We start from the raw sequence: 62,710 nt of genomic DNA, 5'->3' as shown, positions 1-62,710 counted from the left end.
TGTATGCTATGGTGTGCACTAGACCAGATTTGGCACAAGCTGTGAGCCAAGTTTGCAAGTTTATGTCTAAACCAGGGAAACGTCATTGGGAAGCAGTCAAGTGGATACTCAGGTACTTGAAGGGTACACCGGATCGTGGTTTGATGTTCAATGCTGAACAAGTTGATCCAAAAGTTGTAGGATATGTTGATTCCGACTATGTAGGTGATGTTGACAATAGAAGGTCTACAACAGGGTATGTCTATACTCTAGCGGGTGGACCTGTAACACCCCGATTTCCGGGTCTCACTTAAGTAACTCAAAATATAACTCTACGCGGAAAACAGGTATTTTTTTTCGTTTGATTCTTTTTCTTTTTAAATAAAGTGATGGAAAATAAAGACATAACCCAACAACTAAACTAACCGATGTACAAACATATAAACATGTACAGCCTCAGCTGCACGTCAACATCACGCGCACTCGCAGTGACTCCAAAGTCGTGTGCCCGTAGGCACATATGTATAGATCCAGTAGTGTAATTAAGAAAGTTATAATTACAGTCCCCCAAGAGTAAGTCGACCCCAAAATGGCCTAAACAAAAGACCACTATAGTCCGATAGACTCTCTGTGATTCCTCAGCAAGAGAACCACACAAAAGCCATGCATTGGGAACCTACCCTGTCCCAAAAGTAAGACGAATCAGAGCTCTACACAAAATATGACGCCTGCCTAAACCTACCCTCCCAATACCGCTCATAGCTCCTCCTCCTCTCCCTCGTCGCTCGGCGAGTAGCTGTCAACGTCGGTGTCGGAGTCAGAGTCCGAGTCCACAGCGAATTGAAGATGGTAGGTTGAAGCCCAGCTCCATGCGTCGTAGAACTCCCTTCGTCAGTCGTCCACGCTCGTCAGTACGGTCCTCCATGACCCTTCCCCGGTACGTCGCTCGATGATCCACAAGATCGATCACCCAAGCGGTGGGGGCATGTCGGTCAACCAGCTCAAATCTGATCCCCCCCGAGGGAGAGACCATCGAAACCCAAACCGCCATCGACATCTGGCAGCAGGCCGACCGCCCAAACACAAACATGAAACCAAAGCCAAGGCGCTAGGGTCAACTCACAGAATAGAGTAATTATACAAACAACATGTGATTGGGGGATATATATATGTTATTATATATATATATATATATAAATATATATTCCTAGCATGTTATCGGCTCTAACAATGATTCAGTAATTCAAACAGCACACAATTCCAGTCAGGGTGAATGTATGCATGAAATGCAGTTCAATATGATCCGGATAGTTGTTTGAGATGGGCACCATCGAGTCGGTCCTAACACCGGCCTAGTGTTTAACCATTTCCGCTCAGGTGTCACTTACAAACCCATGCATAGTCGGATCAGCCCCAACCACCCTAGGTCGTGCCACTCTGCCCGCTATGCCGAAGATACACCCAGGTGTTCTTCGATGAAGGTCGTCCCAACCTTCGTGAAGCCGTCCCAACTTCACCGAGGCCCAATCTTTCGATCGTACAAACCTCGAATGTATGCATGATGCAATATGGTTAGCCAAACATCGAATCGTCCTCGCACGTGCGCGTTTAACTAAAAGAAGATCCCAGTGTAAAAACCCAAGTGTTTAATGTCGATCAAGACGACATAAACCCCAATGGAAGAGTACTAGAGTACTCGGTGACCACCCGTCTTCACCGTGAATCGCCCCCGTGGCTTCCCCCAATTCCCAAATAGCTACAAGACTTGTCGACATTTCCCCGTCTTTCGCAATCATAACCCATTTAAGTTCCTTATGGTTTTATTCATTAATAAAAATGTTTCGAGTTGAATTAATCAAGTTATGAGTTTTATTCTTGAAGACTAAGTTCCCTAAGGTCTCTAGTTCCAAGATTCTAGTCATTCTAAGTTTGCCAAAATCCCACCAAATATAACCCCCAGGGAAAGTCTAAGTATACCAAAGAATGGCTAGGTCTCAAACCTCGGGTTTGGACTTGCCTAGGGTTGTTCATCCAACCCGAAAGATCAAAAGTAATCAGTTCAGTGATTCTTCACTCCGAATTCGCGTCAAAGCGCACAATTCAATAAAACATCAATATCATAAGTCATAGAAACAATATGACAATACTTCATCATCATAACCAATATCAAAGTAATACACAAGTCGAATTTATCGACGCATATCATGCAATCTTAGCTAATAGGTAAGTTGCCCTAACCTCGAGTTGTTCCAGCCTCTTGGTATAGGTTCTCCTCACAAAGTTGCTTCGAAGTACCCAAAGTTCCTTCAACTGAACCTTGGAGAAAACAAAGCAGAAATCCAAACAAAATCGATTAGCTCGATCACAACACAGCTAATTAACGATAGACAAAGCCTTTAAAGCTTCAGAGTACAACATTTAGGCACGAATGGAAGGCTTTCCCTGAATGGATGAGTTTTGACTCGTGAAACCAAACATAAATTCTAATATTTACCTTTGCTCACCAAAATACGCATATCTCGAGCTACAGAACTCGGAATGACAGGAAACCAAAGCCAAAATTTCGGCGACTCGAAGGGCTACAGTAAGCATAAGGCCAACCTTGCCCAGATTTGAGTTTCCTCACCGTCCTAACACATATAGGTCTCGGCCACTCTCCAATTTAGCATTTCAGCGCTTTTTCTTCGATCTAATTTAATTCCTAGGTAGTTTTAGGGTAAAACTAGGGTAAAGAAATTGTCGGAAAAATTTTCGGACGATCGGATCGAATTACGACTAGTTAGGGGCATTTTGGTCCAAAATTAAAGCTAAAAAACTCAAAGTTAAAACTTCGGAAAACAAATTTGATGGGAACGTCCACAACGGCATTTGTGACAACTAATCCTAAAGGCACTAAGTCGGATTGTGGCTTTTCGACGATAAAGTTTCGATATGTGCACAAAAGGGTTTTTAAGCAGTTTTTCAGATCTTTGACAACTCATTCGAAATCGGCGAACAACGGCGAGTGTTCTAGGTTGTTGGGCAAGTATAGAAGGTATACCAAAAGAAAAATCAGGAAAAACGGATAGTTTTACGAAAAGCTCGAAACTTTGAGCTCAGAAAGAGATAAAGAAACGCGATAAAAGAATGATCAGAGGTAAGAATCAAGTAAGTTACCTCCGTGCCGTGAAATAGAGACAAACTGCTCGAAGATCGGTCGAGAAACGACGAAGTTCTTCTTCCCTTTCCTCTCCTCCAAGCTCGCGGCCCCAATGTGAAGAAATGGTAAGTTTTGTGATTTTTTTTACTATTTATAGGAGAGTGAAATCGCGGGAAAATGAATATTTCGCGATTCCGATTTTTGCAGCACGTTCATCGGTGAATTCTAAGCGAGGTTCTGGCGACAGAATTCTAGAACTCAAAACAAATCTCTTGAATTTGGGAAAAACGATCCAAAAGCAGTGTAAGTTAATTTGCCCCGAAAAACTACTTTTTGCTGTGAAAGTCGGACGACAAAGCTTCGTTCAGAAGAAAGATTGGAAACGTCGAAAGAAATCTGGCCACGCGGATGGAAACTTCGTTAAAAGCTTCGAATAGAAAAAGTTTTCATTCATCGTCGGAATTTAGGGTTTTTAAAGAAAAGAGTTTAGCGTCGTCGGACTTCCGAGAAACGAAACCTATCGTGCGTACAGTCCAGAGTTCCGAAATGAAACACTGGTCGAAGGAAAAATAAAGAGAACTTCTTATTTTTCCAAGGATTTGAAATTTCGCTTAAACGTTGCTTTAAGAGCGGAATTAGCCTATTCTTGACACTCTCGCCATAAGGCGGGTGTGCAGATGACTCGCACTAACTCCTAAAACGACTAAGATACAATCCTCAAGCAATTCCTGAACTTTCTTCATTAAACTATCTCAAACGGCGAACTCCTGTCACGCTTACACTGATTCTACGCGTGAGTCGGAAAAGTAAACAGTTAAACCAGTTCTGCAAATCCGGGTCTTACAGGACCAATTTGCTGGAAGTCATCAGTTTAATCCATAGTGGCCATGTCTACAACTGAAGCTGAGTATATGGCTGTAGCGGAGGCAGCAAAGGAGGCATTGTGGCTTACAGGGCTAGTGAAGGAGCTGGGTGTTGTGCAAGGTGGAGTTAGGTTGCATTGTGATAGTCAGAGTGCCATTTTCTTGGCAAACAATCAGGTGTATCATGCCAGAACGAAGCATATTGATGTAAGGTTTCTCAAGATCAGGGAGTTGCTTGCATCTGGGCAAATACGACTTGAGAAGGTTCATACTTCTGAGAATGCAACTGACATGTTGACCAAGCCCGTCACCAGCGACAAATTCAAGCATTGCTTGGATTTGTTGCATGTTTCGCAGTGTTAAGAAGATGGGGAACACAATCCCGGAAATCAGGATTCAGGAGCTGAGCAGTTGATCTTCACAACGGTTCGAGAATTCGCCAAGGTGGAGATTGTTGGGATTGGCTCATTATCTTATCAGTTATTTGAATTTGATTTAAGGGGATTGTGATATGGGGTTAGAGGGATTCTATCTTATCTTATAGGTTTAGATAAGACTATATAAAGGTTTAAATAAGACTCTATCTTATTTAATGGGTTTAGATAAGATTCTATAAGCTCAAAAAGAGGTCGAAAACCTTATGTCTGCTTTGCTAAGTCGGAATTTCAATAAATAGAAAAGCCTTAGAAGGAAAATTGCACGCTCTCTTGAATTTGGCTAAGTTAAAAGTCAATTCACAAAAGTGTCAAAATGACATATATAATATATAGAAGTTGAAATATGCCTGACTTATAAGTTTGTCTCGAAAAATCGGAGGCAATTACTTCTATAAGAAAACTACTCGAAAGTATTTGAATACAAAATATTTTAAAGAGAAGCGAAGAGTCAAATTTTTAAAACGCAAAGCCAAGTAACATGTGAAAGATGAAAACGAATCCAAAAGACACGTGAAGCTTCGAAAGAAGTTGAAGACAGTTAAAACATGTATTTTTTTATGTTGTTAGTTATTGTTATAGTCGTTAGAAAACTTATTCTATAAATATAATTTCATTTGTAACATTCAAGTGGAGTCAATATTTTTCGCATATAGTGGCAATTTTAGGAAACCCCTGTAATAAACCGCCACAATTTGCACGATTTTTTGTTAGACTATCTACAATGGTTTCAACATTCAACACCCTCAACACCCCACTTTTCATCTTCTCTCTCCAGTTCAACACTTCATTCAACTTTTACCCACTCCAATGGTTTTTCATTCAACACCCTACCCCCTACCCCACCACTTTTTTTATCTTATATTTTGATTTAATTTTATATTTTTCTTTTTATGATTTCATAAATTTAAAATTTGCAATAAAAATTAAATTAAATAAATGATTATCGATTTGGATGTGGATAATTGTTGGGATTTTGGTGGTTGGAATACTGATTTGGATGTTGATAGTCCGGATTTTGGTTGGAAGAATTCTGGGAGTTGAAATGGCTATTGTTGGGATCCATTTCAAAGCAAAGGTGATAATAGAAAGATAATAAGCTGAATAAGATGATGGAAAACTTGGTTTTTTTTTCTGTGTCCAAATCAAACAAACCAAGTCTCTATTTATAGAGAAAAAAAATCATGAATTTTGGTATTTTTTTTATATTTTTTTAATTTTTTTTTTCGAAATAATTGAGTTGGAAAGATTAGGATAAATGAAAATCGCCCGGACCAATCAGAACGAGACACGTGGCATTGGCGGTGCACTCTCTCTCTCTCCTGTCGCGCGTGCGTGGCACGCGTCTGTCGGTGGCCAACCGAAGCGTGCCACGCGTCCCACTACGCAGCCCCCTTACCCCACCCTGACACATAACGCGCCTTGTCTGCGCGTGTGTGGCACGCGCCTGGCGGTCACCAACCAGGGCGTGCCACGTGTCTCCGGATACCCCTTTAAACAAGTGTTGAAACTCTTCAACACTTCTCTCTCCCTTTCAACATTAAACTACCCCTTTCAACACCATTATACTACATTTTCAACATTAAACACATCATATTCAACACCATTGTAACCAGTCTTATCTGAAAAAACAAAACACTAATATATCAGTCCAAGTGATAAAAGGCTAATATGAGATCTTGTAGTGAGACACATAATTTTAAAGAACTTTTCTTTATCATTCTTTATGGAAATTCATGGTACTCTAAAGTTTTTAATAAACAAAATCTTAGAGGTTGGAATCGGTAGAATTAGGTTGAAATCGGTGGAAATCAGGTTGAAATTGGTGGAAATCGAGATCAAGTCGGTGGAAATCGAGTGAGAATCTGGTTGAAATCCATGGTTGAACGAACGAGTGAGGGTGAGAGTTGAGAACAAGAACGAACGAGTGAGAGTGATCGAGAACGATAACAGTTAATTAATGAAAATTTTGCGGGGGTTATTAAAACCCCCCCTTAACTATTAAAAAGTAACGACATTTGTGGGGGTTATCAAAACCCCCGCTAAAAAACCCCCACTAAATAACGTTTTTTTTTGTAGTGATTGTAGTATATAGAATTATAGGGTAAACACATTTCTTAATTTGTTGATTTCTATATGTCCACTAAAATCTCCAGAATTAACACGAATATATAGATCAAGTTTGCACATAGTATGAAATGCTTATTTTTAAGCTTGAGGAGTACACGCAACATGCAATTAATCTTGAGATTATTGCATAATTAAACAACAAACAAAATTATCTTGCACACTGCAACAATGTCACGGGCAATTACCTCTTTTCCCATAAGACAAAGAGGAACAACTAGTTTCCTATAAAATTTCCCCTCTTCTGTGCTAACATGCATATGATCGGATATTTAATTTTTTAAAATTAGTCAAAGAGGTTGGCTGCATAGTCTTAATATTTAAGATAACATAGAATAAATTGAGACAACATGTTATATTCTGTTTTCTTTACTTTTATTTTTATTGGAAATTAAAATATAAGATTGATCAGAGAACAATATAGGTACAAAAAGGCTAAGAAGCAGACATGAGTCTTTGAGAAAAGAATTTTCAGCTCAAAGTCAGGAACCTCTATTACATTCACACTAGGAATAATAAAACTAGCGCCAACTTTGAGTGACCAACTGTTTGATAACTGTTTCCAAAACAGTTTTCAGTTTTAAAAAACTGAAAACTTGTTTGGTAAGACCTGTTTTCAAAAACAGTTTTTGAAAACACTTCTCATTTTCAGTTTTTAAAACTAAAAAATAAAACAGGTAAATGATGTTTTCAGTTTCAGTTTTTAGTTTTCAGATATCAGTTTTCTAAAGGTTCGAAAACATGTCATTCAAACTGTTTTCTTCTTCTGAAAACTGTTTTTAAAAATTGTTTCTGAAAACTGTTTTAAAAACTGAAAACTAAAACTGCTATCAAACAAGCCCCAAGTTTCAGTGCCAATGGTCTCATAGACTGGGTTGCCACCACGCTCATCCTCATGCGAGATACAATTTTTAGATAGCTAGCACATATATGATACAAGATTTTGCTATGTTGGCTTGGCTTTGCTCCGCATATGTGATTGAATAATTGAAATGGATAAGGCAATAAAACAAAATGGAAATGATGATCAGTAGTTAGAGAGAATAGTACTAGAGTTGAAACAAATCAATGTCCTCTTGGAAAAATAGTAGTGAAAATTGATCAATTATCATTATTGAAAAAAAGACATCTAGATCTTGATGTACATTCTTAAAATAGTGAAATAAAATAAAAAACACTTGGACCTCTCAAAGTGTACTAAAGTTTAATTGACCGGTTATGAAACCATGTGATCCTCTTCATTGAAAAAAGCTTGAAAGTGTCAAGTTGGATCATCTAATCATTGATTTATGTATATTTAATAGTTAAAAAAATGAGATAGCTAAATCAATCATTAGATGATCCAACTTAATACGATCTTAAGTTTTTTTTTACAATAGAGAGGATCCAAAACCCATTTGACTAATAACTGAGAATAATGATGAACTCATATATATGCATATTTGTAAGAATAAATGCTATTGGAGTTTTTGTTCCATGTACTGATGTAAGTGTATAATCGGACCAAAAATAGTCCAGGTCATAATTATAATGGAATTATAATTCATTCAAACTTCTACTTATTTTCTATTTATTTAATTTCTCTTCAGCTTTTTCCACCTGTGAACAAAATATTCATCATAACGTCATGTTATGAGAAAAATTTCTAAATAAAAGGTACCAAAATTGATGTAAAATTTTTATAGAGACTAAATCGATTTTATTAAATTCTACTTTTCATATTTATGGATTTTTGAAAAATATGTTTCATTTATAAAAGATAATTATGTACGTTTGAGCCGAAAATATTCAATCATATTCATGCTCTTTTAATAAGATTTTTTTTCCGAAGGTGAATTCAAATCATTACTTAAGAGAAATCAAACACCAATCATTGGATTTATGATGTCATCAGTAGCACAAATTGAATATGGGCATGGCTTATGAGTCCATTGCAATACCACTTTCTATGGTGCAATATAATTTACTGCAGATGGTCTTCCCCCGGGCCCATGAACCTCTTGTCCTTCGAATATTCATTTGCTTTTTCTCATAATCCACTCTTTTGCTGGGTGCTGCTGCTGCTTCTTTTCAAGCATTCACATGTGGTTTAATTAATTGATGTCTTATTTAATGTCAAATTGGAATATTTTGTTCGAGAAAAGCAAAATTTTGTTGACATCGCCATCCATTACTGTTTGGGTCCAGAGTTACTGTATGAGTCTGTTAGAAAAACCAATGAGATATGTGTTAAATTGAAATTTTACCAAGATCTAGAGTACGTAGATCAAAAGTAGGAATTTGTGAAAGACCCTTTTGGGTCAATGCCATGAGATGGAAATCTAGGGTTCTGATCTATAAATTGGCTGCTTGTTCGAGCCAAATTGAAACTCCATGTTGAAGGTTGAAGCTTTGCGCTTTAAGGACTTAGCCGAAAATCACAACAAGCATCCAGTGATAACTAAGCAGATTTAGAGTTGGAGACATAACAATCGCATGAAAGGAGTAGCTAGTTAGTAGTTACACAATCCGAAGGCAATAAAGTGATTGTTGAACAATTCTTATGTTGAAGGACACGTGTAAACATCCGTAACTTAGTGGTTTAGAGGCAGCTTAGAACCTCCTCTATATATACAGATATACTAGTACTTACTACTTATGATAATGTAATAAGGGTCCGCAACTATTCGAAGGAACTCCTTAAAAAGCTACATGTCCATCATATTCAAGTGACATACAATGATCACGGGAACGCCTAAGATCGAGAACGTACTACGTGAACACCATTTCATGCAACTTTCCTTTCCTTTTCATTTGATCTTGATTTTCTTTTTTGTTTACTATTTTCTTTACAAATCAAATGTTCTATCACACTTTCACATTTGGAAAGCATACACACGTTTTCTCTCAAAAGAGCGTGATGACTCGAATCCCGTCCCTATATTGCCTATTGAATTTTCTCATTAATTTGTTTATCAAAAAACTGAATAAACAACATGTCAATTAAAAACTATTCATGCAAGGTTATAAATGTCATATCTAAGTATTTTTTTAATTGATATGTAATTTCATTGGTTGTGACAAGAAATAGACAAGGACAAATAATATCAATCTGGATAACTACTGACTATGGGTGTTCCTAGGATCGATTGAGACGTGTTGTGTTTATCTTTCACCAATCTTTAATATTGACTGAGTCAGTTGTTAAACTCAAACTCGTCTCTAGACACGAAACAACACGATAATGAGCGAGTTTAATGAACATGACCGACGTGTTAATGATCGGGTCCGAACCTATAATACATAATACCTTTGTTTCTTATTAACTATCCACTTTGAAGAAAAAAATGTGTTCCTATATATTTGTTTACTTAACATTTCAATTTCAAGAGAACATTAAATGATGTTTTTCCAATACCCTTGTGGGAGTAATACATGACCGAAAAAAAAATACATAAGAGAGGGTAAAAATAAGAAAACAAATAATATTTTTCTGACAATTAACAACATTAATTGTACTCTTAAATAGAAATCGAGGTAGTAAGCTAAATCATCAAGACTAAAGTAAATAGCAATAAACAAAGAAAAATAAAAGGGTTAATGGTCAAATTAGTCCCTAAAATTGTAAGCAAGTTTGATTTTAGTCTCTTTGAGCAAAAATGATGTTTAGTTGCAGTCAAAAACCGCCACTAAATGTTATTTTTCGTCTGAGAGACTAAAATCAAACTCGCTTACAAACTCAGAGACTAATTTGATCATTAACCCAAAATATATAAAATGATAATGGCAACCAATCATTTAAACCTACAATCATAGAAATACTGATCACTTAGTAAGAATTTAGTAAGAATTCATGACATTAATGTCCCAAAATAGTAGGTAATAAAAAGCAATTGTCTCCTTCAAAATTTACACAAGTCAATGTCAAAAACAAAAATAAATAACCCTCAAAATTAGGGATGGCAATGGGTCGGGTAGGGTGCGGGTTTTGCCAAACCCAAACCCAAACCCGAAATCAAAAACCCACACCCGCACCCGCACCCGAACCCGAAATGGGTGGTGAACTTAAACCCACACCCGAACCCATTGGGTTTCGGGTTCACCCGACCCGTACCCACACCCGCACACAACCTCAAACAAACAGTTGAACTCGGAAACCCGACCTGAAAAAGACTGTGAAGAGAGCTATATTATGTAATGTAACATTGTAATTGCCATGTTACTGTTAAATTAATATGCAAGATGCTGCATATATTGTACTGCATAAGCAGAATACTTAGGTTTCACTTATACAGATCCGGGTTCGGGTAGGGTTCGGGTGCGGGTTTGGCCAAACCCAAACCCGAACCCGAAAGTGATCGGGTAAAACCCGAACCCGAACCCATTTAACTCGGGTTTTCACCCAAGAAATCGGGTCGGGTCGGGTCGGGTGCCCATGGGTTCGGGCTTCTCTGCCATCCCTACTCAAAATATATCAAAAGTCATGAGATAAAGAGTGGTGGTACGGTGTTTGAAAACTTTGGATGATTCTGAAATGAAATTGCTTGAAGGTTTCTAAAAAGCGTCACATTTTCAGCTGTTCAGAGTTGTGACTTGATGAGCATAAAATAATTGCTTAGAATTAAAGGTAATGCAGAGTTAGTACATAGTTGACTTGATCATCACTATTAATCTTTTCTATCTCTTTATTCTGCATTATTGCTTGACTTTATGTGCAAAATTGTATGAATGGAATCATGAGTATAGTCATGAATTATCTCCATTTTCTTAAAGAGCACGGACCAGGAGCATCAAGGTGGCGACTAGAATGTCCGTGTGCATTGACCAGCGATCTGCTGCATAATGGCACATACATATTTGATACTTTAGGTGAATTATGACTCTCCGGTCTGCTGCTGCAGTTGAGGACACTTACATGCATATGGCTGAACTTCATTCAAGGATAATAATTGAGTTGTAGCATCGCATGTGTGTGAAACCAAATAAAGTTCCCCACTATCAAAATATTATGACAAAGAGAAGAGACATGTGGTTTTACATCGACAATCTCAATGGAATTAGATCACCTCTTTCGTCCCATTCGGTCGGCATTTTATTTTATTTTATGCTAGATTTTCGTAATGATGTTTGAGTTCTGAACATTAATGTTTTTGTGAAGTTAACTCTCCCAATGCAATGTTGGATAACAAAGCAATATAAGTAGCTAGTATCAAACATCTAAATTCTAAAATAAGATAAGAGAGTAAAAACTGACACATAATTACGTGGCCATTATAAATTGACACATTTTGAAGGTAATTCTCCTAAAAAAGTCAAGTCTTTAATTTGTATGTGTTTTATTTCGGTAAATTTGCATCCCTGAAGTTTTGTTTATGGGTCCCAAGTCCTTCATACCAAACTCTCTATGTCGATTGTGCATTCAATTATTGAATTCGATTTTTGCTGGAGCCTACTACCAACATTTTATCCGCATGCAAGAGCAAGATGATGAAATCATTATCTCAAACTTGCAAACTAAGTTTTCTTTTTCTTTTCTTTAAAACCTTCTCGTTGGAGCATAAATATACCTTCTTCAAGTTCTTTATAAAGAAAAGTAGTATTTACTTTTATATAAAAAAAAAAGAGTAGTATTTACAAATTACAACCAACTGTTCAAGATGTAAGTGAAATGTATATAGCACGATATTATTGGAGAGATCATTTCATCGAAAACAATGTCTTCTTTTTAAGCATATCATTTTACTGCTAGTCTTACATGATATCATTCCACTTGATCGATCATAGTTATATAGACTTATTTTCCATCGATGACTTTCTGACCTTCTAGAGGTACAACAAGATCCCATGTCTTGTTTCAATGTAAGGTTATGTGTGGGGATATTGTGCTAGGATTGCTCTATGCATACGTTAACCCATTTTGTTATCACAATGAGAGGCTCATATTGTGGATGCCTAATTGAAATCATAAGTGTTTGCTATTTTGTATGGGAGTGATAATTACTCAACATAAATCTTTTATGCGTGACATTTTTTTGGATATTGGATTAGTCAGGACTTTCTCCTTCATCCTTATCCAGAAGAAAACACTCATTCTTTAGGATCTACCCTAGCTTCTATTTTCAAAGCACCAATTGTTTTTCATCTTCAAAATTGTCCTCTAATTTTTTTTTTTCGTCGATCCTCTAAATTGAGGCTATCTGCATTGGTTTTGATAAGGTTAGCAGATATGAACCCTATCACCTTTCTTCCCTTTTTGCTTCTGTGAATAGACTTCTGCTACCTACCTCTGTACTATCCCTTCCTGTATCACCATCATCTACGTTGTAGCCGGCCAGAACCCCTCTCTGAACATCATCTCACCTCATCCCCCTTTTGCACTTGCAAATCGTAGTTCAGCTACCCTAGCTATTGCATACGCCCCATGTACTCTACTCTTCTCTAGGTCGTCCTTCTTGTATTCCTTTGCTGGATTTTTGCATAAAGCTGGAAGCTATAACCATCGAAAGTTTACATATTTCCTTTGCACGATTCAAGCTTCGATGTAACTCTCCATCTGTGATCTATGATCTACACCCACCCTAGATCAGAAAGCCAGCTCTTAATTCTTCTTTACAGGTTGGTTGATTTGATGCACTGCCAATATTGCTAGATTCACTATCTTTATATCTGTAGCTTTTTTGTGCTTATAAATTGAACCATTGGTTGCCAGGTTCAAATTCATTCTCTTTACATGTTTACATGTGGTTTGTTCTCGATGAGGTTGAGAGGTCGAAGAGACCAACGAGACCCTTCACCTGCAGATGCGAGCTCCAGATTCATCAATGCGATGCCATTATTTCCACCACCCCATCAGTTCCAAATTTAGTGATTATCAATGGTCAATTTTCTTCCCCCATGCGTTGTTAGTACAAAATTTCAAATCTTAGTTGCATTGTGAATTGGGATAAGTGTGAAACAAACAATTTTTTTATCTGGTGCAGGAACAATGCAATGCAATGGGTGTATGGTCTAAAGATAAAAGGGAAGCAGACAGGATTTAGGGGTTCCCGAACCATTGGGCAGGTATTTATTTTTCTTTTGAATTCTTTCTTCTGATTTTTGATTTTGGAATTGGATTTTGATATGCCAAATGGTGGTATGTATGTTTTTATTTGTGCAGTTTGTATGCTTTATGTACATATTACCAAGGAGCATAATCATTAACACAAACTTTGTGATCGAATGCAGATGATGGAATGTTGGCACCAGTCTGTCGAGAAGAAAATATCAGCTTCAACAGTATGTCCTCCCTCTCCTCCTCCACCAAAGGTAACGATAGATTCTTTTAGAACTAAAGTTGGTCAAGCAAATTATAATTTCAATTTTGACTGCAAAAGCTCACTTTTCATTATGGAGTATAGATATTACCTAAAACTATGATTGATGCATTGCCTAAGGGATCTGTGATTCTAATATGTATTATGAACAGGTAGTAAAAGGTGAATCGCTACCACTAGATTTTCCTTGAACCATTGCTTTATCCAATTTATGATCTAATATGTAATATAGAGAACAAAGAAAAATTTATCCATCAGCTGATCAATGGCTTGAGCCTTGAAGGAATCTGAGAAACTAAATTTACATCAATATCAATATCAATATATATTAGAAAAGAACAACTTCTAGCATGACGTGTCGCTCTCACAGGCCAAGTTAGTGACGTGTCGCTCCCAGATTAATTCTCACCTAATATTTTACATGTAAGCTCTTTCTCCATGGCCCCACTTGCCACATGTGCCCTGATTTTTCCTTACCTTATTTCTCCTTAATAAAAAAAATACATTTTTAAATTTTAGATTTGATTAGGATTTAGGTTTTTTATTTCTTGATTTTATCTTAATTTATTTTTGATTTAGTTTTAGAGTATTAATTAATTTTTATGGTATTTTTATTGAATTTTCGGATTTTTAATTAATTCCGGATTTTATGAGTTTTTATTGTGATTTGCTAGATTTTGATAGTTTTTATCTATATTTATTTAGTACATTTTTAAATTTTAGATTTAATTAGGATTTATGTTGTTTATTTCTGAATTTTATCTTAATTTATATTATTATTTATTTTTAGAGTATTAATTAATTTTTATGGTATTTTTATTGAATTTTCGAATTTTTAATTAATTCCGGATTTTATGAGTTTTTATTGTGATTTTCTAGATTTTGATAGTTTTTATCTATATTTATTTAGTACATTTTTAAATTTTAGATTTGATTAGGATTTATGTTGTTTATTTCATGATTTTATCTTAATATAAAATCTGTGATAAGTGATTTAAATCAATAATATATCTCATCACCAAAAACCCTCTTAAAATCCTGCCTACCTCCACCATCTCCTCCATGGAATTCATCTGCTCCATGCAATTCTCATCCCATCTCTCCACTGAACGGAACCACCCCCACAAAATCGTCTCATCTCTTCACGGAACCACTTTGTCATCGACTTGCAATCGCATCCCTCCGATTTGCTGCCTTGGACTGATTGGGAAGGTTGCAGATGGAGGTTTCAAATTATTTTCTTCCTTTGCTTGCATAATATGTTATGGTTTTTTTCAATTTTATTTTACTTTACCTTTAACTTTCATTCACTCATGTTTGACTTCAAGGTCAATTTCGTTCATCACTTGCCATGCTAATTTCAAATTCTTTTCTTCAGGTTTTTTTTATAGATATTCCACCAAAAGAGATTCTTTGGTAGCCATGGATGGTGAGTCCATTTTATATTCTATATGAAATTTTGCAATATTTTGATTTGTTTTTTATGTTTTCTGATTCTCCTTTGTATGTGATTCTATTTTATTCGTTTTTCTTAATTTGCATCTAAAATTTGTGTCCTATGTTATAGGAGGTGAAACATTGATCTGTGTATGTTTTGATTAACCTAATCATTGTCAGTGAAGTGGATTGAAGAAGTGAAAGAATTGAGAGGAAAGAAAGGAGAAGTTGTAGATTTTTTTCCTTGCAACTTTTTTATTTGGTAATTTTTTCTTTTTACCTGCTTCTTGCACCGAGGAAATTAATTATTATTGTTGGTGCTTGCCGTTACAACTACAGAACTACATATCATGGATGAGATTTTACTGCTTATCTTTGTTCGCTCAAGCTATACTATTGAGGTTAGGCTTTTAAAACTGGTGCTATCCTTTATAATATGCTAAACGCCTAAACCAATGTTCTAACAATAAATTGATTTCCTTGGCTTCCCTGGAAACATTTGACATGAATTTATCCGTAGGTACAGAACGGCAATGAGGTGCATACCTCTTTCTGACTACACTCTCTGATTCTCAGCTAGCTGACGATGAAACATGATTGATGACTCAAGATCTTATCTAGCTCTCATTTCAAGTAAGCCACGAAACATGTGAGACCAGTACTCATGGAGGTTTTTCTCAGTCCATTATATGTATATATTCACCAGATAAGAGATAGAGATGTGTGTTTGGTGTTGCACTACTTTGATGCATATGTATATATATTCAACAGATAAGAGATAGAGATGTGTGTTTGGTGTTGCACTACTTTGATGCATATATAGTTTTACTCACTTAGTTCATCAATTCTACATCTATCTATCATCATTACATATATTAAAAGTCACTTTTCGAAGGCAATATTAGATTTTATAATTAATCATTGTTCTACTATGGTTCAATTAATCAAACTATAGTGTGATTGAAAGTCTTGCTTGCATGAGTGTGTAATTATCACATTACGATTTAGTATCAGCATATGTTTTTGATTTGGTTATTGTACTTTCAACAACAGTGCTACATAAAGCAAAGAGTTGTTTTAGCCGTTCAACAAATATAATGGGTCTAAAATTTCTAGGGGGGTTTTCTTCCATTCATCTTCTTTAGTAGCATGCGATTAGTTTCCCCTTACAAATAGATCTGATTGGTTATGGAAACCACTGAAAGGCCATAGCCAAAAAGTGGCTTCAATTCATTCTTTGGCTTTCATATCTGTCTGCAAATTTGATTGCTATCTTTGCACTATCATAGCTAGATTGATGTTGCACATATTGCTATTATGTTTGGTGGTCTTTAGTCTATCCTACTCTAACATGTCTATCAATCTCACTTTATGAGTTCTTGATTTTCTGTTACTTAGAATGCAGATACGGCTGGAAGCTGCTGATTTGGAAGCAAGTTTCATTTGAATTAGCATGAGTTCATATTAATTCATGTTAAAGTTGGACAACAATCAGGAATAGCACCTAGGATTGCTGCTAATTTGGAAGTAAGTTTCATTTGATTTTTTAATTAGAAATAAATATTTTAATGATTTAAATTCAAAATGTGATACCTTCTTACTTTATAAAGTGTTTTTTTATGCCAAAGAACAGACTCTGATTGCAGTGAAAACAAAATTTGCATATGATGTTAGGTACTGTGTGGAATTTGTGAGTGTGTTTGTGGATAATTTATAAGAAAAGCGGTGGTGATAGTGAGGTAGAGAAATCTGAGAGAGATTTTGATGTAAATGGAGATTTTTCTTTCTTATGAGATTGGACTTTTAATCCTTATACACACCATTCGAAATTTCCATTATTAATACTATTATTTTCGACACTTATGTCACTGACAAATAATAATTAGGTTAGAATGTAATTTATATTCTTTGTAATGGAGAATTAAGTAGTTGTTTTTAAGAGTCTTTTATATATAATTTAGATGTAAACAGTATGCACTCAGCTATCACTTGAGCACTAGAGCAAGTAAAGGGAGCATACTACGACTGCTTTACTATTCTGAATTTTTTATCGCAGAAATGCTCCGGTAAGTACAACAAGCTCAAAAGCAGAATAGCATGATGAAACTACTAGATATTATTAATGAACCAAACCTTTCAGTTCCAAACTGTCAAGACCATCGCTAGAAATTTGTTCTAAAGTACGCCCATTAGTACTACTATAAGAGTAAAGCAACATGCTTCTTATATTGGGAGATAGACAAAAGCAGAGGTTGCCTTAGTAAGCTTTCTCACCTGGATCAACAGAAAAAGCAACTGAAACTCGATCGATGAAAGTTGGAATGGAAAGGTTTACTCTTAAAATCTCCGGCAGGAGGAGGATACAAGAGATCGACCTTGAAGCAAGCAAGGTATGGTGGGTGTCATCATCTTCATCGATATTACCCACCAGATAGACTTGAGAAAATAATTTTAGGCATCCTGAGAGTAAGGAGAAGCTGGGTCTAAATGTATTAGAAAGAGCCTAAAAGCTTTTATATATAGGAAGAATATTTTACATGAAAATACTTCTACATAAAAATAAATGTTAATAAGATTTCATCGGAATTTTTTTTGTTACAAGAAAAACATAATATAATATAGTTTGATGTTAATTTTTTACTACATAATAATATAGTCCACTTTAATTTTTTTGTACAAATTATTATAAGACTTAAATTCTCCTACGGGAAGAAATATATTTTAACAAGAAAGTACCTTCATTAAGTATTAATTAATTTATCAAATACAATAACAAATTTCGCAGTACATTCTTTTTTTTCTAAGATTAAAATGTGTTCTGAATGCTTTATTGGTGATTCTTCATATCTATAATTTGTGTTATTGTCTTTAGGCTCATGAAGAATGTGAAACGACTTCATGTTGATATGGGTCAAACTTAGTTTATTTTATTGTGTAAAAAATGAACTCGCATAATCACGTACATAAAGAATCTTTTCTCTTTTTTTTATTGTAGATTAAATCCGCTATTGTTTATTAGCCATCATTAAACCACATCCCCTAATATGTTTTGCATAATTTGATATTTGGTTAACCAATTTTTTTATTAGTTATTCAATTGTACGAAGTTCAATCTATGCAACAAGGGTTTTAATTTAAGACTTTTTATCCACTTTGCTCATCATTTCACACTCTTCTATTTCAACCGTTGTTTATTATATTTTTAATGATCAAGGTATTAATTGACCTATCAAATATAATAGATGTATTCCCCGTGCAACGCGCGGGTAAAAAACACTAGTATATTAAAAAAGAAGAACTTTCATAGTGACGTGTCAGCACCAGATTAATTCTTAGTGACGTGTCAGCACCAGATTAATTCTCATAAAAATTATTCCACGTGTCAATTTGTTAGAGGATATAATTTTCAATTGATATATGTTTTAATTTTATATATTCTAACCTAATTAATTGATATTATTTTAGAAGATATAATTTTCAATTGATATATGTTTTAATTTTATATATTCTAAAATAATTGATTGATATTATTTTAAAAGATAAGATTTGGTCTTTAAATTTATTTTTAGAATATATTGATTAATTTTTATTGAATTTTCAATTTTTTTTAATTCGGGATTTTATGAGTTTTTATTGTGATTTGCTAGATTTTGTTAGTTTTTATCTATCTTTATTTAATACCATTTTTAATATTAGATTTTATTGAGATTTAGGTTGTTTATTTCTTAATTTTATTTTAATTTATCTTATTATTTATTTTAAATCCAGAAAATACTTTATTTTATTTTAGATTTACTTTTAGAGTATATTAATTAAATTTTCTTAAATTTTCGGATTTTTACTTAATTCGGGATTTTATGAGTTTTTATTGTGATTTGCTAGACTTGGTAGTTTTTATCTATCTTTATTTAGTACCTTTTTAAATTTTATATTTGATTAGAATTTAGGTTGTTTATTTCTTAATTTTATCTTATTATTTATTTAATTTTACTTCCAGGAAATATTTTATTTTATTTTACATTTATTTATAGAGTATAATAATTAATTTTTATTGAATTTTCGGATTTTTAATTAATGCAGGATTTTATGAGTTTTTATTGTGATTTGCTAGATTTTGATAGTTTTTATCTATCCTTATTTATTATTTATTTAATTTTAATTTCATGAAATATTTTATTTTATTTTTGAGTTACATTTAGAGTATAAATGAATTTTTATGGTATTTTTATTGAATTTTCATATTTTTATTTAATTCAGGATTTTATGAGTTTTTTATTGTGATTTGCTAGATTTTGGTAGTTTTTATCTATCTTTATTTAGTACCTTTTTAAAGTTTAGATTTGATTAGGATTTAGGTTGTTTATTTCTTGATTTTATCTTAATTTATCTTATTATTTATTTAATGTTAATTCTAAGAAAAGGGAGTTGATTTGGTGCTGAGGGTCCACAAAGCTACCTTGGACACGCAAGATTTGATAGCTGCTATTTCTACCTCTGCCACATGTCGCGATCAGGACAGAGGTATGCTGTAAGATTATGTTACGTGAAGAAGAGTTTATCATGTTGTGATTGATGATTTGTGCCATTTCAGTTTATCCTTTGTTCGTAATTCAATCCTAGATTCTTAAATTTCACATATTTTGTGTGTTTTGATCCAAAAGTTTACAAATTTTTGCATAGACCCTTTAACGAATCGTTGTTGAAGACGTAATGTTTTGATTCTTATGTAATGTTTTTTCTATTGTTCTTCTTCCGCTTTTGTATTATTTTAAACCAGATTTTAGTATAGTTTGTTGAAATTCATGCGTGTGAAGCCATTCTAAACCAGATTTTGGTATAACTTATAGAAATTTACGAAACTTAGGATAGCCTGAATTTATATTCATTTCTCAAATTTTGCACGTTTTTATTCATCATGTTTGAGCTGTGTGTATAAGCATACTATTTGCACTATATGTGAATGATGCACAACTTACTATTTTTTTTTAATGATGCATAGGTCAGTCAAATTGATGAAAGCATATGAAGAGCTCACATTTAATCTTCATGAGTATGTTTAGCCCATTCTTAAGGTTGGTTCATGTTTTCCTCAAACTCATTAGTTTTGCATATACTCATGTTTTAGTATGCCAATTGGGTGACTTATCTTACTTTGCTCTATATATTTCCTTAAGTTCAATTTAAATTGATTGTTAGTATAAGTTTATTGGTGAAGTAACCACAATTATTTTGGGTGGGAGAATTATTTTGTTTTTTTCTCACATATATAGATAATTTGCTGGGGTGCGCACATATGAGGCATTACACCATTTTTTGTTTCTTTTGACTGAAATGCTCCTTTGATTTTTTGTTTCATAAGGGTTCCACCCCAAGATTTACAAATACACTAGATACAATTCTTTCACCACAGTCATTTCAAATTGGTGAAGGAGGGTATTTTGTTCTTCAAGACTTCATTTGGGTTTCTATTTCAATCTTCTTCATGAATTGATTTTGTTCTTCAACTAATTGTAAGATGTCATATGCTTCAAGGATTCCTGCTTTTCTCTTCTTAAACAAAAGCAAAAGGATTGAGGAAAAGATAATCTTCTAAGGTGCAGAATATTCACTAATTGGAAAAAAAATAATACGTGTCATTCTCAGATTAATTCTCATAAAAAAATACATTTTAAAATTTCAGAGTTGATTAGGATTTATGTTGTTTATTTCTTGATTTTATCTTAATTTATTTTTTATTTGTTTTTAGAGTAAAAAAAATACATTTTTAAATTTTAGATTTGATAAGGATTTAGGTGGTTTATTTCTTGATTTTATCTTAATTTATTTATTATTTATTTTTAGAGTATTAATTAATATATCCCAAATTTTTTTTTTAAAAGGAGTGAGTTTGAAAGCTATAGGTTAAGTTAATAATATAATAATAATAATAATAAAAAAAATAAAATAATAATAATAATAATGATAACATGTGTGTGCGGATATGGGCCGGTTGGGTACTATAGTGCCCATACCAGCACACATACCCTCTATTTTTTGCGGGTAATTATCTATACTCAATCTCATACCCATTTAGCGGTTTTTTACCCTACCCATAGTGCGTATTTTTTGCGGGTACCCTATGATTTTGAGACCCATTGTCATCCATAGATTTAGGCTATGTTTGTATTTAAGTTAACATGAAAGTGAAAGTACTTTCATTCCAACGTAACCCATAACCTTCTTTCACGTTTGCTATTGGAAAGCGCGAAACGCACATTCATTTTCTCTTGGAATGTACGTCAACGAAGTTCAAACTGAAAACCAAACATGCACTTAGATTTTGGCAAAGATGGATAGCTTCCTGTAATAACATTGAATTGTCTAAAGGTGGAGAGCTTCGAGTTGCTACCCACGTGAGTATGGAGACGGGTACATGTAATTTTTAAAAACGCGGGTATGGAGATGGTACTATAGTACCTACCCATTGTCATCCCTACTTAGTTGGAATAAAAACAATAATGTTATACTTTATGATATATCTTACACAATCCTGATTTGTGCTACTATCACATTAATTTTTTTAAGATTAATATGTTGATAATTCCTTATATCTATGATTTGTGTTATCGTCTTCATATTTACGAAGAATGTGAAACGAGTTCCTCTTGGTCTCAATCAGGCTTAGAAGAGAAGTCTTTATGTCCACTTTACTCATCAATTCTGACTTTTCTATTTCATTTGTTGTTTAATATATTTTTAATAATCAAAGTATTAATTAATGTATCAAATACAATAGACATATTTCCCATGCAACGCGCGGGTAAAAACACTAGTATTTTATGATTTTAAAAAAACTGGTTGAGTTTGAAACATCTTGACTGATTGGCTATAAACTAGAGCCTGTTCATAAAGCTGGACATAAACTACTTTATCTTTCCATTTAATATGATATTTCATCTGAGCGTTAACAAATGTGCTTCATGGTTTTCTTTTTCTTGTGTGTTACTTACAGTGATGAACTGAGGACACCTATGGCAGCAGTAATTGGGTTGCTTGACATCCTTATATCTGATGATTGTCTCAAAAATGAACAATATTCAAATGTTACCTAAATAAGAAAATGCTCAACTGCCCTGCTCCGCCTTCTTAACAATATTTTGGATCTGAGCTAGGTGAGATTAGGCTAAGTTTTTGTCCAAGAATATCAGAAAACAAACTCCAAGTTTCTTTTCCACTGTTATAATTCTGCACTTCTGCAATTGAGTGATTTACTAGCGTTTTTTCCCTTTCTCTGTATGGCTACTGTTACTTCTCTTAGTTTATATTATATATTTGTTGTTAAGGTAAGTTCATCTTTCATATCTACAGGAAACTGAAGCAGAATTGAAATTGAAAAATGTTCAGGAATTGGCCAAGGCAGAGTTTAATGCAACCTTAGCAAATGTGAAGGCAGCCCAAATTGAAAAAATGGCCGAAGTAAATATTAATGTGAGACTTCTCCTAAAATAAAGGATGGGTAGATACATCCAGATTTAATTAGTGCGGCGATGAACTTAATTACTTTATGAAAAGGATATAATTTTCAATATGTGACTTATATAAGAATAAAATAGCTGTTATAGTCTTTTTGAGTATGAGAAATTTTTTGAACACCAAGAGTAACTTTGGCATAAAGGTCCAAATTTTAGTAACAACTAAAAAAAATGCTAAAAACAAATCCAATTATGGTTTTAGCTTTCTTATGCAATCTTTATCAGATTATATCCAGTAAAACTCTGCATAGTAGGCCGTTGTGTTCTTAGTCATTACTTGATACAGAGTGCTGGGTGCTCATTTACATGGTAGGTTCACTGTGGAGGAATTTTAGTAGTAATGGAGTTCCTGTATCTGTATGTACTGGTGATGCTAGAGGGCCTTTAATGCTTTACATGCAGAGTACCCTAAAAAAAAATATCATTGTTTGAATCTCCTCTGGCTTGTGACCGACCTTTCTGTACAACCAGAACAAGTATTGAGTAAATTATTTATACACAATTTTCAGTACAGTGGCATTAAGGCTGGTGGGTTCAACCTGATTTGAAAAATGTAAAATGTAAAATGTAAAAATGTGAATTTCTTATCCTCAATTTGTTGTATATGGACGTGGTTTGCCTCTTCAAAAGAAGAATCAGACCACTACAACTTTCCATGTGGTTTTGCTGGATTTGAACTCCTTATTATTTTGTCAATGGAAAGCATTGTTTTCCTTGCATCATTATGTGTTGCTGGGAATATAAACCATGACGGCTTTGACATTATTGAGTAACTGTTTGGTTATACAAACATAGCTTTCTAACTTCTAAGTATTGATCAAGGAGCATGCATGTTAAAAAGAACAAAATACTGGCCAAAACTTTGTGTAGCTGCAAAGGCCTTAGTAGTTAATTCAATTGTCTTTCTCAAAGGTGTGAAATATTTGAAGAAGCTCGACAAAGTCATGCTGCACAAAATACTGGGCAGACTTTTTATAGCTACCAAGTTTACATCAAAAATTTCGCTCTCTTTTCTTTCTCTTTCGCTATCCTGATTCAAACTCTTTCCTACTTAAATTGAGGTGTGAAAGAAACTGTGATCAAAACATGCATGCTCTCATTAATAATAACAATGGAACTATATTCATATATAAATAAAATTTATGATATAATATACTTATTTCAACGTTAGAAATCATTGTGTAGTACCCTAAACCCTAAGATACTACACAAAACTCCATTAAATAGAGTTTTTACATACTTTAAATATTACTATATATCTAAATTTGTATATAAAATGTAAATAATTTAAATTATTAGTTGGAACATGCATTTGAATAAGAATATAGAAACATTTGATTTGGTTAAGTTCTAAGCAAATAGAGTTAGAGATTAAATTTCCGTGCATCGCACGGGGATAATCCTAGTACTATAAAGGCGCTGTTTTGTCATTCCAAGAGTATTTTTTTGGTCTGATCATTCCTACAGTTTTTATTTGCATGGGCTTGTCTCATGGATCAGCTAAACCCGTGATTGATCGCCAGATTTGTTATTGGGTAACTGAAAACCCAACCCAGTACATATTATATATGTCTCTCTTCCAACTAGACCAATTTAATTTTTTTTTGGTACATGCCCAATTTCATTTAACAAAGTGAGTGACTGAGTGCCCGCCCCAAAAAAATAAAATAAAATACTTTTAGTGCAATGGATCTCCACTAATCCCGTTTTATTTTTGTCTACTCTCATAAACTGTTTAAATCATTTTGACAAAAAAATAGTTAGAGGAGGGTGTCTCAGCTTAAGGAAAACCAGGGTTCAAAGACCAAAGTTTGAACCTAGACTGTGAAGTATAATACTCTGTCATGCTCTACTAGACCAACCTCTTTGTTTTATTAAAAAAATTGTTAAATATTTTTTTTAAAGTATCTTGCCACCGACAACTATGAGATTAATCGCTTGAGATTCGATTTTCATTTAAAATCTCATTTTTTTGGATAGAATTCTTTTTCAATAAATGTTTTTTATGCACACTACGAAAAGATCTAATTATGAAGTAGATGTTATGAACTATTTAATTTAACACCAAATGAAATGATATGAATTGTTCAATTTGTTAATTTATTTAAATAATATATAGAATTATTATGACATGACGCGTATCGGATTCGGGTGGGTACGTTAATAGCACCCGTGCACCTTCTTATTTTGTCTTTAACTGTTCTCTTTCTCTTTTGGTTCTTTTTTGGAATTCAGACGTTGCTTTCACGTCAACTCCAATTCTTGTTTTGTTTTGCCGCTCTACCTTTCTAACATTCATTCATCATTTCATTGGATTAAAATACTATTTACATAAATAAATGCTACTAATCAATCATAATTATCCACTTAATAATTTATTAATGCATATAATATAATGCGTGGGTCTGCACACCACCTTTGAAATTTCTTTCCCTGATTCGTTTCGTTCCCAAATTGCTTCCTCCTTCATGGTTTCAGGTTCTCTTCCATTTCATTATTTTTTTTATTTATTTTCATCACTGGAAATTTGAACTGCATGATGGTGTATATTAGTAACTGTCAGCTTGATGCTCTCAACTATGATTTTCATGGCTTGAAATTTGGAATTCTTATATAATTCAGTGTTTTTTTTTCCATTCTTTGGTTGGCAAGTTTGAATTTTTATATAATTTTTTTTTAAGAAAGATCATTTTTTGAGGGGTGGGGTGGTCTTCCAAACATGTATTTCGTCGTGGGTAAGACTAATGAGTAGATGGGCACAACAAAAAATGATCAATCCTTGAAACTGAAGCTGACCCTTTTGCCTTTCTAGCTAGACCTGGAAATTGCAGGTTATGTCCATGAACAACTTAGAAGGAAGTTATAAACCCTAAGTCTATGTGTAATTGGTTTATCACACACTTGGTGCTCTTTATCACACTTTTTACTTATATCATGGTAGGTAGGTCTTTTTATGCTTCTTAAACAATTATGTGTTTAGTGTGACTATTTGAACTCTAGCTTTTATATTTTAGAAATGATGACTTTCTTAATTAGGGAAGTGAGTGTCTGTAAGAAAAGTGTCAAATGCTTTAACTGATCAAAGTTTTATTCTGTTTCTATGTCTGGATCTTATCTGCAGGAATCACGCGGAGCTTTGAGTTACCGTCAAAGTGTTAAATCCCCATAAACCTGTATCTGGTGGCATCTGCAACTGAATTGCATTCTGGAGCTGAAAATTAACTTTTAATTTACTCTCTGGTATACTTTGTCAGGTAACATCACTATCTGGATTTTGGTTTGCAAAGCATGTTGCTACCTAAAACATATGTGGCTAGGGATATCAAGAAAAGTGTGCATCATGTCGTTCTGATTACCATTTAATGTTTTTGTACATTGTCAACATATTTGTAAGAGTAATCAATTTTACACTGTGGGTGCGTGAGTGCGTCCGTTAATATCACTATGATGGGCTTAACGTTGCTAACATTTCCAGGAATGTTACTCTGTCATTGGTAGTAGGTGGTGAAGTGATTTTAGTCCAATGGAGCAGTATGAAGTTCTAGAGCAGATTGGCAAAGGTTCATTTGGTTCTGCTCTGCTTGTGAGGCACAAACACGAAAAGAAACTGTGAGGATTATTCCAATTTATGTTTTGAAATGTGATTTAAGATGTTTTATATCCTTTTGCCAGTAATTTTTCAATTGTGAACTTGTCTGTTTCACTATACTTATATGATGTATCTTATTTATTAATGTCTTAGGTATGTTCTCAAGAAGATCCGCCTTGCTCGCCAAAGTGACAGAACCCGTCGGTCTGCCCACCAGGAGGTAATCCACTACTTTTACTTCCCAATCTTCATTTGTTTGAGGAAAATTGAATTGAGTACTTCACTGGCTTACCTCTTTCTTTGGTTTATGGAAGACAGTATGTTATGCTGTTGAAAATGGCACATTCGTTTTGTACATTTTCTATATCATATTTTGCCAGATCTTTCAACATGAAAACTTGAAGTTGACCTTGGCGCCTAACTTTTGTTCATATCAATTTTACATTTAAATTTAAATTTATTTCTGCTGTGGTTTTATATATTAAAATGCGAAGATGATATTCATGTAGTCTTTCCTATTATTAAGATTGTAAGATGCCTTATCGGTTCCTTGTTTTGTAGATGGAGCTTATATCTAAAGTTCGAAACCCATTTATTGTGGAGTACAAAGATTCCTGGGTAGAAAAGGTCAGTCATGTTTTCAATCAGAAATTTCTAATTCGGTTTCTTTTCATGTTTTTTCTGCCTGTGCTGCTGCTTGAATTCTAAGAGTGATGGGAGTCTAATTTTTTGTTTTATGTTTGGGCAAGAGTGACTTACTGTTCAAATTTGTTTCTAATTCTGTTTTTGAGTGCTTATTCCAATGGAGTTCTTAACATAAGAACCTCTTTTGTAACCCATCTTGTAGGTTTATAATCTTGATTTATTTATGATACTGAAATTAACAAGCTGGTACCTTCACTTCCAGGGTTGTTTTGTATGTATCATTGTCGGCTATTGTGAAAGAGGAGATCTGTAAGTCCTCATTCACACTGACTTCAAGTATTTGACGAAGTCAGAACTTTTATCATGACATTGTTATGTTTTACTTGTCAATTATGCAGTTTTTTAATAATTTGTTTCTGTTGTATAGGGCTGACGCTATAAAAAAGGCTAATGGTGTCAACTTTCCTGAAGAGGTTGGTCACTCTTGCAGCAAGTCTATTTACTTCTGAGCCCGATGGATATTTTTCATTTGTAGTTTGTAGCTCTTTGGAAATATATGAAATAATTGATACTCATGAACGTTTGTATACAGAAGCTTTGCAAGTGGCTTGTCCAGTTGCTTATGGCTCTGGATTACTTACATGTAAATCACATTCTTCATCGTGATGTTAAGGTGAAGGACTTATTTAAGTTCAATAACAGTAGATTTTATGTAGTTAATATCCCAGAAACTTTGAGGACCAGCTTTGTGTTAATCTTATTTCCTCTTCTATTTCAGTGTTCAAATATATTCTTGACAAAAAATCAAGATATACGTCTAGGTAAGTGGCCTTATCCACTTTATCCTCACACGGCTCTTGGACCTAGTTAATGTGTTGGACGTGTAAGGTTTCTGGTCTGCTGTCCTTATGTTGTGCATGTTGGATGCAGGTGATTTTGGTCTTGCTAAAATGTTGACATCTGATGACCTTGCTTCCTCAGTGAGTGATGTCTCCAAATTACTGTTTTGTTCTCTGTTTCAGCATTTGTCCTTTTGGATTAGTTACCGTATGTTCTTGCTCTAAACTTAGATTGTTGGGACCCCAAGTTATATGTGCCCGGAGCTGCTTGCTGATATACCCTATGGCTCCAAGTCAGATATCTGGTCTTTGGGTAGGAAAAATCTCATTTACGCTCCTCGATTTCCTAATAATTACCCTTTTCTTTCCCCTCTAGTAAAGTTTCTTTAATTGCATTCGTCATTTGTCAACATTTGCCAGGATGCTGTATTTATGAAATGGCTGCTCTAAAGCCTGCTTTTAAAGCTTTTGTAAGTTACTTTCTATTTTTAAGCTTTTATGCTCACCATTGTTCAAAAGATGAAATATTATCCCCACGACTTTTTAATCCTAACCAGTAGACTAGAATTCACTGGGGTACTAAATTCATTTTAAACTCTAAACATGATGTTGTTGGATAACAAGCATTCATGGTGATGTTTAAAACTGAGTTATTTTACTTTGGGAAGCATGTGCTTCACATTCATTTATGATGGCTTAATAACTTCCAATATTTCACATTTCTAAGTGTGGAGCACAACATAAAATTGCTGACTATTTATTTTTTGTGTGTTTGTCTTCATCTGAGCAGGACATACAAGCGTTGATTAACAAAATAAACAAGTCTATAGTAGCTCCACTGCCAACTATGTACTCTAGTGCTTTGTGAGTCATCCATTTCATGCTAATCCTTAGTTTTTAAGAATTATCTGTTTTTTCTCTACTTTATCAGACTTTTTTAGTGCCTATATGGCTATACCTGCTGGTTTTGAAAAACGTCAATGGCTGGTTTACGTGAGCATGCATACATGCAGATATTGAACAAATTAGAAATGACCCTCCTAATGATTCATAGTTTATCAAACTTACACTAGATTTTATGTTCTCTCTGATAAGTTTCCATATTTTATTGTGGATTGAAATTTTAAGTGGTCTTCCATCCTTGGAGTGATATATGTTAATTGTTAGGAGTCATGTCATTTAATATATGACAGAGTCTTTCTATATACTTGAATCACATAATATTACCATTTATTATGACAGAACTAGAAGGACGGAATGGAATTCAGTCATGCTATTTGGTCTACCATCATGCATTTTTCAATAACAACTCTGTTTTAGCAATAAGCAATTTTGTTCTGATTAACTCCTGAACCCTGGCCTGTTTATGTCTCAATATTTCTTGTTCTTATCATTTGATCTTTTGCAGTTATAAAATATTCCCATGTTATGGGCCTTAGTTAGGGACATGATTTGTTTAACTTATTGTGATTTATATCTATCTATTCTTTCAGTCGAGGGCTAGTCAAAAGCATGCTGCGGAAAAATCCAGAGCTTAGGCCACCTGTAAGTTTTATCTTTTGGTATCTCTTTGCATTTATCAAGATAGACTAGTGTATAAAAGAAAGATGGTATATAGAATTGCTGATGAAATAGTGTATATGGCTTACATCTGATTGTCTTTTAAGTGATAAATATGAGCTGGATGTCATCATGAATAAATTTAAATGCAAGTTTTGATTATGTGGTCTCATCTTTTCTTTCAGTTATTCAAAAAATAGTTTTATCTTGTACTTAGTGAGTAGGAAGACAGAACAATGCTACTTGGTTTACTTAGGGACTACACGAACTTTACAATACCTATTGATTAGTCAAGAGAAATTCAATATGAAGATAAAGATGGAAGTATATTGATTAAGGTAGTGTGCAATAAGGCCTAGAGCATTAAAAATCTGTTGAGACAAACAATAAGTAAGAGTTTAAGAGGTTTAAATTTTAAAAAAATTCATCACTTTTACTTGATAGGAGCTGAAAGTTAGAATAAATAGAAGACATGTATTTTTTTGTTAGCTGAAATTTTGTTTGTTCTCTTTAATCTATGCTTATTCTGCATGACATTGGCTCTTGGGTAACTTTAGTTTGGTGGATATATTTTAAGCAACTTAAGGGAAGTTTGTTTTTGCAGGCTTCAGAGTTACTAAATCATCCACATCTTCAACCTTACATTCTTAAAATTCACCTAAAGTTAAATAGCCCAAGAAGAAGTACTTTTCCATTCCAATGGCCTGAGTCAAACTACATGAGGAGAACTCGGTTTGTAGTGCCAGACTCTGTTTCTACTCTTTCTGACCAAGATAAATGTTTGTCATTAAGCAATGACAGGTCCTTGAATCCTAGTATTTCTGGAACTGAACAAGATTCTCAGTGTTTCACTCAAAAGGCCCATGGATTATCCACTTCTTCAAAGGAGGTGTATGAAGTATCTGTTGGCGGTGCCTGTGGTCCGTGGAATACTAACAAAACAAAGTCCCCAACTGTTGAGAGAACACCAAGATCAAGAGCAGATAAAGACTCCACCGCTGCCAGAAGGCAGACGATGGGACCATCCAAAATATCCCGTTCTGGTTCAAAGCATGATACAGTAAGTTTATCTTCTGCAGGACTCAATGTATTAATTTATCTTGGTGGCTTCCATGAAAATATATTGAAAAAAAAATGAACTCATGCTGACTTGCTGAGCAACTTCTCCATCTCTTCCCAATGATGGGAGTTGAGCATTATGCCATTGCCATCTTCAGATCAAAATAATGGGAGTTGATAATTATGTTTTCCTACCGTCTGAAAAAAAGAGAATTATGTTTCCTAAATGATGGCCTTCGTACTTGAATTTTATATCATATGATACATTTAGGTAGGCTGTGGATGCTGCATGCATGTTTGAATATGTGAATTTCCTATGTTAGCAAAGATCATGCTGATGTGATTGGATCAGATGTCAAATTTCAATAGATAGTGACTTCACATTAATTTCTAGTAGAGCTTAATTGATTGCTGGTGATATTTGCGATGTTTGGCTATTTATTGATTCCTCTGTTTGCTCATCATTTCAGCTTCCAGTCTCTCATGCACCATCTGTGAAGTTTCCCCCACCAACTCGTAGAGCATCCCATCCACTGCCTACAAGAGCCTCGATGGCCAAAGCAACCCTTTACACCAATGTTGGCACCTTTCCAAGAGTGGACTCTGATGTTTCTGTTAATGCGCCACAAATTGACAAGATTGCAGAATTTCCATTGGCCTCTTGTGAGGATCTTCCTTTCTTCCCTGTTCATGTACCATCATCAACATCAGTCCACTGCTATTCTAGCTCAGCTGGGAGTGCTTATCGCTCCATCACAAAGGAAAAGTGTATTCATGAGGGCAAAGTTACTGTCCCTGGTGGTTCATGTCCAAAGGGAAGTGAATGCTCTAAGCATGTGACAGCTGGTGTTTCGATCCATTCCTCTGCTGAGTTGCATCAGCGTCGGTTTGACACCTCGTCATACCAGCAGCGTGCGGAGGCATTGGAGGGTTTGCTGGAGTTCAGTGCCAGGCTTCTACAACACCAGAGGTTTGACGAGCTTGGGGTGTTGCTAAAGCCATTCGGGCTTGAGAAGGTTTCTCCAAGGGAAACTGCTATTTGGTTGGCCAAGAGCTTTAAAGAAACTGTGATCTAAGGTTTTTTCTTTTCATCCACTTATATGATAATTGCCATCGGAAAGTGTACATAAATGTTGTATATTTTGTGATACAATATGAAGAGTGGTTTTTATTATTGGCATTGGCATTTTCCATGAGATATACTCTGTTCATGGTAACCAATTTGCTTCTTATGAAATAATACTACACAAACATCACTGATATGATTCAGACCTACAAGTTATAACTTGATGATAACCTGCTCCATCTCGTTTTTGCATAAACATTGATTCACACTCCAAATTCACCTCCACCTTAAGAAAATTGGAAGATAATAGAGAGAAAAATGAGAAATATGATTGGTTATTTGATAGAAAAAAATGTAGGAAGAAAAAGAGGGTAAAATTTGTATGCAAGAAAAAGTGAGGGTGAATATATAAAAGCTGTTTTATTATCCAATTCCAATTGTCAAGATCAACTTGTGATTATTACTAATCATGTTCTGAGTAGAAATCCTTAAACATGATTCTGTGGAATTAAAAAGTCTAATGCTACTTTCACTGATCTAAACAGGAATAGCTCTTTTGATCCATACATTTATGAAGGCTGATATTGCTGGTTTCGTTCATGTGCAATTGGTCTTCAGGAATAGAAAAGCAGCATGGCCTTATCATATTTTAATATGCTAGTAACAGTATTTTTCTTTTCCTTCAAGTGTCTAGCCAAGAAAGAATTGGCGTGCATTTCATTCCTCTTTTGGCTTTCACTGTGCTCCTATTTTTTGTCAACATTCCCTGCTTATATTTGGTCGTGTCAGGAGAGATATTTGTCGTGAAAAGTTAGGTTCATACACCCCAAGGCTTAGGCTTAAACCGTTATCCAATACACATCAGTTAGAGGAACATTACATTACATGCATCTATTGACCCATATTATTATTAAAACTCCTTGATCTCCTTTTCCTTGTCGATGATGTATTCTTTTGACCTTTGGATTAAGTAGCACAGTCACACCTGCACCACTGATCTGGAAAGTGGAAACAAAGTCAGTGGGTTTGATAAAATATTGGATCTCTGATAGATTCTGATCACAATTTAAATATGGAATTAACTTTATTCTAAGCTAGCTTTAAGGATGATAATTGTCAAAATTCTGATAACCTCTGCTTTGCTAATCTCTCTTTAAGTTTTAAGATGCTATTAGAGTCTCTCGTAAATCCATTATTCTGCTACACATAGATGAATTATTTAGACTCACATTGTAGTTAAACTTGTGATTTAAGATGCTAAGTCACATAATTTTGCGGTTTAAGAACACCTTGCGATTTAAGCATCAGCTAAATCGCACTCTAACTCCCTAAAGCACGGCAAAATCAGTGCTAAATCGCACCTTAACTCTCTAAATTGTGCCAGTCAGCTTGTGTGGTTGGTTAGCTTTTTGGCCAATAATGGAGATCTTCCATGGCTTTAGGCCCCCATTCTCATTCCTTAAAGTTAGTGGTCCAAAAGGGTAGCCCAAATTGACCTCAAAAGTAACTCATTTGGTGTAAAAATTAAAAGATCCCTCTTTCTCTCTTGAAACTAAAAACAACAACACCAACAACAACAAAGCACATTTGATTTGAATTGCAATTTAGATCAAAAGGGCAGCAATTATTAATAAGAAAAAATGAGGCAAAGGGAATAAAGGTCATGTCTTTTGTCAGTAGTTATGAAGGACAATGCCAAATAATGCCAAATTTGAAATCAAAAGTTGTTAGTTTCTGTTGCTATTTCTCATTCACTTTTGCTTCTTTCTTCAGAATATTGTGACAGGGTATCGAGATTGCGTTCATAGCTCATGGCTGAAAACTTGAAGAAACAGCAGCAGGTGCTGCTGACGTCTCTAGGCACGCGCATTTTAGCATAGGTCCACTTCAGGAACTCAGCTTTTGTGTAGAGAAAATGGTTATGCTGCTATAAACATTGTTTACACTTGCTAACTTGTCGGCTATGGACGTAGCCAACACCTACAACAAGAATGAACACCATCACTCTCACTCTCAGCAGGAATAATTTTATGTTCACACCTTTAAGATGAGGTGGAGAGAGGTGGAGGAGGAGAGAGATAAGAAGAAAAGAAAAAGTAAGAGAGAGAAAGTATGAGATGTAATAGATAATAAGAGGAGAGAGATAGAAATAAAAATGAGTGGAAATGAAGTGTTTAGAAAACGAGGTGTGTATATATCATTGTTGCTCTCAGCACGTTAAAGTCTATAGACTCAGACATTTTCACTGATGTAATTGTCAGTGCTGCTGCAGCCTGCAGTAGTTATATTGATATGTGATTCATTATATAGGCCTAACTTTTAAACTCAAAATGAGACTAAACTGAATTTTTAACTTACCACAAAAGAATAATGAATTATTAAAATAAGCATTATGTAACTAAATTATTAAACTTGTATTCATGCATATGATAAGAGTGTGATACTCGAGGTGTTTGATCTTGGTAAAGTCCTCGACTGGTTTTTGGACGAAATGAGACTCATTCTCGATCATTTCAATTGGCCAACCTAGTGTCCACTTTTTTATAGGCAAATGTTAGTTGTTAGTAAATTAGTTCATTCGCCAGAATTTGAACTCCGATCCTTTACCTTGCAAATCCTTTCATTTCTCTTAGCTCACCAAGTGAGCTACCCTTCCCCCCACCTAGTGTCCACTTAATTGTGGAATTTTCAGGTCGCCTTGAACGATATTGGACCTAATAGTCTTTCGGGTGACTTTTGAACGAAATGAGACTTGCTCTTAATTATCTCAGTTGATCAATATGATGTTCACTTAATTGTGAAATTTTCGGACTGTTTCAAACGATATTAAACTTAGTAGCCTTTTACGTCGTTTGCAATCAACACAAGTAGCTTGGAATCCTAATCATAAGGTTAATACTAGGGACAAAGTAGTACAATTATAACATTCCCTAATCCTGGCCCAAGTCATTTGGCTGTCCTGCATTATTTTCTTTTGTCTTGTTCATAATTGTGTCGGCTCTTGACTGAGATATGTCTGTGTGTATTGTTTGGGACGCGGGCAAATGTAGCATTTCACTAGATTCCCTTAATTTCTCTTGATCCATACATCATCACCTCTAAGATTATCACGTGAAGTAGTCACTAATTTCTCAGTGATGCGTAGGACAATGATTAAAATGAACAAAGTGATCAAACATCAATTAAATAAGAACAGATGAGTCAGAGGAGAATCCCAAGTTAATTTTCTTATGTTTTGAACTTACCAACACTGCGATAGTACAGATTATGTGTGTTAATTAAAGCTGTATTAAAAGTAAAAATCATTTTTTAAATGGGATAAATCTGTCGTTTAGAAAAAATGTGTATTGGGAAATATGTATCACTTTTAACTCACTTTTAAAGCCTAACCAAACACCATCTAAAACGCATACGTGATTAACTTTTTATTATGAGAATTCTTTTAATTCACATCATTCATAATGACCTTTAAGTATTGGTACATAAAAATATAGAGTTCTCTCAATATGCTTCTCATTTAAAAATTAGCAATAGCTTTTAACCATCACAAACATTTTCAAAAAGTAAAAAATTGCCGCTAAAACGGATAAAAGATGTCGCACAAATGTGTATGCCCATCCATCTTTTCCAAAGATCTATATAAAGGATGATGATGCTCTCCCTAGTTTCCCATTGATCCTTCACAGCAAAAACCTGCTTCACCACGTGGTGAGCTTTGATTTTGACCATTCCTAAGACCTTTAGAGCTTTAGACCACTTTAACATTCTTTGAATCATCCAACAAATAAAACAAAAAAGGACTATATATACCTTCATGCTGCCACTTCTAAACATTCTTCAAGACTACCCCCACACATAATACATTATCACACCAGAAATGGATCCAAAGTTCACAATCAACTGTCGGCGGCCGGAGCTCACTCCCGCCGGTGGCGGCACCCCTCTGCCGGAGAGTCCGAGAGTGCCAATGGAGTTTCTGTCAAGGTCATGGAGTGCCTCAGCTCTTGAGGTTTCCAAAGCTCTTGCATCTCAACCAACTCTTTCTTCATGCAAACCTCCAAATGCCACTATTCCTGAAGAAACCTGTTGCTCTGAAGAGTTCTCAACTATGCCAAAGAACCAGTTCTCTTTTGCTTCCTCTGCTACCTCACAGCTTGTCCTTGAACGCATTATGTCACAGTCCGCAAGAGAGGTCATTATACTAACTCCAACTACATAATAACTCTGTTTTGTACCATGAGTCTTATAAAGCATTCATCTTTATCACAACAATAAAGGCACACACATGCTACATTTTAACTGTAAAATGATATCTGAGATGAGATCACTTGTTGCATTGTGATCTTCATATTTCTGAAAGAATTTATATTGTTATAATGTAGCAGGAAGTGTCACCATTAACTTCAGGAAGGTTATCTCACAGCAGTGAGCCTTTGAATGGTGGTGGTTCATTAACGGGAACAGATAGCCCACCAATTTCTCCTTCAGAAGAATTTGACGATGTTGTCAAGGTTATATCCCTCTCTATTCCTGCTTCCTTGTCTCTTTTTTTTCCTTGAATGATCCAAACCAATTAATATTCATTTTTCTTTCCTTGGAATCAATTCTAGTACTCATAAGCTACTATAACTTTAAAATCTATTGTAGAATAATTTTCAAACATGCACTTAGTGTTTTGACAAGTTAAAAACTACTTTGAAAAGCCACAAAGAAATGAATAAATGTAAAAGGTTTTGCAACCAAACTTAAGGGTCCCATGTGGTCCATCTAGGGTGGTGATTCACCTGCTGCATATATAGCTCATATTAGCTCGTATGGTAAGGAAGCATGGAAGAAAAGCCTCTATTGGTACCTGCAAAGATAAGTTGTTGGAACTTGGTGCTTCAGCTTGTGGTGAGAGAGTTTATTAACTTAGGAATTTTATCAACCCCACTCCTCTGCACACAAAAAAGAGAGATAGAAAAGGAAAATGGGAACTAGGCTCTATCTAAAGCTTAGTCTAGAGTTTATTAACTTATGAGAAGAAAGTTGAAACAGCTTCATAATGTTAAATCAATACAAGTACAACATGACAAAACTGATATTTTACAAATGAAAAGAAAAATCAAAATATGCTGAGTTTGACATCATGGTTACCATGTAAAACTCATAGTAATGCTTATCCTTTTTTTATGTAGTTTTTTCGGGCAAACAATTCAATTCTCCCGTTGTTCAATGGTGGAAGAGCAAGTGCTGCTATTGGCAATGGCACAGCTAGCTCAGGACCTAAAACTGTTGGAAGATGGTTGAAAGACCGAAGAGAAAAGAAGAAGGAAGAAAATAGAACCCACAATGCTCAGCTGCATGCTACAATTTCAGTGGCTGCAGTAGCTGCTTCTGTAGCAGCCATGGCGGCTGCAACATCAGCCTCATCTACGCCCAGCAAGGATGAGAAGATGGCCAAGACTGACATGGCTGTGGCTTCTGCAGCCACGTTGGTCGCGGCGCAGTGTGTAGAGGCTGCTGAAGCCATGGGAGCTGAGCGTGACCACCTTGCTTCTGTGGTCAGCTCAGCGGTAAACGTCCGTTCTCATGATGATATCACCACTCTCACAGCTGCAGCTGCCACAGGTATAATTTTTTTCCTGTCATTATGGATTGACGAATTCTAAAATTTGAATGATCTTTGCAAAAAATTGTTGGCCTTAATCCTTCAAAAGGGTTCTGCAATGGGAAGTCTCATAATCATTCTAGGGAGAAGCTACAAAGTGCAGATTCTAGAGTCACCGTGCTTTGGATTGTGTGCAACCACCAATCCAAACATGCAGCTAGTCTGAATAGTTTAAGCATATGTTTGGATCCACTTCTAATCCTACTAATCTACAAAAGCTATTTCTAACTGTTTCTTATTTTCCTTTGAAGACACATAAAACAAGCTATTTGAATTCATTTTTAATCCTCTCAAAATCATTTTTCCCTCCATAAAAGCTACTTCTAGCTTCTCACATAATTAATAACCCTAAGCGTGAAAGCCTAAAGTTTCCAAACACACATAGCGTGTTTGGTTCTGCAATGGGAAGTGCCATAATCATTTATGAGAAGAAGCTATAAAGTATAGAAATTACAAAATGTGGCACTGGTCTTCAGGTGCTTCGGATTGTCTCACCACCAATTCGAACATGCTATTAGTCTCTCCATACCATGTGGGTAAAATGTGTCATGTTCTTTACATGAGTAGTAGCTAGTGAGAGATAGTAAGTCCTTTTTTTCTGTCCTTTCTATTGACTGTTTATGTATATGGTGTCCTTCATATGCAGCTCTGAGAGGAGCAGCAACCTTAAAAGCAAGAGCTTTGAAGGAAGTATGGAACATTGCCGCAGTGACACCACTAGAGAAAGGCATTGGGGGGATTAACATATGTGTGAAAGGAAATAACAGCAACACCAGCAATACCAGCACAAGTGACAGTGGAGAAATAATCCATGCAGATAATTTTTTAGGATCTTGCAGCCAAGAGCTACTTGCTAAGGGCAGTGAATTACTCAAACGCACCCGTAAAGGTAATATTATTACGTAAAAATGCTGCAATCAAAACTTCCTCTCGTTTGCAAAATGATTAAACCTCATTTCGGTGGTTACTACAGGTGATCTCCACTGGAAAGTAGTTTCTGTTTATATACACAGAACAGGCCAGGTAACTTCTCTTTCAAGAATTCACAGGAAATGGAATTGGCTTTGTATGCCCATTTAATCACAAGGCTTGCAAACATTTCAGGTAATGCTGAAAATGAAGAGCAAACGCATTGCTGGAACCATTACCAAAAAGACAAAGAGTAAGCTAGCTTCCATTACCTTTGACAACTTGGTTTTGTTAGTGTCAACTTAAAGGGTATCTAACCATGAATAATGATAGCTGATAACTGATGTTCTTGAATACACAGTTGTTGTGTTAGACGTGTGCAAAGATCTACCAGCATGGCCAGGAAGGCACCTGTTTGATGATGGAGAAAAGCGACGCTACTTTGGATTGAAGACAGACTCAAGGGGGGTTGTGGAGTTCGAGTGTAGAAATCAAAGAGAATATGATATCTGGACTCAAGGGGTTTCAAGGCTCCTCACCATTGTTGCACAAAGACAAATCAAGAACTGAACCTCTCACCTTGTTTACTAATTACTACCAACAAAGATCACTAGCTAATGCATTGCTGGCTACTTAACTAAGTTCAATCTACATGCATTGAGAGATGTATTCCGCACTCGTGTTTAACTTTAACCTCACAATCATCTGTGTCAAGTACTCAAATGGAATTTTCATCTTCAGCAAAGAAAAAGAATACCATGCTATTTAAACTAGTACAAATGTAACCCCTTGGCAAAGAACATGAATGCTTGGCATCTATATCATATGAAATTTAAAAAATCTTTATAATCAAACAAACCATTGCACTTAAATCACCACAGACACATTGTAGATAATTCAGAGCCGAACAGACGAAAGGTTGACAGTAGTAAATTTTGTTTCCAACTCTGCAAAATTCCAGCAGGGGGCAATTACATTGAATTATAACTAGATGAGAACTATTTTCAATAATGTTGTAAGTAAGGAATATATGCAGCTGCAATTATATGCCCATTGGTCTAACTATACAGGGGTATGTTCTTAGTGAAGCTATGCTAAGCTACCAAACTAAGTGATTACTTCCGTTCCAACGTGTATCCGAACACAGTTATCCATACACATTGTCAATCTGCAGCTCTAAAAACAGTGACCAGAGAGAGGAAGAGGTTTATGATGTCTAGATAGAGGCAGACTGAAGCCCAGATGTAATCATCATAGGAGAACCTCTTGATCAGGTTGTCTGTATCATAGACGATGTAGCCACAAAATATAATTGCGGCCAGGCAACCATAGATCATGTGTCCCAACTTACCAAGTGGGAAGAGAATCTGCAAGAAAAGAATCACAAAATAGTAAGAATACAAATGGACAATAAAACAGGATCCCAAAACAATTACGGGGGCTACCTGGCCTAATAATTCATGAACAATAATCAAGTAGGATCGCAGAACCTAAGTACCTGAATCAGGGCAAAGACAATAAGTACTAGTAGTGCTCCAAACAAGAAGGGGCCCAAAAAGCTGAAATCATGACCTCTCCTTGCGGCCCAAAATGTGTAGAGTGTTAGGCTGATCACCACCACAGTAGTCAATATGAAAGCTTCCAGAATCACTTTCCCTGTGCCATCCAGTTTCCAGCCTCATTAAAAACAAGTTTGGCAATTCTCACTCAAAAATGAAACCTATACCTATGCTTCACAAGCCAACATAATGCCTAGGAAAGAAAATAGCATTGGTCTATTAAAATCGAAGAGCCTAAAATTAAAGTAATCCCAAAAAAAGGGTAACAACAATCTGCTCGACATCCTTCAATTTCTGTATTGGAATTCAGAATGGCGCATACTCCGGAGCACGTTACATGCACAAGTTTGTATCTTTCATTTAAAATTATTCTAGTAAGATTTGTAGCATGCTTTGATCGAATCAATTCTGTTATCCAGAAGCTACTCACAGAATCAGACTTATTAGAATTAATTGATTTTGGCTCTATAATCAATTATAGAAGAAATTTCAAGACATCATCCGCCTATGTCACTTGAAACATTATCAGAGTTTAGCAAATAGAGCAAATCAAAAAAAGCATGAAGTATGTTTTTTTGATTTTGTTATCATGTTCAAAATCATTGATTAACATACAAATAGATAATCTAAATAGCAAAACACAAATGACAAAAAACAAATCACCATTGTCAAAAGAACTTCAAGAAAAACACAAAAAGAACAAAGACTGGACATCTTACCACTGACAAAGGCACAGCTTAGTCCAACAGCAAAAGCTAGAGTAACAGTGAAAATCAAGAGGAGGAAGTAATTGAGAGGGTGTTTCTGGCGATAACAGTAAAGGGGACACAACGCTGCAAAAACAAGTAAACAACAATTAGAAACAAGGGTGTCACATCACATAGACATAGAATCAAACATGTAGCATGCATGATAAAAAAACTCACTGATGAATGGCACAATCATGAGGACAATCAAGCCTTGGGTGGAACCGACGAAGAAGTTAGCGACGGGGCGAACGAAAACAACGACGGAGGCAACGGCGACGGTGAGGAGTAACTGGAAGGTGATGATGGAGTAGACTTTGCGTATGAAGGACCACCGTAGTTGAGGATTCTCGAGCATGGTGGGGTAGAGGGTTCTAGAAGAACCACCGCCACCACCACCACTCTCGACGTCGGTTTTCCGGAACATGATTGTTTGGATCGTAAGCAATGTTGTTGTTTCCAGGAAGAGGTGTAAACATTAACCTAACAACACCACTTAGTTCAAAATCAAGAAGGTTCTTTAAAATAAGCAGAGATTCTTCGCGGTGTGATGAGGTAAAGTAGTTAACACGTAATTTCTACTAATGTGTGTGAAAGGGTAGGAATGGCAATCGCGTTGGTCGATAGTGTATTTCATTATTTTGCTTGTTTTTTCAAAAAGGAGAAAGTTCCATTAATTGAAAAAATGGCCATGCCCTAGTACAAGGCTACAAGAGCCACACAAATTCAGCTTTTTCTAAGTATAGTAAAGTTACAAGAAATTTCATTACAATAAGCATATGACTCATTTATACATCTAAACACAATTAGCTAAAAGGGATTAAATTAAAACTTCTTGCAAGCCCACAGCCACCAAGCCCTTCACCAAAGAGCCCAAAGAAAGATATCCAGACAAACCCTAGTTTTTTGGGAACTGAAGCTTGGAAGCGTCGGAGAAGGCAAAGACAACGAAGGTGGAGCGGCGTCGGCTCCACCGCTTAACCCAGAACCTGATCTTCTACGAATAAAGCGAAGATTTGATATGAAAGGTTATATGTCGCTTCTTCAAAACCTTGTCGGCTCTGTCGTCGGCATCTATGCTACAAGGTCCTCAACCTAAGCGGTGCACAGCACCTCAGAACAAGCAAAAGACCAGATCTGGAAGGAAGGAGCGGTGAGACCATGGAAGTATCGCAAAAGACGATGGTGGTCATGGTTGGTGGTTGGTGGTTAGAGGTTAAAAAAATGAGATTAAAAAAATGGTTAAATAAGGTTTTGGTCCCTGTATAATATGCTAAATTAAAAAATGGTTCATCTTTGAAGTAAAGTTTGAACTCGGTCTCTATTGTTTAAAAAACTACCTGATTTTGGTTCAATCGATGTTGTTAGACTCATTAAATTTTGAGTTTCGCTAACCCAAACTCGAGTACGCTTAGCCCTTAGACTCAACCAAACCCCTAGCACCTCCTTTTACAAAATAATATTGTTGTACGTCATAATGCTTTTTCTCTTCGGATTTATTAAATTTGAGGTGCGAAGAGTAAAAACAAAAAATTGGTTATATGAACTTCTTAGTGCCATAAACTTAAACAAAAAAAAATGTAGTTTCCTATGGTTAAAAAATGTTTCACATGTGAAAGGTCCAAATGCTAATTCACTCTAAACACTAGGGTTCACAATCAACGAAAAATGCTTTTTAATTTTTAAAATATTTAATATGCGTTTTACATCTTCTACACGAAAATGTCCGATTTTCATAAGATCTTTTTAAATGGATCAAGATTATTTAGTTTATAACCGCTTCTCTATACCCGTTGTTGCTCCAAAAAAAATTCAAATACCCTTCTTATTTTACATGTTTCCAAATAAATAAAAATATTAAATATTAATCAGTTATTAATAATTTTTAATATTATTTATTATCTTAATTACTTATTATAAATTTAAAAAAATTACTTACTTAGAATTTTCAGTTTTCATTTTTTAAAATTCAGATTTAAATCTAATCATTAATCACATGAGTAAAAAAATTAAATAATAATAATGAACAACTTTGTGGTGGATCCACCGTGGTTCATGGCAATGCCAATGCATATTGATTTGCAAAGCAGGACTAGGACTGTTCATGGTCTCTAAGAACCGAAGCTAACAAAAACCGAACCGAAAAGAACCGAGCCGAACTCGAACCTAAACTTAAAAAATGGTTCGGTAATCGAACCAAAATCTCCGAACCGAACTGATATATCCACTTATTCACTATCCAGCGGTTATCCACAATTCCACATAACCATTAACCACATTCACTCGAACCAAATTTTCGGTTCAGGTTCGGTTCGGTTCGAACCATCCTATATCAGTTCAGTTCGAACCATACTATAAATATGCCTGTTTTACCGAACTGGTTAACCGAAATTTAAAACCGGTTCGGTTCAAATCATACTATATCAGTTCGGTTCGATTCTCTCAAACCAATTTTTCGGTTCGGTTCAAGCAAAGAACAGGACCATGGACAGTCCTAAGCAGGACTCTCATTCCCCTCCTTCGAGCGTGCGTCTGGTTGATAGCATAGCTCCTGAGCTAAAGTGGTTAAATTAAATTACATTTATGGAAAATTTAAACCTTGTTTTAGTTGCACCCAATTCGTGTAGGCTTGTAGGGAAAAAAACTTCATCTTTAGATTGATTGTTCTGTTCCTTTAGGGTGGGGGTGTTGTTGGCTTTTTGGAGTTGGAAATTACTGAGACCTGAGGGCAATGAAATGTGCCCCCAGATTGTAAAGTTTTGATTTTGGAGAGGAATGGTGTAGGTAGGTAGTTCTATTTTGGAGATCAGGAACTTGTTTTTGTTTAGTCTCTTATGCCCCATGAGGACTTGCTTCCCTGCTGTATCCTGTAAAAAAGGGCACCCAAATGCTTTCAATGCCCAGTCTTGGCTCCACATTGAAAGTGGGAAACTTCCCAAGTTGTCATCACACACCTCTATGTAAGTTTCTTTGCTGCTTTATTTGAATTTGAAGCTTAATTGTATGCCAGTTTAATTAATTAGGTGTTTTGTTGTTGTTGTTGTTGTTGTTGTGGGTGTGTGGTTTTCTGTCAATGTATTAAAGAGACTCTTTAATCAAGGTCTCACAGCCACCTATAGTCCCATTCTTCAAACCTATGGATTATGTGGAAGTTTTGGCTCAAATCCATGAAGAACTTGAGTCTTGTCCTCGCGAAGAGCATTCGAATCTGTTTTTGACTTTTTGTTACTATATCAGGTCTTTAGGAGCCTTGGAGAAGTTAAACTGATGCGTAGAAGTCTCCAGGCAGCGTTGCAGAAAGCCAACACTGCTCATGAGAAGATTGTATTTGGGGCATGGTTGAAATATGCAAAGCAAGGGGAAGGGCTGATAGCTGACTTGCTCATTACTTGTGGTAGATGCACTAAGGAGTTTGAGCCTATTGATGTAGCATCTCATTTTCCATTTGAGATATATGAAAGTTTCCCAGAGAGAATGACCAATGAGAACCACATTTCACAACTTGTTACTTTTTGTTGTTACATTTTGTCTGCATTTTGTCAAAAACAACTGATTGTCGAAGCAGATGCCGTGGCATCTGATTTCGTGAAGCTAGGACATCAGTCCTTTGCTTAAGTTTGATTTTGTGGGCCCTTGAAGATCTTATGAAGATATGTTTTTATAAGTTACTTGAGGTTCAAGTAGCTGTATCAGAAGGTTTTTAATTGTGGGTTGTTATTTGTTGAAACAATCTTTGTTAAAAGATTGATTTCTATCTTAACGTTTGAATTTTGCAACAATATCTTGGAGATTCTGTTTTGATTTGTTGTTGCAATACCCTAGTGTCTTTGCTGCTGCTGCTGAAGTCTATAAAAGGATGAAGACCTAAAACGTGAAGACCACCGAAGCTAATAGAGAGAGATCAAGTGTTTTAGGGTTTTTCATTGTTATTTGTCCTTGTTTCTTGTGAACAAACTTTGCTCCCTGATTCTATAAAGCAAAGTTGTGTTCTGTGTTCTCTGATTCTTAAAACTCTGATTGTTGATTGTTTGTTACCAATCACTGTGGCAGTGATTGAGGAAAAGTGAGAGGGACTCTCATACTTAGGTTGAGATACTAAGTAGAAATACACTTGGTAGATTAGGAAGTGAACTATGAACTGTGGTGTTCATGAGTGTCTGTAACTCCTTAATCTTGAGATAGTGGATTTCTTTTCTTTAGGTGCAAACCCTCCAGACGTAGGTGAAAGTTTTTCACTGAACTGGGTTAGCAATCATCTGTGTTCTTTTTTATTATTTTGCTGGTTTTGTTACTGTTAGTCGATTGTCGAACCTATTGTCCTAGTATCGCGTTCGACATCTGTCATGTGCGATGTGCGAGAACTGAAATTTCACTTTTAAAGTTGGATAATGAGAATATAATGTGATAGACATAGACAAAAAAAAATTCAGCGCCATTTCATGCAATGCTTAAGGGGTATTTCAGTGAATCATTTTCTCAGACTATAGATTTGTCTGAAAATAATATCTTGCTTTAGGTACGAGGGCAATAAGTTGTTTCAGTTTGACTGGCATTTTAATTTAGGTCCCTCCAAATCTTTTTCTGATGTTAATTACTTGAGAGAAATCCTTCCTAAGCCTCCCGAGTTTATAATTGCAGTGATGAGTGAACACAATTAAATTTATAAGTTGTAAGGATTGACTAAACTAAATACAGTGAGCTTAAAATCTGTTTCCTGTTCTATATGAAGAATGTTTCACCTACTTACTAAGAATATCTACACATTTTATCACCAAACAATTTACCGCGACCCTTAAATCAGAATGCTTATTTATCCTACTGCCTCTGCAAATCTGAATTCTGGATTTTACATCCACTTGTTATGATGGTTGAAAGTTTCACAAGTCTTTACAAAGTCCTGAAGGTGAAATATGAAGTTCTGTTGTTTGGACAAAGAGTTTCTTTTACTAATAATTCTTCCATTTAATACTCCAGGCACTGTACAATCTTGCAAGTGTTTGTGTTGACTGCGGGAAATGTTAGAAATTAGGGTATGATAATCATGGATAACTTCGAAGAATCGTGTTGAACACTTTCCGAACAAAGTATTTCGACCCTATTCTTGCCTGGGTTCACGAAATCCTTGTTGGGATAATTCTGAAGATCAATCTGCTTCAGGCAAATGAAGAACAGATCAAGAATGTAGAGCGTAATTTTGGTTTCTGTTTTCTATGTGTAAACTGAGGGCCAAATAACTCCTTTATAAGGAGTTTGTTTCAGGAATTGGAAAAACGGTTAATAAAACCGAATTCCTTTTCAAAAAATTTCGAACGGGGCGCTGCTGCTCCGCCCCTTGGAACCCCGCAATCTAATCGCGGTCAATTATGCGTTGGCTCAACAAGCGTGCACTCCGCACTACCCTAACTCGTTTCCGAGCTTAACGCATAATTGCATCGGCCTTCAATAAATCACATTACTACTAAAATCCATTGATGATACTAAAATCACCAACAGGAAATTGGATTCAGCTGCTGATTGCTATATCAATGGCCTTAAAATCGGGCACACTCGTTCCCATCAGGGTCTTGCTCGTGTTCATTGTCTGTGAAATGGTAAGGCTGCTGCTTATATGGAAATGATGAACTCATTGAGAAGACAAAAGATAATGCATCTGTCTATGAGAAGAGGTCTGAATACGGCAATCGTGACCAAGCAAAGGCAGAGATCTGCTGGTAAGTAATTTACCTCACATAACTCACTTGCTTAGTCACAAATCATTATGTTGAAGTATATAAATATGCAAATTGGAACTTTGTAGTTAATCTGATGTGAATTTTGCACATGGCTGATTGTGTTTGGGACCAGAAGAAGTTATTAAAAGGTCCCTAGGAAATTTTGTTGATTTTCTTTAATGAAATGGCATTATTTCTTGTTCATTCATTTGGTCAAGGAATTTTCACCACACCAATAAGTCAATAACCTTAGTACTATGATAAATTACCTTTTTAAGTGAATGTGGGTTTGCGAAACGGAGTTTAGTTGAAAGTGAGTTTGTTGTAATGTGATTAATGTTTGGATATTTTTTTTTTGAAAAGTAAGTTTGACAATGAATATTGTTTGGATAATATTACTTAAAAGTACTTTTGGATGTGTATAATTATTAATTTCAGGCATGAGTAGCACCCCAACCAACTTTCAATCAACGGAGAAGTTACAAATTCCCTCCTTCCATCTAACGTACGTTTAGAGCCCAAACTCAGTTGAGTCAACTAGAAAAAAAAATAGTCAAACAAGTGGGTGCAGAGTTCTATGCATTATGAAAGTACTTTGAGGGATGTCAACCCAAAACCAAACATAGCCGCTAATGTTAAAGTTTGTGTTTGGGTTTTCATTATAGTCACCGTGAGTCCACGTTGAACTCAACGTGGCAAAATCTTGCTTCTCTAATTCAGGTTAAACTCAATGTGGATTCTAGCTTTTCTGTTGATACCTTAAGATACATGAAATCATGTTTGTGTTTGCAGTTTGCACCAACGCCAAAACAAACATACACAAGCACTCCTTACTTAGTAATGATTAATGCGATGCTGCGTACTTGTTTATTATGATGTTTTAAGGATCCATCATATATTGAGTGCTCTGCATGTTATATCGTCAAAAACATTAGATATTGCCTATTGACATTGTTATTGCCTTTACTATTTACTACTGCTACTGCAGATTTTATTCTTTATTGTCAAATAGTTTTGTTGCAGTAGTGCTGAACAATGTGATTGGTTTATGTGGTTACAGTATCGATGGACAACAACAAGGAAGAGGGAGCCATTGCATTCAGAGCTGATGTACACCTCTTACATCTACGTGCAGCATTCCATGAGCATAAACAGGATTTCTCAGGTGCTCTCAGAGACTGTCGCGTTGCGCTGTCGGTGGACCCGTACCACCAAGAAATGTTGGAACTTCACAGCCGTGTCAATAGCCATGAGTCAAAGAAACATGTATATCAGTATATGTGACTTTTGCTAGATGGAACTGCACATGGAGAATTTTGATATTTGGTTGTATGAGAAGTTACAGTGCAACCACACCTTGAAGAATAGGAACTGGAGAGTGACTGCCATTAGCTACCATCAGCTGAGTCATGAGAATCATATTTGTGAAATGAAAAGTATAGTTAAGTTATATTCCTTCTGTAGTAATGAACATGTGAAGTAATAAGTAATAACCAATTTTCCCCAAAGGGGTGGTTCCAATTTTGTAAAAACTAAAGGGTTTAACCATTCTAAAATTATATTGGATTTTATAAAGGTATATGGAATTAGAGAAGCTAATTGTTGAGATAGCAATAAAATAGATGTGTATGTATGATAAACCATACAATTATCACAAACTCAACATTTAAGGCGTTGTTTGCATCACAACTGTAAACCAACATTCACCAACTAGACTCAATACCTGCTTTCACGATGAATGCTTGGTAATATGTGACATTTTTCAATTTATTCGCCGTTCTAATGATTATATTGTTGATTATTTAGTTAGGCTTTCTTTTTATTTGAACAATGTTTGGATTGAGTAAATTCCTTCAGGACTCTCTTCTCTTGCTGAACTTGATGTATTTACCTTTGTGCCAGATTCTTCTTAATGAATGAATTTTTAAAAAACTATTATTGAAAGGGCCAAAGAGGGATGAGTTTGCCAACATATATATGATATCATATATCAAAATATTATAAAATCAGTGTGCAAACCAAAACCACTGTCTACCAACATGAGAATAAAAGATATAGATCTCCCACAAGATCACGCTGATGTAGAGCTTCCGTTTGTAACTTCCAGAACTTTCTGAGCCAAGAACGACTTTTTTACATTACTAGCGTAAGTTTCAAATAAATTTACCAAACTAGTGCAACTTTTGATTTAATTACAAGAATAGTGTAAATCGCCACTTGAAGTGGCGATATCTTTTTTTTTTAATTTTTTTTTTATGAAATCGTCACTAGCAGTGGCGACACCAAATTTTTTTTTTTGACTTTGTTTATTAGTGACGGAAAATTGGCGTCACAAACTCCGTCGCTAAAAATTTTGTGACGGATGTATGTACACTTCAACTTCCGTCGCTAAATTCTTTTTCATTATTCACTAAGATTTTGAGACGAAATATATTTCGTCGCAAAAATAATTTCGTCGCTAGAAATGTTGTGACGGATGCTATCTTTCTTCACATTCCGTCACTAATACCTTTTATATTAAATATTAGGATTTTGTGACGGATACGATTCCGTCACAAACAAAGAAAGTAAAAAAAAAATATAAACAGGATGTCGCCACTGTGAGTGACGATTTCAATAAAAAATTTAAAAAAAAAAGAGATATCGCCGTTTCAAGTGACGATTTACACTATGTTGGTAATTAAATGAAAAGTTGCACTAGTTTGGTAAAAAAAATTTAAAACTACACTAACCTTGTAAAAAAGTCGCCAAGAACCTATCTACACTTTCTTGAATTAACTATTATCAAATCATATTATATAAAATATTTTTCTTTTTCCTCTTTCTTTAACTTTTACTCTCTATGTCTACTAAGCTACAACAATTAATTACGTATCAATTTAACATTTTCCTTGAATTGATTCTCACATCATCCTCCGTGTGTATAAAGTATTTAATTGGAAAAGATGTATGTTGACCCAAAAGAAAAAACAAATATGTATGAACTTTGTGGTAGAAACTTTATGAATTAACAATGCATGATGCTCTTCCTTCTATAAGTACTAGGATAGAGCCCGTTTACCCGTGCGATGCACGGGTAGTTTTTTTACCAAATTAATTGTTAACTATATTTAATTATTTATTGAGTATTGACATATATGGAATAATACAATGATATGTTTACTAAAACATACAATTTTAATTAGTGATACATTTATATGTTTTTTTTTATCTTCCCTTTATGTCTCAATGTTTCATCTTACTTATAGACAATTGGTTCGCCCTTTATCGTTAGTTTTTTTTTTTTGATAGACAAATGTTAGTGGTTAGTTGTTAGTAAGTTAGAAAATCTCTTCAAAATTCCTTTCCAGGATTCGAACCCTGGACCATCCCCTCCCCAACCCTTTACGGTTAGTATGGGGCATATGTCTAGAAAACATAGTTCTATAAACTTCACATTTTATTCTCATTTGTGTTCATAATAGAGAGACCCAAAGAGTCCCTAACAAACTGACATATTTTCCTAACTTTCAACACCACAGTTGATAAATATCTGCAAGCACTACTAAAATGTCAAATGCTGGAATCAGACCTTCACCACATTTCTATTCCAATTTTCATCCAGCGATTTCCCTATGATAGAATGCCTACACCAGCATCAAGTTTCTCACAATTTCATTTTCTAATAAACTTCAAATTGTCTCCTACAAATTTAGTTCTCTTTCAAGACTGATCTCGGTCCAAGTGCAGTGGATATACAATATCAAATACAACCATTGCTAACATGTGCCATACTTCTTGCAGGTCACCATGAGCTAAGGACTCGTAATCAGTTTTTATAACTTGCTTTGACAAAAAATTCCTACCAGCCCTTGCTCTTAAGCAATAAAAAATACTTATAGCTTTTAGGTACATTCCTAAAGAGATGAAAACCATATCTGGATGAGGAGCTTGAGGATAGTCAGCCATAGCTTGAGATACCATATGCCTAGTTGTCATCTGTAATAGTGTCTCTTTAACAGACTCCTCAAGATCCAAAATCTCATCTGCCAAAGCCTCTGCATCCAGATCCGAAGGATCTAATAATTCAGGAAATTTGTCATCATGAGGTTTGTTGATCCTCCTAGATATGTCTATTGCTTCCAACAAATTTCCACCATTATGAACTGCAAGGCTAAATGCTGCAACAACCAAGGGATTCCTTAGTTGATCACTCAATGTTTTGTGTAATGCAAGGATACCAACCCATAAGCTGCTGGGACATGGTCGGTTTGGTGCCAAAAGTTTATCCAAATTGGAGAACAAAGACAAAAGCAAATTGGTTCTTTTGTCCCGCCTCCGAAATCGACGGTGAACAAAATAAATAGCCTGAAATGAGAGTATTGAGAATAGAGTAAATAAAGTTATTGTGTAAGAGAGAAAACAAAACTTAAATGGTGCAAAACTGCCCAATCCCTTTGCTTGTTAATGTTAAGGAAACTCCATTTGGAAATATTACATTTCTTTAAAACAGCCAATTGGAACAACATACAGTCCAGATGCAACAAAAGTCACCTTATAGAGCTAGAATTAATCAACCGGTTCCTGGAAGAGATAAAACTGCCCTGTGCCGGAATAGCTTCACGAATGCTTTGAGTTCACAATCCTGCATAAATGATTAACATTTTAAGTCTCTCCAACTAAATGAATGCTTTTGAAGCAACAACCACAATAAAAGTGGTAAACAGATTAAAGTAAGAGCAGATTACATAAGTAGGAATCGCTTTTCAAAATTTATATAGGTAACAAACATAGAATTCTAAAATCATTGCATTACTTATCTAGCTTATATAGTTTGACTTAGACATTATTTTCTATTCACCAACCATTCTTTTCAATCCTTGGGGTTATAGGCAAAAGGAAAAATTGATCTCTAACGGGATTAGTTATATGATTTAAAAGCCCAAGCTTTCTCTGCAAACTTCTATTTGTTTACCCCGTTGACTTCTTATATTTACAAAGTATTAGATCCTAGCTTGCGCAACAATACAATGACATCAAATTCCAAATCCATTTTATTCAAGTCAATTTCATGAAAATTAATGCTATAACTATTATAGTAGTGCATCAAACAGAAACTTAACAGTTAATAAATCCCAAAATTAGGCGAACAATACAAAAGTTTTTCTTAAAGCTAGAAAGAATACTTTAGGCAGCAGTTTGATCTGCTTTTTGTGATGGATAAAACAAAGGAGCACATAATGATCAAATCAAGCAAATGGATGTCCATGAAATTCTGTCATGAGAGAGAGAGAGAGCAAACCCAAAAATCAGAAAATAGAAAGTTCACAGAAATCTCCCAAGGTTGCTAGCTTTTGATAACCCCGGCATAACCATAGAATTAGACCAGATACTTACACAGGTATCACATACTGACAAAGGTAGACTATCCACTTGATAAAAATATACTACTTAACAACAGCTACTATTGCAGCTTAGACTCGCCTCACATTATTGGGTCATATGTGAATCATAGCCCCTTTTGGACCATGCTGAAGTGCAAGATTTGGTCCCTATTGAACCCAATGGTGACAAAATTCAATATGAATTTTTTGTCCTTTGGTATTACAATCCTTTTAAGAAAGGATTTTTTTGCAATCATCCATCAAGAAATATCTGGATGTATCCCTCAGACTTCTCTGGTAATGCTGCTTTGTTAAAAGTAGCAGTCACAGAAAGATTAAAAAGTTGTCAGTATGAAAAAAGAAACTAAGAAGAAAGCAAAGACAGAATGATATACTGACATGCTTCTCCTTACAGTTATTATTCAATGTTTAACACCAAAAGACTAAAAGTTATCAGTGTATATTTATAGGGGTCAAACTCAAGCCTAGTCCTAAAACTCACTGTAGAAGAAAAAACATGGCAAGAAAAAAAAAGACATAGGGCAAAACAACACAACGATTGTCTTTTTTTCTTTTAAGTTGTGAAATGTCACTATATAAGGGGTTTCTTCTTTGTATAAATACGGGTTTACTCGGCTAAAATAATTTACCGAAATAGAGATATTAGAACAAAGATTAACAGCAATCTTGAAGGTGTGCATCCCGCTTTACCATATGTTCTTCTACTGAATAGGAGCAGTAAACATATAAAGTGAAGCTACAGAATCTGTAGTAAATCCAATTCAACACCACAAATTAACAACTCTCCTAATGAAAAGTAAATTCTTCATGCTCATCAAAGCAATAACAGCATCACTATGAACAGTCATTAAATGCATGATTCAGAAAATTTTGAACTAAGTAAGAAAGAAAGGATTGAAAATGTGAAGTTGGGAAGTAAATTCTCTTGTTCTTCTATCAAAATTCAAGGTTAGCCCTTCTGCATAATTAGTGTATAGACTTGAGCATTTTGTATTTGCCTTGTAGGCTGATTCTTTAACCAAAAATAATGTTCAAATGGCTGAGAAATAGGGTCTAAACCTTGTTACATAAGAGAGAAACATGAGTGTGATACCAAAAGCACAACAATACAAAATGTCGAAAACAAAAATAAAAAACTTTTGCAAACAATGAAGGTTTTAAGATCTTCAACAGATTCTCGATTATAATATTATAAAAAATAGCCCAAGACAAATTGTGAATAATCCAATCTCATATTTATTGACTTCAAAGTTCTTCCACCAATGATTCAACCACCATTCAAATTCAAAATAATAAATAGTTATCATAATAGGATAAAGATTGAAGTTGAACCATCATCACAATCACAATTATAAACAAAGCTTCAAACATTTAATCAAGCACTAAACTGATATTCAGATCTTTTGGCATTCCGGATCTGATAACTACTTAAAATGAATGAGATACATGAAATTTAAAGAAAACTAATCATTAAAACTTAAAAAAAGTTAAAATAAGCTTTCAAATTGTGATATGATCACATGAATTAGCTGCAAAATTACCTTCCTGCACAATTACCATTGTCCCTCCTGCATAATTTTATTAATTACTCCAGCAGAACCGTTGATTTAGAAAAGTAGAGCTCTAGAGTACACATATCTGAGAAAAAGAGAAAAGAAATCAGGAAAGGCAACAAATGGAAAGGAGACAAAATATTTTGCAGAACAGTTGATAACAAACAAATACTGAATTTTTTGTTAGTCCTGATTGAATTAATAGTGCCAATCATCTAAACAGTTCACAAAACACAAATAAAAGGGTTAAATAGCAGAGCTAACTGGAAGGGGAAGGAGAGGTGAAGTGTGGTTGAATAAGAACTGAGGGGATATTTATAACCAAATTGATCTGAAGAAACAAAATAATAGAAGAGTCTCTGGAAAGCCTTCCACCTATAACCCTCTATCTACATACATAATCGCAACTTCTGCTCAGAATAGAAATGACAGATGAATGCAAGACGTATGAGAATTGCTAAACCAAGTACCAAATCCCCCAAAAAAATGCACATCTAATCAACTATATCAGATAAAAAATTCATATAAAGGACGAAATTAGGAGAAAACGTATCACAAGCGTTGAGATACAGTGTGTTGAAGGCATACCCACGTGATGGTTGACATGGAGATGTGATGGCCATCACCGGAGAATCCGTGGGAGCACGCTGAGGGTCGTGGAAAGTAAGCTTTTGTGCAGAGTGATGTCGGTAACCGCTGGAAACGGGGAAAATCGGTGACGTTGATCCAGAGGAAGCGAGAAGTTGGGGAAAAAGGACGGAAGGGCGACGGCGGTACGATTTGGAAAGAAAGTGAGCGATGGCGGTGGAGGCGCAATTCTAACGGTGAAGAGGTGGCCGTCGGTGTTGGGTTTGAGGGGAAGAGAGGAGGTGGTGCGGTGGTAGTTGATTTGGAGGTTGTGGCTCGGTGGTGAGTGGGGCTGTGGAGGTGGCCATGCGGTGGTGGGGATCAGGGCCGGCTGCTGAGCTCTTTCCCCTTTGCAGCCTATCTGTGTTGTTGTAGAAAGGGGTACATGCCAAAGCAATCTAGGTTTGTCATCGTAGGGGATGAACAGGGAAAGGGGCTGAAAGAAAAAATGGTTAAAGCAGCAGACACGTGGCGAGCAGCGATTGGAGGTTTTGTAGGAATAGTGAAAATGAAACTCACGAATAAGAAATAGTAGATTTTAATACTTTAAATTTAGAGGACCCATATTGTGCTAGTTGAATAATAGATTATTCTTGATACGTGCCATTACTGCACCCTATCCACGCCATCTCAAAATATAATAATACTGCCATGCGTAAGAACCAATAATATCCACGTGTTTTTTTCTTCTTCAACTGGGTGGCTAAATAATAGTATAGTATTAAACTCAAAAGGTGACACTGCACACACAATATATTAAAAGGGATGATATGATTCTCATTGGTAGTGGTAAAATACTATTCATATTGGGATATATATGCTGCTAAAGCTCACTCAAATACTTCAGGAAATGGATATATGAAGTAAAGTCTACGTGTCGTGCACGTGTCATGCTATATCGCAAGCCAACAAATGTTTTTTTTTTCCCTTTGAATGTCTGATTTACTTGTCTTCTACAACGTGTCTCATCCCAGGATAAAATTGAGCTTCATACAAAAGAACTTGGATGAGGTGAGTAGTTCACATGGTTGAGTTAAGAGTAATTATAGATGAAGAGTCAGGATTCAAACCTTAGGAGAGATAATTTGTACTAATTTATTAATAACTAATTAACACGGGGAAGGGAGCTCACTTGGTAAACTATAGGTGAGCTAAGGAAAATGAAGAGATTTGCAGGATGAAGGTCAGAGTTCAAATCCTGATGAAGGAACTAATTTACTATTAACAATTAACAATTAACATTTGCCTATAAAAAAAAGAGTTTAATGGGTATGCACTGTCAGTGTAAAATAGTTTTACACAGACATCCAATCAATGTTTGTCACGTAGGAAAGAGAGTTACATTCATTTTTAATTTTAATTAAAATAAAAACATACTTGCTTATTTGGCGGAATTCAATTGGATGTCAGTGGTGCATATCCATTAAATTCTAAAAAAACCTAACATTTGCCTATAATTAAAAAATAAATAAAAAAATAAAAAAAATTCTACCGTATAAAAGAGTTATCAATATAATAAAAAGCAAATGTTAATTATTAAATTAGTCTATGTTTGTAAGCAACTTTCCTTTGAAAAAAATCTATATTTTATAAGTTGATTCGAGTTTCTTATTAAAAGTTTTTTACTATTACTCGTGTGTGTGGGGAAATGTTAACATTAGTCCTTGTCGGAAGATAAAATTCATGTGATCTTATCTAGTGGCAAATAAGAGTTGAGGTGGCACAATAAGTGTAATTTTTATTAATATGTCTATTTTAAACACATATACCCTTCCTCCACTCCTAGTCCAGAGCTTCCAACACCGCCTTCCTCCGTCGTCCACCACCATATCCGCCACTCCCTCCTCATCCACCCCATTAGAAAACTCATTAAGTGTTTTTTGTGATGATATTCATTCATGAATTGTTATTTAACACTGTGATTGACGTGTTGTTGATCTCCCCTGGCCTGTTCAAAAGAGGGTTTAACCCTAGGAGTGACTTGAGGTTGCATTTGATGATGAGTTTGGACAACACCGCTTTTTAGTCGTTGTTGGTGTGCTTTGTTTTTAGTTAGGACAAGAACATGAAGTCGAAAAATTAAATTTGTGTTTAACTGATGGATTAGGGTTTTTGAAATTGGAGATTAGAGATTATTGTAATTTTGTTTTTTAGCTAATAATTTTAATTGAATTATTAATTATACAAGTGTAAATTAAATATCAGTTAAAAATCATACTTGACTGTCACACGCGTCACACGTGAGTGTGCCTTATGCTCTGATCGAACACATGGCAAGATCGTCAGAATTCCGACTTAAGAGAAGAAACCATGTTATTTTTCTAATCGTGGAGTTAGAATCCAACTTTATTATGTGAAGGACTAAAACCAATCCTCTATCATTTTAAATGACCAATTTTTTTTGTTAAATTATAAAAAAGAATCTCAAATTTTATACTAATCATAATCTTTTTCTCCATTTCAATTTCAAGAAAGGAAAAGTGTTAGTGAGGTGACACTAGATTTTTGTATGTACGTAAATACTAAACAAAGTTTTTTTTTTATAATTTTCTTCTTCATTTTAGATTCTGATGGCAGTTTAGTATACCCCCTAACAACCAAGCAGAAAGAGCACAAGATGTTTTTGGTCTTACTTCATTCTTCAACCTCTGAAACCCATTCTTTCTATCAATAGCAAATTGTGTGGTTTCCAATTGTTTGGAATCAATTATGTGATCTTTTACAGATGCTACCTTCCCATTGAGGAAAGAGGGGTTGAATTTGCCAAACAGATAAGGCTAAAATACTATAAAATCAGTGTGCTGTCAACCAATACCACTCTTCCAACATGTGAATCCCACACAACATTAATAAAAAATTCCAGGATCCCCACCACCACCTCACCATGCTTCTTCCTTCTATAATAACTTCCAGAACTTTCCAACTCAAGAACCCTTCCTCTCACCCACTTCCAGTCTCTTTCATCCACTTGCTATTTCAGGAAAGGCCCTTCAATTATTATAAACTAAATATTTCCCCCAAGATGTCTAGAAACTTCTTAATAATCATCCATTATTTGAAGATTTAATTTTTATATTTGATTTTTCTATCACACTCACTCCTCTACTTTCTATATAAACCCTCTAGGAACTTTCTAATATTGCTTTCTTCCTGTGTGGGTATCCCAAACCAAACAAACAACCCATTCTGTTTTTCAACTGTTTAAACTACTTTTCATAGCCCCCTCCATTGAACCAATTCCAAAACATTCAATTTTTCACCATGTTTCATTGAATCACCACATCAAATCACCATAATATGCACCTTTACTCTGTTTTCAAATCTCTGTTCTTCTTCCTCCTCGGTTTTGACTAATGTCTATTTGCTATTTCCTTCTCTGTTGTGTCAATTCAAGTCCTTTCTTACATCAGCATTTTGCAGGGGAAACCTGTCAAAAGTCAAAACCATAAAACCTGTTAAGTTAGTTAGTTAGATTTAGAAAAATGAACTATCTATACCCAGTGAAAGAAGAGTACTTGGAGTTTGAACCAACATCATCAGCATCTCACAGTCACAGTGGAGGTGATGATCAATCAATGGTGGTTGCTCCACGGCCAATGGAGGGGCTTCATGAGGTGGGGCCACCCCCATTTCTGACCAAGACATTTGATGCAGTGGAGGACCCCACAACCAGCCATATAGTTTCATGGAGCAGGGGAGGTGCTAGTTTTGTGGTTTGGGATCCACACACTTTCTCCAGGGAACTTCTTCCTAGATACTTCAAGCACAACAACTTCTCAAGCTTTGTCAGACAACTAAACACTTATGTAAGTCAACTCTTGTGTGGTGTTTTGTGGTATTGTGGTGCATCAACCTTTTCAATTTCTATGTCATTCATGTTTTACTTTTAAAAGACAAAATGTGAGCCAATTTGGAAACCAATCCCCTGTTTTCTGTGAATGAAAAATGAGTTTTTCTCTTTTTTTTAACTGCTTCCTTTTGTAAGGAAAAATATAGGGTATCTTTACATAAAATGGGGAAAAAAGAGGAATTGGTAGATAAGAGAGAAGTTAAAGACAGAGAGAGCTTGTATGATTTCTTTTTTGTAAGGGTTGGAAAGATTTTTTGGTGTTAAAATTAATTTTTGGGTATTTGTATATTTTTAATAATAGATTCTACTTTCAAATCAATTTTGGGATAAAATTACAATCCTAATTTATATGATGAATATAATTAATAGTAAAATTTCATAATTGAATTTTATAGCATTATCTTATTTTATTTAAATATAAATCACTTTATTTTCAATTTGATGATAATCAATTCCACCTACATTAATTATATCCACTAATAATAAACAATTAATGTATTGCAACTTGCAAAGATGAACAGATTGTAATGACATGTAATTTGAATGTGATGTTGTTTTATATTTTCTTCACTCCCAAGTTCAATGGCCAGTTTTTTTTTCTATTTTTAACTTAAAATATATCCTGCGTTGTGCAATTTGAATATTTAAAGTCATCCCAACTTGTGGGTTCTGCTTCTGGATTTCTCCTACCTGCTCTTCCTGATGTAGAACATTCACTAGGTCTTCCAAATTGCATCATGCTTTGCGAATTTCTCCATTTCCTATTTATAATCAGAAATGGTACTTAGAAATCCAAACACTGACAAACTTCATTTTTTTCTCACACCAAATTATCAATATTTTTTTTCTTATTCTATATTGAATGTTTGTAATTAGTATATATGCATATGTCTACCAAAAATATTCCACTTATAATAGCTATCACTGTTGGTTTCCTATTCATTCCTGGTGTGTTTTTTTTATTTAAAAAAGTTATGTTCACACATTAGTTCCACTTCCACCAACATGAAACATAGATAACTGAATAATATGATAGGTGACGTGATATAAAATGGACTTTTCAAAAAAAAAAATGGAGAGATGAAGAGAAATGAGTGAAAATGGTATGGAAAAAGTGTGAGAATATCAAAACTCTTTTTTTTTATATGTGGGACTCCATTTTACAGGGCTTTAGAAAAATTGATCCAGATAGATGGGAGTTTGCAAATGAAGGGTTCTTCAGAGGGCACAGGCACCTGTTAGCAAACATAAGGAGAAGGAAGCACCCTTCTCAGCCAACACCTTCCCAACAACAAGCACCAGATCACTGTGTTGAAGCTGGTCGTTTCGGATTGGATGAAGAAATCGATCGTTTGAGGCGTGACAAGCAAGTTTTGATGATGGAGCTTGTGAAGCTCAGACACCAGCAACAGAACACAAGATCATACCTTCAAGAAATGGAGGAAAGGTTAAGAGGGACAGAAATTAAGCAGCAACAAATGATGGCTTTCTTAGCTAGAGCAATGCAAAATCCAGCTTTCATTCAGCAGCTACTCCAACAGAAGCAGAAGAGAAAGGAGCTTGAAGAGGCCATGACTAAGAAGAGGAGAAGGCCAATTGAGCATGGAACTTGTGCTAGTGGTGTTGGGGGATCAAGAAGCAGTGTTAAAGTTGAAGTTCCAGCTTTTGGGGAATTTGGATTCGGTGTGTCAGAGCTGGAAGTGTTAGCCATGGAAATGCAAGGTTTTGGTAGAGGGAGGAGAGAACAAGAGGAAGAGCCTGAGGCACTAGAGCATCAAGAGAGAGCTGAGAGGTTGGATAAAGAACTTGATGAAGGGTTCTGGGAAGAACTTTTCAGTGAGAATTTTCATGGAGAATTAGACATTCCTACGTCTCAAGGGGAAGATGATGACGATGTCAATGTGTTGGTGAATCGCTTCGGTTACTTGGGTTCAAGTCCTAAATGAAATTAAGTGTTTGTTTGGAAATTTGTCTACAATTGATTATGAACCTAATTAGTTTTAGGGAGAAACTTCTCATAGTAGCTTCTGGCTGCCAGAATTGATTTTGAGGAAAGAAAAACTGAACCAAACATTCGAGCTTGCTTCAGAGAGGGTATTGATAGGGTGGAGTCATCACATTTGGCAAGCTAGAAGGACCACAATCAGAATATCTGAGGAAACCATTTGATTTAGCAGTGTTTCTAACTCTCTCCTTTTGTGGCACTTGTTAAAACCTTTGTTTCTTGTTTTTCTCTATGTTTGATTAGGTAGGTTGCAGCTGTTGCTTGGACAAGAATCTGTGCTAGTGATAGCAATCATTATTTGCTCAAGGTTCAATTTTTTACTGTCCTTTTCATTTTATCCACTCAAACCCCCCTGATAATGCCATAACTTAAACAAAGATATTGGCTTTCACTCTTGTTATTTTAATAATGTTCTACCTTAACAAATGTAGATAGTTCAGATGCTGAAAGTGTAGAATGGATACAAAGTAGCTGATCTTCAAGAATCATAACTGAAAGTTGCTTTTGAATCAAGAGCCAGTTGATGTCGGTTTGATTTTTGCCCCTATACCCTTTTCATTCCTCGTACTTTGTCTTGTGGTCTGAAATAAAATGAGGACTTCATGGACAGAATTTCATGATGTTACATCTAATTATAGCATTTTGGTAGGTATCTTCATGTGTTAATGATTCCGTTCCCATTTGGAAACAAACAACCAAAGAAACATTTGATGGCTCTCAAAGTGAAACGTGTCAAGATGATTGATCAGCCAATGAAATTGATAATCTTCTGTTGGTGTAGTCTCTCCTCCTACTAGTGTCAAGCTTACATAGTCACATATTTATTGGACCAATCTTATCTTGGGCTGAGATGGACTCTAGCGACCTTAATTACCTCATATAGCTGTGAGCCATGGGATAATAGTCACAAATTTAAGTCATGAAAATTGCCTAGATAAGGTTGTTCAATTTAACTCATGAAAATAGCTTTGATAAGGTTGTTAAAATGTGTACTAGCACTCATTTGCACTTATGTCAATAGATATTTAAACATAATCTAAATCATTCAGTCATTGGTCACAAGAAAAAACCACAAAGACTCAAAAGGTCACCATGCTATCAAAATAGCTTATGCTCGGACCTAAGATAATCAAAGACCTGACTATGACAAGGTCTCAAAGACTAGTGTAAATGAAATTGAAATTATTATGACAGTCAAACGTCACTTCTATTAGTAAATGGAGGATAAAGTCTATCAAAGCAGATAAAAGAGCATTACCACAATACTTACAAAATAAGACATATCACACTTGCTCGTAACTCTATAATCCAAACAAGACACAAAAACATAAACAAACATAGAAATACTAAAAGAATCACTCAATCAGATTTGACCAGGTCTAAAACCCATCCTGGATTAGGGTTCTAAATCTCCTCGTCTTTAGTATATTAAGTGAACATGTGTAATTACAATGAATCCTTTCCTTTTATAGTAGGAAAAATATAACCTAACACTAAAGTTTCCTAAGGCTTGTGCGTACCTTAGACATAAGCGGCCCAAGCATACATGGAACGCTACAAAGTAATAAATAACTCGCAAGAAAATTTTTCATTTGGGGGCGAGGGCAGGATCCCGCTTGTAATGTAGGTAAATCACTCGCTAGATGAGAAATCACTCATTGAGTTAGGAGGTCACCCAAAATCAGTTTGTGAGTCCTTCGCTCGCCAGGCCTCAGGGATGCTTAAGTCCCTTGCTGGCCGATCCTCGTAGATGGCCCACCCTGAAGAATGGACCGTTCTCTAATGTGACTTGAACAACTCTTTGGTTTGGTTACCTTCGCCAGTCCATAGTCCATATCTTAATTGCTCTTATTTTTTAGGGTCTTCTAGCTTTGCCAGTATTGTTGCAATGGAAGAGTTACAAGCTAAACTTAGCTGCACAAAATTCTATCTTTACAAGCTAAACTAGTTTTAGAGTCCGATGGAGAGTTAAAGAGAAGAGAGAGTGAGAAAGGAGGTGGAAGCTAAAAGAGGCAGAAAAAAAAGTATGAAAATGTGGAGGTGATTGTGGATACGGGGTGAATCTACATATAAAACAAAATAAAATCCTACCTAGAGGATGAAAAAACTCTCACTAAGAAAGGGTAGAAACTCAACTAAAACGAGTAGAAGACCACAAATTAGAATGAGAAGACCGATGATGAAGATTAACTTGCTAAGAATGGTGTCATTTTCTAGAAAACAATCAGGGTTTCTTTGATTATCGAGCAGAATTGCTTCATAAGAGTAGATAAGAAATTTTAACCTAGCTGAATTACTATTTTGAGTTCAACTATTGAGCCTCACAAGCGTCATTGAAGGTGGAGATACTTTACTAATGTCGTTACAACGTGGACCAAGGAGTGTTAAGCTATGATACACATTTTTTTGCAAGGATCACAAAATTTCAGTGTAACAATGACATTAATTTCTTTTATCTAGATTAACTACCGTGGGAAGTATCTTGCAACATAAATAAGTTATAGAAAACTATAAATGAATGTATCTAAATTTAATAAAAAATATGTGTGAAAAAAAAGAAAAAAAAATAACCAAATTGGAATAAAATTGATCGACAAACATTTTCGAGTGTCGCCATTTAGACATATCATGTTGCGGCGATTTTTAACCGCTACAAATTAAATTTTGTGGGGTTAAAACTGCTACAAAATGACATGTTTGAAGTGTGGTCTATGTATCATCCCTAATTGAAATTTAAATATTTGACGGTGCTGACGTGATTTTTTTTTTATTTCTTGGACCTGCCGGCCTTGTAAGTGACAAAAGCAAGACCTAACCAGTTGAGCTACATAAAGAATTGATATAATTAATAATACAATTTTATTTATATCATTTATTCCTTCACAAAAGTCTTCTCCCTTTCCCTTTCACGCTGCCATCTCTCCTTCACCTTTCCTTTTCATCATCGGAAATCACAAATAAATTAACAGAAACCATGACATCAAACAAAATCCAATTTACACATGATCCATCAATTTTATGCAATGTAAATGATTTAATTTATACATGATCCATCAATTTTTCTGCTTGATAAAAAATTAAAACACCCCAAAAATCATAATTCATCAAAATACGGAAAGATACATATGAGAGACAAAGAGAACATATTTTTTCACAAATAAACTTCAGAAAAC

At 35.2% G+C, this 62,710-nt stretch overlaps 4 protein-coding genes and 1 long non-coding RNA gene across 14 annotated transcripts; 3 read left to right on the top strand and 2 right to left on the bottom strand.

Moving 5' to 3' along the window:
* The first annotated feature begins 25,105 nt into the window (after window positions 1–25,105).
* On the top strand, window positions 25,106–33,850 carry LOC130730597 (serine/threonine-protein kinase Nek4). Of its 6 annotated transcripts, none has more exons than XM_057582650.1 (17): window positions 25,106–25,263; window positions 25,907–26,039; window positions 26,261–26,394; window positions 26,528–26,594; window positions 26,936–27,001; window positions 27,282–27,328; window positions 27,447–27,492; window positions 27,612–27,692; window positions 27,798–27,840; window positions 27,950–27,999; window positions 28,090–28,171; window positions 28,279–28,328; window positions 28,649–28,722; window positions 29,352–29,403; window positions 30,023–30,478; window positions 30,948–31,554; window positions 33,317–33,850. In XM_057582650.1, exons 3-16 carry the CDS (start codon window positions 26,309–26,311, stop codon window positions 31,551–31,553), a joined length of 1,806 nt encoding a protein of 601 aa, XP_057438633.1. In that variant the 5' UTR covers window positions 25,106–25,263; window positions 25,907–26,039; window positions 26,261–26,308; the 3' UTR covers window position 31,554; window positions 33,317–33,850. The 6 variants fall into 6 exon arrangements, with proteins under 6 accessions (XP_057438633.1, XP_057438632.1, XP_057438629.1 ...); XM_057582649.1 differs by lacking the exon at window positions 33,317–33,850 and adding an exon at window positions 32,089–32,650; XM_057582646.1 differs by lacking the exon at window positions 33,317–33,850 and having other exon boundaries at window positions 26,287–26,394; window positions 30,948–31,739.
* A 1,296-nt stretch (window positions 33,851–35,146) lies between these two features.
* On the top strand, window positions 35,147–38,869 carry LOC130730595 (VAN3-binding protein). 2 transcript variants are annotated; one of them, XM_057582644.1, is made up of 7 exons: window positions 35,147–35,735; window positions 35,929–36,054; window positions 36,721–37,153; window positions 37,840–38,082; window positions 38,167–38,216; window positions 38,298–38,355; window positions 38,464–38,869. In XM_057582644.1, exons 1-7 carry the CDS (start codon window positions 35,421–35,423, stop codon window positions 38,670–38,672), a joined length of 1,434 nt encoding a protein of 477 aa, XP_057438627.1. In that variant the 5' UTR covers window positions 35,147–35,420; the 3' UTR covers window positions 38,673–38,869. The 2 variants fall into 2 exon arrangements, with proteins under 2 accessions (XP_057438627.1, XP_057438626.1); XM_057582643.1 differs by having other exon boundaries at window positions 35,926–36,054.
* Window positions 38,870–39,021: 152 nt separating this feature from the next.
* LOC130730596 (protein LIFEGUARD 4-like) lies at window positions 39,022–41,061 on the bottom strand. The gene is made up of 4 exons (XM_057582645.1): window positions 40,588–41,061; window positions 40,381–40,494; window positions 39,601–39,758; window positions 39,022–39,469 (listed from the first exon to the last, which is right to left on the bottom strand). The coding sequence occupies exons 1-4, from the start codon at window positions 40,832–40,834 to the stop codon at window positions 39,266–39,268; spliced, it is 723 nt and encodes a 240-aa protein (XP_057438628.1). The 5' UTR covers window positions 40,835–41,061; the 3' UTR covers window positions 39,022–39,265.
* Window positions 41,062–49,539: 8,478 nt separating this feature from the next.
* Window positions 49,540–54,177, bottom strand: LOC130730594 (uncharacterized). The gene is made up of 4 exons (XR_009016386.1): window positions 53,644–54,177; window positions 53,044–53,140; window positions 50,652–50,742; window positions 49,540–50,465 (listed from the first exon to the last, which is right to left on the bottom strand). It is a non-coding gene; the product is annotated as an uncharacterized LOC130730594 (long non-coding RNA).
* Window positions 54,178–56,814: 2,637 nt separating this feature from the next.
* On the top strand, window positions 56,815–60,733 carry LOC130730593 (heat stress transcription factor A-7a). Of its 4 annotated transcripts, none has more exons than XR_009016385.1 (4): window positions 56,815–57,488; window positions 58,699–59,844; window positions 59,969–60,066; window positions 60,187–60,733. XR_009016385.1 is itself a non-coding variant. In XM_057582642.1 (2 exons), the coding sequence occupies exons 1-2, from the start codon at window positions 57,165–57,167 to the stop codon at window positions 59,476–59,478; spliced, it is 1,104 nt and encodes a 367-aa protein (XP_057438625.1). In that variant the 5' UTR covers window positions 56,815–57,164; the 3' UTR covers window positions 59,479–59,937. The 4 variants fall into 4 exon arrangements, 1 of the variants encoding a protein (XP_057438625.1); XR_009016384.1 differs by having other exon boundaries at window positions 59,969–60,062; window positions 60,187–60,732; XR_009016383.1 differs by lacking the exon at window positions 60,187–60,733 and having other exon boundaries at window positions 59,969–60,149.
* Window positions 60,734–62,710: the final 1,977 nt, after the last annotated feature.

The sequence above is a fragment of the Lotus japonicus genome, chromosome 1, assembly GCF_012489685.1.
Source record: "Lotus japonicus ecotype B-129 chromosome 1, LjGifu_v1.2".
In the NCBI taxonomy this organism is placed as follows: domain Eukaryota; kingdom Viridiplantae; phylum Streptophyta; class Magnoliopsida; order Fabales; family Fabaceae; genus Lotus; species Lotus japonicus.
This window is presented reverse-complemented; position numbering and strand designations above follow the sequence as displayed.

Excerpts from the sequence above, each read along its gene's own strand:
- LOC130730597 (XM_057582650.1), top strand. The coding sequence starts at position 26,309 with ATGGAGCAGTATGAAGTTCTAGAGCAGATTGGCAAAGGTTCATTTGGT. Across the intron at positions 28,172-28,278 it reads GTCAGATATCTGGTCTTTGG|GATGCTGTATTTATGAAATG; the intron begins GTAGGAAAAATC and ends AACATTTGCCAG. Across the intron at positions 29,404-30,022 it reads ATCCAGAGCTTAGGCCACCT|GCTTCAGAGTTACTAAATCA; the intron begins GTAAGTTTTATC and ends TTGTTTTTGCAG.
- LOC130730595 (XM_057582643.1), top strand. The coding sequence starts at position 35,421 with ATGGATCCAAAGTTCACAATCAACTGTCGGCGGCCGGAGCTCACTCCC. Across the intron at positions 36,055-36,720 it reads AATTTGACGATGTTGTCAAG|TTTTTTCGGGCAAACAATTC; the intron begins GTTATATCCCTC and ends TTTTTTATGTAG. Across the intron at positions 37,154-37,839 it reads CACAGCTGCAGCTGCCACAG|CTCTGAGAGGAGCAGCAACC; the intron begins GTATAATTTTTT and ends CTTCATATGCAG.
- LOC130730596 (XM_057582645.1), bottom strand. The coding sequence starts at position 40,834 with ATGTTCCGGAAAACCGACGTCGAGAGTGGTGGTGGTGGCGGTGGTTCT. Across the intron at positions 40,495-40,587 it reads CATGATTGTGCCATTCATCA|CGTTGTGTCCCCTTTACTGT; the intron begins GTGAGTTTTTTT and ends TTGTTTTTGCAG. Across the intron at positions 39,470-39,600 it reads TTGTCTTTGCCCTGATTCAG|ATTCTCTTCCCACTTGGTAA; the intron begins GTACTTAGGTTC and ends CTTTTCTTGCAG.
- LOC130730593 (XM_057582642.1), top strand. The coding sequence starts at position 57,165 with ATGAACTATCTATACCCAGTGAAAGAAGAGTACTTGGAGTTTGAACCA. Across the intron at positions 57,489-58,698 it reads TCAGACAACTAAACACTTAT|GGCTTTAGAAAAATTGATCC; the intron begins GTAAGTCAACTC and ends TCCATTTTACAG.